The sequence below is a fragment of the Clupea harengus genome, chromosome 18 (genome assembly GCF_900700415.2).
Source record: "Clupea harengus chromosome 18, Ch_v2.0.2, whole genome shotgun sequence".
Taxonomy (NCBI): domain Eukaryota; kingdom Metazoa; phylum Chordata; class Actinopteri; order Clupeiformes; family Clupeidae; genus Clupea; species Clupea harengus.
In genome coordinates this window covers 13747191-13818151 of record NC_045169.1, presented here as the reverse complement: position 1 = coordinate 13818151, position 70961 = coordinate 13747191, and the positions used below count along the sequence as shown (strand labels likewise).

Sequence of the window (70961 nt, the reverse complement as noted above, 5' to 3'; positions counted from 1 at the left end):
GTGTGTCTTCAGATGTTTAATCAAATTGCTTGTGTTAAACAAAGTACTTTCCTTTCCGCCCCTCCACACCGTAGCAGTGCAGATCGTACACTGTGCCTTACTCCTGTCGTCGTCATTTATCTTAAAATGAGCCCAAATCGCCGTTAAGGCAGCTCAACGGAATTGCTAATCGCTAACGAGATGCTAGCAGCTAAATTTAGCGAAACCTGTATACTGAAATACTTTGACACTATGACAAACTTTCCTAACACAGTCAAACATCAAGCAAATGCAACACAAGACGGCAAATAAGCTACTTACTAGTCTGGCAGAGAGTGGTAGGACAGGTAGGACAATAAATCACATTTTGTGTCAGCATAGCCCGGCCAGTTTGATGCAGTGAAATACTGATAAGTGGTATCGGTGCTTGGTATCGGCAATTCAAAACGTGTACGAGTACGAGTATTTTAACGAAGTATCGGCACCGATACCGGTATCGGTATCGGTATCGGTGCATCCCTAGTTTTGATATTGAGATATTTTGATGCTTGTTTTTTTATTTTGCATTTTCTAAATGTTGACAGATTTGAGCCTTGTATATATGTAAATAATTATTTGTCACTAAAATCTGAAAGTTATCAAACCCTGTTTTGTTGTGATGGACTGTGTAATGTTTAGTACTGATAGAATCAGGACTTCTATTATGAAATGATCTGTGAACCGGAAACCAGTGAATGTACCTGACAGTTGATGACGGTTGATTAATAAAGGACTCAAGAACTCGCGGACTTTGTAGATATCGGGTAATACTTTATAGGATAAAGTACAGGTCAATACATGGTGTCAGAATAAGTAGTTAGACTACGAACCCACTTGAAAAAAAAAAAAAGAGAAGATGGAGGCTTTCGGTGTCCCTACCCCGAGGATGGAATGGGATTCGTCCAACCTACCTGATGCGTGGCGGCGATTCAAACAGCATGCAGTGCTAATGTTCACGGGACCGCTACGACAGAAAACGGAGGCGGAGAAATGCAGTTTTCTCCTGCTGTGGATCGGGGACAAAGGAAGGGACATAAGCAACACCTGGGAAATAACGGAGGATGAAGCGATATTGTTAGAAACATACTATGACGGATTTTCAGCATACCTCACACCGAAAGCTAACCCAATATTCGCCCGTTACAAGTTCCACGAAAAGACGCAAGGGAGCGGTGAGTCATTCGAGCACTTTGTCACAGAGCTCAAACTACTCGTTAAAGACTGTGACTATAGAAATAGTGACGAAATGGTTAGGGACCGTATTGTTTTCGCTACCAACTCACCTAGAGTGCGCGAAAAGTTGCTCAGTCAGGGACCAGAGCTAACGCTAGATAAGGCAATTGATATAGCACGCTCTTACGAGCTAGCACAAGTGCAGCTAAAGGCTATGGCTAATGACAGCCATGAAGTGCACACAGTACACCGCAAGGCGGGAAAGTCAGCGACGGTTAGATATCCCAGCAGAGCTAACGTCAGCAGGCCAAGCGAAGGCTCGAAGACGAATTACAAAGCATGTAGCGCGTGTGGAGGGCACCATAACAAACTATCTGAATGCCCAGCAAAAGGAAAGCAGTGTTTAAAGTGCCGAAAACTCAACCACTTCGCAAGAGTTTGTAAATCAAAGAATCATTCTTCAAATAGAACAGGGCACCGAGATGTACATGCTGTTGAGGATGATGAGGATTACGACTCAGAGCTGTTTGTGGACATAGTCTCAACGGAGAGAAAGAATGAGGAAAGCGCGTATGCAGACATAGGACTGGGACCACAGAACCAACAAATGACATTCAAGCTGGACACAGGTGCACAAGCGAATGTGATACCTGCCAAAGACTTTGCCACACTCATGCCCAGCACCCCAATTAGGACTGACAATCGTAAGCTAACTGGCTATGGGGGGCATGCACTGAAAGTGAACGGGTACTGCACTTTGGAAGGCAGGTACAAGAGTAACTCCATAACCAGGAAGTTTTACATTGTGGACTGCAACGGCCCACCCATCCTAGGCTACAGAGCTTGTCAAGACCTGGGGCTCATCAATGTAGTATACGCCATCACCGACGCCAGTGAGGAAGAGCCAGACACACAGTCAGCCAACATACTGAATGAATACTCAGATGTTTTCAAAGGCATCGGTGAGTTCCAGGGTGAGTGCAGTTTTAGGATAGACCCTAGCATAGCACCAGTGGTTTGCCCACCAAGGAGAGTACCCTTTGCCTTAAGAGAACGTTTAAAAGTAGAGTTAGACAACATGGAAAGGGATGGCATAATCTGCAAAGTGACTGAACCTACCCAGTGGGTTAACGCGCTGGTAGTGTGTGAGAAGCCAAAAACTCACAAGCTTAGGGTATGTTTAGATCCACGGCCTTTAAACAAGGCAATACTGAGGCCGCACTACCCTCTACCCACACTGGAAGATGTAACATCTAAACTGACTGGGGCTAAGTTCTTCAGCGTCCTAGACGCAAGGTCGGGTTACTGGGCTATCAAGCTGAGTGAGGAGTCGTCGCTGCTCACTACATTTAACACCACAGTTGGTAGATACCGGTTTCTCAGGCTCCCCTTCGGCATCGTGTCTGCCCAGGATGAATTCCAGAGGCGAGTAGATGAGACATACAAGGGTCTTCAGGGCGTGGCCGGCATCGTGGACGACATTGTTGTGTTCGGGAAGACAAGGAAGGAGCACGACAGCAACCTCAGAGCCATGCTCAGCCGGACCAGAGAAAAAGGGGTAAGACTGAACCCGGACAAATGCCGCATCTGTGTGTCTGAGGTGAGCTATTTCGGACATAGACTCACAGCCAATGGATTGAAACCAGACCCACTTAAGGTGAAAGCCATCAGAGACATGCAACCACCGAAAAACGAGGCAGAGCTGGAGACGATCCTTGGCATGATGAACTACCTCGCAAGATTCGCTCCACATCTGGCTAAGGTGAGTGCACCACTGAGACTACTGTTAAGACGAGACACAGAGTTCAAATGGGACACAGCACACGAGAGAGCATTTCAGCAGATGAAAGACACTCACAGCTGAACCAGGGCCGGTGCTAGCATATTTTGATTCCGAAAAGGAAGTGACGCTACAGGTCGATGCGTCCAAAAATGGCTTAGGCGCAACGATCATGCAAGAAGGCAGACCAGTTGCATATGCATCCAAGCTGCTTAACAGCACGGAGCAGAATTACGCCCAAATAGAGAAGGAGCTTTATGCAGTCCTATACGGGTGTAAGAGATTCCACGAATACCTCTATGGGCGACATGTAACCGTGGAATCAGACCACAAGCCACTGGAGACAATACTCCGCAAGCCACTAGCCCTAGCACCACCGCGCCTACAGCGCATGATACTCGCGCTGCAGAAATACAGCATAACCCTCATCCACAGACCAGGCAAAGAGATCCCTGTAGCTGACACGCTGTCAAGAAAGTCCATGAATGACACAGACAGTTCACTCTCTGAGGCTATGGAGACCGAGGTACACACAGTCATCAGCGCAGCTCCGGTGAGTGCAGACAGGCTAGAGGACATCAAGGCCGCCACAGCTCAGGACATCAAGGCCGCCACAGCTCAGGACGAGCAGCTGTCCACCCTCAAACAGGTCATTCGGTCAGGCTGGCCGGAGACAAGGAAACAGTGTCACCCACAGATCAGTGAATACTGGAACCACCGTGACGAGATCACAGAGGCTGATGGCATCCTCCTAAAGGGTGAGAAAATAATCATTCCACACAGGCTCAGAGCAGACATGCTACAGCGCATACACACAGGACACTTTGGGGTGGAGAAAAGCAAACACAGGGCAAGAGACATAATGTTTTGGCCAGGCATGGGTCAACAGATAGAGGCAACCGTAGGGAGGTGTGAAATATGTCAAACACATCGCAATGCCAACACAAAGGAGCCCATGCTCTCACAGGCAATCCCAGAGAATCCATGGCAGACTGTAGCTACAGATTTATTCTCCTGGAACTCTGAGAACTACCTCGTCATATGTGACTACCTCAGCAGGTACTTTGAAATTGAACGCCTGCACAACATCACCACAGCTGCCGTCATCCACAAGATGAAATCGGTGTTTGCCAGACATGGCATACCAGAACAAGTCATCAGTGACAACGGGCCATGTTACAGCTCACACAAATTCAAACAGTTTGCTGAGTCCTGGGGTTTCAGGCACGTCACATCGAGCCCACATTATCCCCAGAGCAACGGTCTGGCCGAAAAGACCGTCCAGACTGCAAAGCGGATCCTCACAAAGGCCAGAGAAGATAAGAAAGATCCTTACCTCAGCCTGCTGGAGTACAGAAACACACCAGTCGATGGACTCAAGTCTCCAGCCCAACTCCTGATGAGCCGCAGACTGCGCTCCATCCTACCCACAACAGCACTACAGCTACGACCTCAGGTAACCCCCCAGGAGGCAGTGCGAGCAAGGCGAGAGAAATGCCAGCAGCGCCAGCAACAGCACTACAACAGATCTGCTAGGCCCCTGTCAACACTGCACGCTGGAATGCCCATCCGCTTCCAGCAAGGAGATGGTAGGTGGAAACCAGCAACTGTCATCCAACCCGCTGAGACTCCACGAAGCTACCACATCACAACCAGCGATGGACAGAGGTACAGGCGCAACCGACAGCACCTTCACGACACACACACACACAGCACACAGCAGCCTGAGATCAGCAACGATGATCAGGTCACTGGACAGTGGGAACCAGGGGAACAGGAACCCCACCATGGGTCTGTATGCGAACCAAAACACACTGAGCCTTGTATCCGCACGAGGTATGGTCGCATTATTAAGTCAAGGCAAGTCCTCGACTTATAATTGATTGTAAAAGGGTGTAGGCGGATCGCTGCCCTATTGAAAAAAAAAAAAAAAAACATTGTTGTTGTTATTTGAACTGTACAAATTGTATTACCTATATTGCTGTTATGAATTCTATGAATGTGTGAATTATATATTGCTGTTTTGTGAGTTAAGAATTTTATGAATGTGTGAATTATATATTGCTGTTATGTGAGTTATGAATTTTATGAATGTGTGAATTATATATTGCTGCATTGTGAGTTATGAATTTTATGATTGTGTGAATTATATATTGCTGCAATGTGAGTTATGAAAAAAAAAAAAAAACTACTTTGTGTCTCAGGTAATGTCTACTTAAAGTTCACTTTGCAATGTTGAGATGAATCATTTATTTTAATGGATTATTCAAGTAATTTGTTCTAGAAATTTACAATGATATAATAATAATATTTTATAATAGTAAAATGCAAGGGGACATTTTTGTGATCTGCACACATGAATTTAAGAAAAAAAATTGAAGGGAGATGTAATGTTTAGTACTGACAGAATCAGGACTTCTATTATGAAATGATCTGTGAACCGGAAACCAGTGAATGTACCTGACAGTTGATGACGGTTGATTAATAAAGGACTCAAGAACTCGCGGACTTTGTAGATATCGGGTAATACTTTATAGGATAAAGTACAGGTCAATACAGACTGTGCACCTGAAAAGCATCTAGAATCTTCTGATGGCCCAGATCTCAGATTGTATGTAAACAAGTGTTACATAGGCATGCACAGACTTTACCACTTACATATTCTGCACTATCACTTTGCTCTTTGCACTTTCCAAACACACACACAAGCACAAGATCACTTTCCTCCTGAACACCGACAAAATCATTGCACTCTGTACAATAGGGTCAGACCCTTTCCTGTATCTGGAAACACTCTGTGTGAATATGTTCTCCCTATGTGTATGTATATGTGATTTATGTATGTATGTTGGTGAGGTGCATAAGTGTATATGTGTATAAGCTACTGGATGACCTAAATTTCCCTCGGGATTAATAAACTATCTATATATCTATCTAACTTGAAGCAAGCAGTGGGGTCAGGTCAAGTGTCATAACTCTTTACAGCACCGCGTTGCATTACAACCTGTTCTGAGGCAACAGGAACGGTGCTGTGTGCCCGAACTTCAAAAGTGGTGTTGTTAGGAGGATAGCCTATGATCAATTTGCTGAACTTTACATTGGTAGGCACATAACACCAAACCATTGAAGTTGAATGACGTGAGGGCTAGACAACTGATATGACGCTGATTTGACAAATGGCAAAACATAGCATACACGTTTGTTAGGCTACTATGTGGTGTGTACAAAAGAACCGATAGGGTTTTTTTACAATGTGATCTTTGTTCGTGTCCATGTCAATGAAAAAGACAGAACGTAATCTTAAGCATACAGTGGGGAAAATAAGTATTTGAACCCCTGCCGATTTCGCAAGTTTGGCCACTTGCAAATAAATGTGTGATCTATAATTGTAATGGTAGGTGTATTTTAACAGTGCGAAATAGAATATCAACAAAAAAATCCAGAAAACTGCATTTTATAACATTTATGACTTAATTTGCATTTGATGCAGAAAATAAGTATTTGAACCTCTAGCAAAACATGACTTAGTACTTGGTGGAATAACCCTTGTTGGCAAGCACAGACGTCAGACTTTTCTTGTAGTTGGTCACCAGGTTTACACACATCTCAGGAGGGATTTTGGTCCACTCCTCTTTGCAGATCCTCTCCAAATCCTTAAGGTTGCGTTTTCAATATGAGGGAATGAGGTTCAAGCCCAATATTCTACGTTACATGGCCCCATCCATAGTCCCCTCGATGCAGTGGAGTCGTCCTGTACCCTTGGCGGAGAAACAGCCCCAAAGCATAATGTTTCCACCTCCATGCTTGACGGTGGGGATGCTGTTCTTGGGGTCATATTCAGCATTCTTCCCCCTCCAAATGCGGCAAGTCGAGTTGATGCCAAAGAGCTTGATTTTGGTCTCATCTGACCACATCCTGTCTCCCAATCCTCCTTAGAATCATTCAAGTGTTCATTGGCAAACTTCAGACGGCCTCGTACATGTGCTTCCTTGAGCAGGGGGACCTTGCGAGTGCTGCAGTACTTCAAACCATTACGGCGTAGTGCCAATGGTTTTCTTGGTGACTGTGGTCCCAGCTGCCTTGAGATCATTCACAAACTCCCCCTGTGTAGTTCTGGGGTTATTCTGCACCTTTCGGATGATCACCGATACCGCACGAGGGGATATCTTGCATGGAGCCCCAGACCTAGAGCGATTGACAGTTGTTTGGTGTTGCTTCCATTTACGAATAATCGCACCAATAGTTGTCTGCTTCTCACCAAGCTGCTTGCCGATGGTTTTGTAACCCATTCCAGCCTTGTGCAGGTCTACAATCTTATCTCTGACGTCCTCGGTCAACTCTTTGGTCTTGCCCATGGTGGTGAGGTTGAAGGTGTGAAGTATGATTCTTTGGACAGGTTTCTTTTATACACGTCACCAGTTGAGATCAGGTGTACCTTGTTAGTCCTAATGAGGACTAATCTGTGTGCTTCTTGGGCACATAACTGGTCATTGGGAGCCAGAATTCTTGCTGTTTGCTTGGGGGTTCAAATACTTATTTTCTGCATCAAATACAAATAACGTCATAAATGTTATAAAATGCAGTTTTCTGGATTTGTTTGTTGATATTCTATTTCTCACTGTTAAAATACACCTACCATTACAATTATAGATCACACATTTCTTTGCAAGTGGCCAAACTTGCGAAATCGGCAGGGGTTCAAATACTTATTTTCCCCACTGTATGTCTACAAATTGTCTAGGCTTATAAACGACGAAGTTGCCCATGTTAACTTGGCAGAGTGGCATGTTTATCTGTGTAGTTAGCCTACTTGGTGCCATCTCAGCATCATCACATTTCACGATATTACACGACCAGCATCACATGTATGCTATGTAAAAATGTGTAAATAAATAGTCTAAGCAACATGAGAGTGCAAGAAATATGCAAACATTGTAATACTGGAATAAGGTCAAACCACGTAAAACTGCGTTGTTGTGGTCCATCATCCTCACTCATGTCTGTGATGTTCGGGTCTTCAGCTGAGCTAGGTGTCCGACCTCAGAGGATAAACCCCCTGGCCAATGAGTCCTGTCAAGACGGTAACTTTATCGAAACAACTCACTAGCAGATATAGCATCTCTCCTGTGCTTACGCTACCTAACCTGACTCCAGCACTAACTGTAGGCTACTCGTTTCTAACTAGGTCACAGACCATGGATATTTTACCAGTAAAAGAAAACACCGTATCCCACAGAAAAGAGACGCTTTAAAATAAAGTATAGCAAAGTGGTAATTGCTACTGCTGTAGTGTGTACTTTTACGTGTTATTCTGACGTCAAGAGATATTACCTTCCAAAATAGCAGTCCTTATTTGTTTTAATTTAAAGTTAAATGTCTAAGAATGATAAACCGCCTATTTGAACTCATGTCATTTGAACACTTTGTCATAGTTGCAGACTGGGTTCATTGAGGAACATTTGTTTAACCAACCTGAAACACACGCACAGAATGCTAACCATTATTCACTCAAGAGGCAGAACAAATGAAGGACACATAACTTGTACCTTGAAGGTCATTGTATTGGTAATGTTTAGTGTGAAAAAAAATAGCAGCAGTAATTATGAAGTAATAAAGTAATGAAGGATAGTAATGTTCATTTCCGATAGTTCAGATATCCTGTAAGGTAGTTACGACAGGCCCAGGTGTAGGTTTTTATGACGGGCCCTAGTGAACGCTAATTACTATCGTAGCGTTCCCTTCTTCTGCACCCGCGTCTAAAAAAACGTTAAACAAAGATGTTTGTTATCGATATAAATAGTGTTTAATTAATCAACCTTACCTATTTCAGAAGTGACGGGTGTGTACACAATGAACAAAGTCTTGTTTGACTCTCAGCGGGAACATTTTTTACCGTAGAAATTGTTAGAAAAGTGATAATAATAGAATGCTGACATTCAGTGTTAGGGTTAGGATGAGCAGTTTTACCTTAAAATAACAGCTTAAAAAAAATTGGGGCACTACAATGACGTTTAATATGGAGAATCGCCTCCGTGCCATTGCCATATCAGCGTCCCGTAGGCATATTACTGGGTTATGTAGGTTTGCCTGAAGCCGCCCGGTTACTACTGTCTGCCGAACTAGTAAGTAGCTTATTTGCTGTCTTGCTTTGTCTTTGTCACTTGCTTGATGTTTGACTGTGTTAGGAAAGTTGTTGACTCACTAGTTTGTCATAGTGTCAAAGTAAGCAAATTTCAAGAGGTTTTCGCTAGGTGTAGCCGCTAGCATCTCGTTAGCGATTAGCAATTCCTACATAATGCCACTTTAAAAATCCAAAATAATCTAATTTGGGCAGCTTTGCCACCTTCTCCTCCTGTTCTCTCCTCTCTTGCCTTTTCCTACTGCCACTTATATGCTTAAAATGCATTGTTACGCTTGCAGGTGTGCTGTGCTCAATTTGTTTGCTTGTCTTGACCATAGGGTTTTGACCTTCAAATTTCTTTAACTAGCTATCGTATTATATCGTCCATGATCAAATAGAGACTTGACATTGGACAACAACATATATGTTACCTAGCAATCATCATTGCAAATCTGAATACGACAAAAATAGCAAAGAAAATAAGAACTTTTAATAGTTTAGATAGTGAATGTAGAATAAGCATATCATTTTATTATAGATTGCTACTATTTCCCCCCACAAATAATACCAACCATGATAGAGATACATTTGCCTTTTCAAGCGTATATATAGCATTAGACACTCAAAACTGTAGAATACCAGTTCATCTGTGAATACAAGCATATTTGAGCGTCGAAAGTTAGGGTCTGAGACTTCTGTCAGACGCAGTACTGTTGGGGCCGTCAATAGACTGTAGACATAAATATGTCTATGGGCCCGGCCACGGCCCCCCACAACTCACGGGCCCAGGTGCGATCGCACCTGCTGCATCCCCTATAGTTACGCCATTGATCCTGACAGCTTTTGATGATAGTTCCGATATTCCGATAGTTTTTGATGACATTCATGTGAGGCAGCGTAGGCACAAGGAGAACCTGAAAGCAGGAGAAAACAAGACACCATTACCAAAAGAGTAAAGACAGCTTGGTCTGTGTGAAACATTAAATTAATATGATGGATTTGTTTCATATGCAGAATGTTCTGACACCCACCCCCCTGCACACACATACACACACACACTCACATACACACACACACACAAAAACATACACACACAAACACACACACACACTCACACACACAAACACACACTCATACACACACACACACTCATACACACACATATGCACACACACACACACACACACACACACACACACACACACTCATACATACAAACACACACTCATACACACACACACACTCATACACACACATATGCACACACACACACACACACACTCATACACACATATACACACACACACACACACTAACCTTCTCTTCAGGCCCATCTTCTTTGGTTTCTTGCTCTTCAGCATCTCCTCTTTCCTCCTTTTCTCCTCCTTCAGGGCCTCTGCCCCTCCACACTGGAACAAGAGAGACAGGTGTGGTTTAAAGACCAAGAGAGACAGGTGTGGTTTAAAGACCAAGAGAGACAGGTGTGGTTTAAAGACCAAGAGAGACAGATGTGGTTTAGGAGTAGGGCTATATTAGATTCAGTGGCGTCTATGGAATAATTGAAATACACATACCCCTTTTACATCAAGGAAAAGGCAAAAGGTAAACCGGTTCTTAGAAGGCTCACAAGTTGGGCCAACTCTGAACCGGAACTAGGAAAGGAAGGGGGTAACAAAGCCCCCGTCAGCCCTGAGTGTGGTTAGACGTGTGGTAGAGGTGTGTGTGGTTAGGCGTTGTCTGGTAGAGGTGTGTGTGACTAGGCATTTTCTGGTAGAGGTGCATGTGGTTAGGCGTTGTGTGGTAGAGGTGTGTATGGTTAGGCCCTGTCTGGTAGAGGTGTGTATGGTTAGGCCCTGTCTGGTAGAGGTGTGGTTAGGCGTTTTCTGGTAGAGGTGTGTGTGGTTAGGCGTTGTCTGGTAGAGGTGTGTGTGGTTAGGCCCTGTCTGGTAGAGGTGTGGTTAGGCGTTTTCTGGTAGAGGTGTGTGTGGTTAGGCGTTGTCTGGTAGAGGTGTGGTTAGATCTTGTCTGGTAGAGGTGTGTGTGGTTAGGCATTGTGTGGTAGAGGTGTGTGTGGTTAGGCGTTGTGTGGTAGAGGTGTGTGTGGTTAGGCGTTGTCTGGTAGAGGTGCGACATACGGTCTGTTGCCTGTCCAGTGCGCTTTCGGCATTCTGCAGCTGCACTTTCTGCTTCTGGAAGCTTCGCTCCATGTCCTCCAGCGTTTCCTGGAGCAGGTCCATTTGCCGCTGGTGACGTGCGACCGCCCGCCAGTTTCTGACACAGGCATCCGCCTCGTGCATCTTCCGCATAGTGGCCTGCGAGATGCTCACATCCTGTGAGATTGGGCACAGCTCGTCACACCCAGGGACACCCTCTCCCACGTCAAACTCCTCCTTCCTCTTCCTCTTCCCTAGGCCTTTGATGGCGTTGCCGAGACGTCTAAACCACGTTTGCTTCCTCTGCGGCTGGAGGTGATTCTCCACCCGCTGTTTCTCCTCGCGCAGGCTCTCCTGCTGCTGTGGGTCAAAGGTCAGCGTGTGCTCCACCGCATCCAGATCCTGCCGAATCTCCAGATGCATGTCGTGCATGTCACGCATTCTACGCTCCAGCTCACTCCGTGCCCCTGCCCGGCTGCCAGCCTCCAGCAGGGCCTCAGGCGGGCGGACAGAGGAGCCCGCAGCAATCCCCAAGCATGCCTGCTCGCCCAGGGCCACGCTCTCCCCCCAGGAGCTGTCTCCACTGCCAGTCTGCTGGTGGACCAGGACAGGGGTGTTTCTCTCAACACAGGTGCCATGGGCGACACAGTTATGATCCATGTCCAGGCTGGTCAGTATGAGATCACTGTCAGACCTGGAGAAGGCAGATGCCCCCATGTCCACGGAGTCGTCGTCAAAGTCCAGCAGCTGGTCGAACCGGAACACTGGGGTCATTTCCCGCTCATGGCAGCCAGGCTCCTTGCCGAACCGGAACCCTGGGTCCAGCTCGGCGGGGGTGCTGCGGTCACTCTGCAGCGTGTCACCCCAGCACGGAATCACTGGCCGGACAGGCCTGCGTGGGGCATCATAGACCTGCACACACACACACACACAGAGTTGTGGATTATTTCCCCTCAGTGGGTTTTCATGAGAATGAATACATAATAATGCACAAACACAGGGTACATGTGGAAACACATAGACACACATTAAGGCTTCTAGTCTAGTAACCATGACAAAAGAGTTAAGCCAATATCCTACTTGTTCTTCGAGAAAGAAAAAAGATGCATTACCGTGATAGGCCGGAGTACTGGCTCAGGTATTGCAGATCAATAAGCTGATAGTCCTCTCCGTCAGACTGAAAGGTCAAAAGTCCAGAGTTAAAGGTCAAGAGCTCAAATGAGCCACTAACTTTAAACGTTTTTCTGCTGTTTTTAGTTTAAATTGAATTAGCCATAGTTAACCCTCCATCTCTCTCACCTCACAGAGGTCAAACCCCCATCTCTCTCACCTCACAGAGGTCAAACTCCCATCTCTCTCACCTCACAGAGGTCAAACCCTCCATCTCTCTCAGCTAACAGAGGTCAAATCCTCCATCTCTCTCACCTCACAGAGGTCAAACCCTCCATCTCTCTCACCCCACAGAGGTCAAACCCTCCATCTCTCTCACCCCACAGAGGTCAAACCCTCCATCTCTCTAACCTCACAGAGGTCAAACCCTCCATCACTCTCACCCCACAGAGGTCAAACCCTCCATCTCTCTCACCTTACAGAGGTCAAACCCCCCATCTCTTTACCTCACAAAGGTCAGAGGCGGTTCCCAGGCAGCAGTCATCAGCAGGCTCATCCTTCAGAACGCCGATGCTCCTGCGCTCCTCAAGCTAAACAGACACAGAAATTCAACACACTTTCAGCGTAGATTCAAAAAACACACAGCTTGGCCAACCTACGTTGCTGTATTATTTTCATGAGGTAATTTGCATGATAGTGCTGATAGAAGTTTCAGGACTTGTATGTTTAAACGAAACATTGCATGCTTTTTGCCATGCTTCTTTTTTACTCCAGCGCTAAACTAGACCCAACACATCACATCTACATTGAATCTCATTGGCCTTGCTCCTGGAGTCTGCACAGCGACACTAAGGTTGATTCAGATCTGATCTCGCCCCACTCACCTCACTGAGGCTGGAGACATCGCTAAGGTAACAGTATCTGGCATTCTCCATCTTGACGGAGCCGCTGCGGCTGTTGCTCCTGAGGTCGGCCGTGTCATCGTCAAACTAAACACACACATTCACCCCTCTGTCAGATGAGAGTCACACAGACAGCTGACCCTCGCACCATCTAGTCTCATGTTTGAACGTTAACATGCTGGTCCTGATGCAGATTTCTGATGCCTGATTTGTGGACTATTCATCCCAGAGGTCAGAGGTCAGATAGAGCTGCCATGAGCATAAGCCTCTAGCAGACACACACATACATCTCTCACCTCACAGAAACTAGAGGAGTAGGAGGGGTGGCTGTCGGCTGCAGATTTAGCCCTACTGCCACTGCTGCTGGTCTTCTGGTCATCCTCAGACTAAAGGCACACACACACACATCACACTTTCAGCTGTCAGTCACAGAAAGATTGCTGTTCAACACTTTCATTTATATTCATTTTGAAAAAGTTAACATGCTAGATGCTACACTGCTAAAGCTAATAGATGTAAAAAGAACAGAACACTCCTGCCCGTCCCTGACCGAGACGGACGGTTTAATTGGTCCCCGGGCGCTGATAAGCTGCCCACTGCTCCTGGAAGATCCTGGAGGAGGGACGATCCGGGATGGGTTAAAGGCAGAAGTTGAATTCACGGTGACCTCAGGCCTGCGTGTGTGTGTGTGTGTGTGTGTGTCCTGTGTCGCCTCCATATATAACACGTGTGTGTTTCAGTGAGTCGTTTGTGCAATAAAAAAACTGACAGCAGTCAGCCTTGTTTGTAATAGACTTTAGATCCAGGCACTGATTCTGCCCCTGGACTTTTTGGTTCTGGCCCAAATACGGGTCGGATCTGCTGCCATGAGCATAAGCCTCTAGCAGACACACACATACATCTCTCACCTCACAGAAACTAGAGGAGTAGGAGGGGTGGCTGTCGGCTGCAGATTTAGCCCTACTGCCACTGCTGCTGGTCTTCTGGTCATCCTCAGACTAAAGGCACACACACACACATCACACTTTCAGCTGTCAGAGTCACAGAAAGATTGCTGTTCAACACGTTCATTTATATTCATTTTAAAGTTAATATGCTAGATGCTACACTGCTAAAGCTAATAGATGTAATAGACTTTAGATCCAGGCACTGATTCTGCCCCTGGACTTTTTGGTTCTTGCCCTGATGTGGTTTGGTTCTGGCCCTAATGCAGGTCAGATCTGCTCTGTCAGTCAGCTGCAGTGCGGGAGGTGTCAATCCAGCTACAGGTCTTACCAGGCTGGGGGTTCGAGAGGCGGAGGTGGTGGCAGTGTCACTAAATTCCCCGCTCAGGATTCCAGGATTCTCACTGCCCTCACTGATGGGCTGCCAGGTGAAACCCAACACAGAGGCCTTAGTCAGAGAGTCAAGGCAGCTATGGCAATTCAATGTTTTATTTTCTATTAAAGAATAGCTTTTTACAAAGAGGCCTTCAGGATACTCACAGATAGTTGAGTCTTGTTCCACACGGGGCGGACATAGATAACCTAAGCAATGAAGTACATTTTGTGTCACTTTGTCTAGATGAGCTACACTCAAAACCTGTTCTGAATAAATGAAAATTATAATTAATCCATTTCTAATAAATTCTTACCTTTACCGAAGAAAGGCTTTTATCCGTTGTCTCAGTCATATTGACCTGTGGGGTAAGTGGACTTATTTACTAAGAAGAATAAACCAATTATCTTATTTACCAAGAGAATAAACACTTTGATTAATTAAACACTGTTCAGTTTCCCTTAGGTTGTCTAGCAAGGACGTTAGTCTCACGAGTTATTATGACGTCACCTGACCTAGGTGGTGGGTAATTTTTACGTCATATTTGTTACCATGGAAACCCATCATCATTAAGCTAGTCCCATTTCTGCAAGGAAGTTTCTCTGGCTATGAACTGAACTTTTTCTGCAACCCAGTAAAATACCCACTATGAACATAGGGCTTTACGCACCTATGGGCTACTGCCACCCATAACCCATAATAATAATACTCATACGAGTAACTAACTTTTCCTTTCTAGCCGCCCATAGGCTGTAATTAAAGGCAAACGCACGAAGGCTACACACATATAGGACTAAATATTTCCGATTCTTCATAATTACACCTATCATCTATGAGCTTACGATAAAAAAAAAACCATTACGGCTAATTACCTGATATTGGATAACAGGTTGGAGACAGCGGCGTTTAGAAAACGCACGTCTTTAAAACAAATATCAATATACTGGGAAGAAAACGACTTCAAAATATGTCAGATAGGTGAATATGGATCAAATTAATATGAAAACTGATATCTAGGAAACGAAAGTCACGGTAGAAAAATGCACTTAACGGAGTAGTACTATTCTCTGTCGCACTGGACCAAGAATGATTAGACCACTCAAAAATGGAACTTTGTAATATCACCAACATTCTCTGTACCTTTATGACGGTACAATACGAAACAAGTATGAGAAATTATGTTACAAATGTAATAGTGTGACGTCCACAAAAGTTTAATCTTTGTTTTTTTTGTAACTGTTTTATTCTGATATTACTGTTTTCATTGATTTTATGAAGGTATTTTATTTTGAAGGAAAATAAACTTGCTCCATGCCAGCAGGGCGGAGTCTTGGAGTGATCTCCAGAACGTTCGTGGTAACGGTGAACTGAAGAACGCAAAAGTTGAGAAGCTGTTGCCCTGCCTCTTCAATTATTTTGCTGAAATTACAGAATATTATCTGTCAGCTAGGTGTCGTTGCTGCGGTACCTGTTACAATAGTATTACAAGTGGGCTACTTTTATTTAAAGATAATCCACATTTCAACTCACGCCCAACTTTTTATACAGTGACAAGACGTTAAGTTGGATACATTACATTCAGTGGCGGCGCCAGACATTTTTTTCTGCAGGTGCTATGGGGGAGCTCGGCGTTTTAGTGAGGGTGCTATGAAATGAGGATGATAGCCTATGTGTCACATGGTTCTCTACTACAACAACTTTACATGTTTGCTCTCTGAAGCGTCTTTGGGGTCCATGAAAAGCGCTAAACAAACCGATTGTATTATTATTATCATTATCTAGGCTTCTTCCGACAGACGTGCACATCTGCGACGGTCACTGACAAAAGGCATACAGCATGTTATAGAGTCCGCAATCCCAAATACCTAACTTACTTTAAAACACTTGTGGTAGTGAGGATTAAAGTTGGGTGACAGGTGACCACTATGCTACCATGTCAGATAGAGTAAAATGAATCTTGGAATAGCAGATAGAATTAACTAAAACAGTCAAAGAGTCAGAAATGCGTTAAAAAGTATATATTATTTCAGTTCACAATCATCAGTAATTACATAGAACCTTATGTATACCTAGCACATATACAGACTGCTTGTCTTAGGCTAAAGAGTCTCTGATTTTTTTAAGGCGGCTCCAAAAAAATCCAAAAAAGAGGAAAAAGGCAAAAAGTTAAAATCTTCGCCAAAAAAGGGCATATTCGTTGCTAATCAACGGAAACGAGTCTTCAGCAACACAGGGCAATCAATGCATGCAACAAATCAGACAGCTTTCATTAATGTTACACAGCTAACAATACCTTAGTTGCATCGTACTCCAACCACGCAAACTGTCCCAACCAGCTTTTACAAAACTCCTTTGTTGGACTCCAAACATGCAAGGTGGATATTTCTGGAGTTTTGGTCTTCTCGGACCATCCTGAGCGTTCATGCTAATGTCACTGATGCTGCTAGCACTATGGTTAGCACCCTCAGTAGTGGTGGTGGGTTGACCTCCTTGACCACAACGTTCCTCTCCTTAAAAATCCACACCAGATACCCCTGGCATTTCTTCTTCTTCTACGTCAATCTTGTTTCTTAATCGTTCTTCTAAACATGGACATTTAGGTAGCAAGAACCGATGCATTGTTGATATTCACTTGAAACTACCACGCACTAGCTCGCTTTCTCCTTCAACCGTCCGGTAACGTCAACATTCAGGCGTGCGACGTGAAAGTTGGGTCAAAGGTTATGACAGAATGATTGCTCTGTGTCTAAAACAATCTGTTCATTTCAATCTGTTATTATTTTCTTTTGTGAGTTAAATATTATTATTACACAATAAATAACGCAGAATGAAATTAAATAACAATAATAAATAAACCATTATTTTCTTGGGGGTGCTATGGCTAATCCAGGGGGAGCTAGAGCACCCCCTAGCCCCCCCCTGGCGCCGCCCCTGATTACATTTCTTTATTTGTTTAACACTTCAGTAAAGTCGACATTGTATTTTAGATCAATAATCAAGCACATCATTTATAAAGAATGACAAATAAACAGGGACAATGACATTTATTCAAGGTTAAGGTTGAATCGTGAGTCTTGGGCAGCATCAGACAGACTGAGGCTGGTGGACCAATGGGAGGATCCTGTACTTTTCACACTCATGGAACACAGATATGGAATTATGGAAAATAACACATTATAAAGAATTCTATTCTTTCAGCATTACATATCATTATTAAAGATGAAAAAGTAATTCATCACTTATTTAAGTGTGTGTGTGTGTTTGACAGGTGGGCATGTGTGTGTGGGAAGGCTTTACATTGAACAGCACCTTTGCAGACTCCTGTGGAATCGTAACCTAAAGAGAGAGTATTTTTCAACCTCCAGACCTCACAAGGGTCAACTCTTGCCTCGACTTGAGTTTAGCAGAGTGATAAAACCTTTAGCACATGAACAGGTTTCAGACTTGATTCTGGAGAAAAAGGGCCTGATGTTTAGCAAGCCAAGCACACGAGCTATGGATGCACAAGCGCCCCTTAGATGTGCTTGGAACAAGGCCTGAGGTCTTTGTACCTGCTGGATGAGGCCTGAGGTCTGTGGTCTGTGTACCTGCTGGATGAGGCCTGGCGTACCTGCTGGATGAGATCAGATTTGGCTACTCAAATGCCACAAGAACACAGTTTTACTTCATTCCAAGTAGCTGTGACGACTGATTCGCCAAACTGTTTCGAAGAAGACAAAACACAAACTCTGTGGATGTGTGATGTGGATGATTAAATGTATCAATGTATACACTGCAAGCCTACTACTGTGGGTAGGCTGTTAACTTGAAGCAAGAAGTGGGACCAAGTGTTAGAGCACCGCGTTGCTGATTTGACAAATGGGAAAACGTAGCATACAAGTTTGTTAGGCTATGTGGTGTGTACAAAAGAACCAATACAGTTTGTTTGTTTTTTACAATGTGATCTTTGTTCGTGTCGATGTCAATTAAAAAGACAGAACGTACTCTTAAGCATATGTCTACAAATGATCTAGGCTTATACGAGGAAGTTGCCCATGTTAACTTGGCAGAGTGGGATGTTAAATGGTAAAGTTAGCCTACTTGGTGCCATCTCAGCCTCATCACATTTCACGATATTACACGAACCAGCATCTCATGTATGCTATGTAGAATAGAATAGAATAGAATAGACTTTATTTGTCATTGTGCATTAGAAACACAACGAAATTTGTTTGTGCAACCACTAAAAAAAGTGCAGTTGTGCTGGGTGGAGGGTATGAGGGTTGTGTGATTGTTTAGTTCTGAGATGGCCCTGGGGATGAAACTGTTCTGCAGTCTGGAGGTGCGGGCTGTATTGGCCCGGTAGCGCCTGCCAGAGGGTAGCAGGGTGAAGAGATGGTTTGCGGGGTGAGTCTCATCCTTCAAAATGCCACATGCTCGGCGGAGGCAGCGTGTCCTAAAGATGTCGTCCAGGGGAGGCAGTGGAAGTCCAATTATTCTCTCTGCAGACCTTATGACCTGACTGAGGGATTTCCTGTCCTTGTCTGTGCAGTTGACATACCATGCAGTGATACAGTATGTGAGGACACTTTCAATGCAACAGTGGTAAAAAGACTTAAGCAGCTCGGGAGACAGTTTGTTTCTCTTCAGTATTCTCAAGAAGTAGAGCCGCTGCTGTGCTTTCTTGACTGTGGCGGTTGTGTTCATCACCCATTTCAGGTCCTCTGAGAGCATAACCCCCAGGAACTTAAAGCAGGAGGTCCTCTCCACTTCCTCACCATTGATGATGAGGGGTTGAGGGTTTGCCTTTTGCTGTCTGAAGTCAACTATGATTTCTTTTGTCTTTTTGACATTCAGGGTCAGGTTGTTTTGCTTACACCATCCTGTCAGTCTGTCAACTTCGTCTCTGTAGGCACTTTCATTTCCGTTGGTGATTTGTCCTACCACAGTCGTGTCATCTGCACATTTTATTACTGTATTTGATGTATGGGTGTTGGTGCAGTCATATGTGTAGACGGAGTAGAGCAGGGGACTCAATACACAGCCTTGTGGAGCTCCGGTGCTGAGGGACAGGCTCGAGGATTGGTGAGGACCCAGTCTCACTGTCTGGGGGCGATCTGTTAGGAAATCCTTAATCCACATACACAGGCTGTAGCTGAGGCCCAGATCAAGGAGTTTGGTGATCAGCCGGTTGGGGACGATGGTATTAAAAGCCGAGCTGTAGTCTATGAAGAGGAGTCTCACATATGTCTCCTTCTTGTCCAGGTGTGTCAGCGTTGTATGGAGGGCTGTGACGATAGCATCCTCAGTGGACCTGTTTTCCCTGTAAGCATACTGATGCTGGTCCAGGGAGCGAGGGAGGGCAGCCTTAACGCGCTTCGCCACCAGCCTCTCAAAGCACTTGGCGATGATGGGAGTGAGCGCCACAGGTCTATAATCATTTAAAGTGCTGATGTTGCTTTGCTTGGGCACAGGAATAATAGTTGCCGTTTTAAAACAGGTTGGTACGACCGCTTTGGCTAAAGACATATTAAAAATGTCCGTAAAGACATCTGCGAGCTGGTATGCGCATTCTTTGAGCACTCTTCCTGGAATGGCATCTGGTCCCTCTGCCTTCCTTGTGTTCACAGACCTATGTACGTATGTAGGAAGAGGACACTATCTTCTCACTCAGATAAATTCTCGCTGTTCTGATGTCTGTGATGTTCGGCTCTTCAGCTGAGCTAGGTGTCCGACCTTGCCAATGAGTCCTGTCAAGACGGTTACTTTTTCGAAACAAATCACTAGCAGATATGGCTTCTCTCCAGTGCTTACGCTACTTCACCCGACTCCAACACTACCTGTACTCGCTTCTAACTAGGTCACAGACAATGGATATAATATCAGCAAAACCCGACCTGTGTAAAAGAAAACACCGTAGCCCACAGAAAAGAGACGCTTTAAAATAAAGTATAGCAAAGTGGTAATCGTTACTGCTGCAGCATGTACTTTTACGTGTTGTTCTGACGTCAAGCGATATTACCTTCCAAAATAGCAGTCCTTAATTGTTTTAATTTAAAGTTAAATGTCTAAGAATGATAACCCACCTACTTAAACTCATGTAATTTGAACACATTGTCATAGTTGCAAAATGGGTTTATTAAGGAACATTTGTTTAACCAACCTGAAACACACGCACAGAATGCTAACCATTATTCACTCAAGAGGCAGAACAAATGAAGGACACATAACTTGTACCTTGAAGGTAATTTTATTGGTAATTAGTTAGTGTAAAAAATAGTTTAGTGTAAAAAAATAGCAGCAGTAATTATGAAACAGTCAAGTTATGAAGGATAATAGTGTTACATTTCCGATAGTTCCGATATCCCAAAAGTTTTTGATGATATTCCGATAGTTCGGATATTCCGATTCACATTCATGTGAGGCAGCGTAGGCACAAGAAGAACCTGTAAGCAGGAGAAAACAAGACACCATTACCAAAAGAGTAGAGACAGCTTGGTCTGTGTGAAACATTTAATGAATATGATGGATTTGTTTCATATGCAGAATGTTTTGACACCCACCCCCCTGCACACACTCATAACTCTCTCTCTGCCCTGTTCAGGCTGTGTCTAGGCATCACTCCAGGATCAAGCCAAAATCCATCTGCCCCTTACCGCCTCGGCTACTCACCGACTCCACCCCAACACACACACACACACACACACACACACACACACACACACACACACACACACACACACACACACACACACCCCTACACACACACACACACACACACAAACACACACACACAAACACACACACACACTCATACACACACACACACACACTCATACACACACACACACACACTCATACACACACACACACACACACACACACTCATACACACATGCACACATACAAATGTACACACACAGTCACAAACACACACACACATATGCACACACACACACACTCCTACTCATACACACACACACACATACACACTCATACACACACACACACACACACAAACACACTCACCTTCTCTTCAGGCCCATCTTCTTTGGTTTCTTGCTCTTCAGTATCTCCTCTTTCCTCCTTTTCTCCTCCTTCAGGGCCTCTGCCCGTCCACACTGAAACAAGAGAGACAGGTGTGGTTTAAAGACCAAGAGAGACAGGTGTGGTTTAAAGACCAAGAGAGACAAGTGTGGTTTAAAGACCAAGAGAGACAGGTGTGGTTTAAAGACCAAGAGAGAGGTGTGGTTTAAAGACCAGATGAGACAGACATTAAGAACATAGATAAGGAAGGATGCATCTTTTCCAAATACAGTGACCATGACAACACTCACAGCAGTGTCATTGTTGCGGGGGTTGAAGACCCAGTTGGCAGAGGGCAGTAGAGGCCACTGGGGATGGACGGAACGGGGTTTGCGCATTGACCTCAGATTCTTATTGGACTAGAGGGAACAAATATGCAGAGAGAGAGAGGGGGGGGGGGGGGGGGGGGGAGTATGGCTGCATTAGATTCAGTGGTGTCTATGGAATAACTGAAACACACATACCCCTTTTACATCAAGGAAAAGGCAGTTGTTAGAAGGCTCGCAAGTTGGGCCAACTCCGAACCGGAACTAGGAAAGGAAGAGGGTAACAAAGCCCCCGTCAGCCCTGAGTGTGGTTAGACGTGTGGTAGAGGTGTGTGTGGTTAGGCGTTGTGTGGTAGAGGTGTGTGTGGTTAGGCGTTGTGTGGTAGAGGTGTGTGTGGTTAGGCGTTGTTTGGTAGAGGTATGTGTGGTTTGGTGTTGTGTGGTAGAGGTGTGACTTACGGTGGAGGGCAGATTCGCCGCCTCGATCTGGCGCCTCTCCAGTGCGCTTTCGGCATTCTGCAGCTGCACCTTCTGCTTCTGGAATCTTCTCTCCAAGTCCTCCAGCTGCTCCTGGAGCAGGTCCATTCGCTGCTGGTCACGTGAGGCTGCCTGCCGGTTTCTGACACAGGCGTCCGCCTCACACATCTTCCCCATAGTGGCCTGTGAGATGCTCACGTCCTGTGTGATTGGGCACAGCTCGTCACACCCAGGGCCACCCTCTCCCCCTTCACACTCCTCTTTCCTCTTCCTCTTTCCCAGGCGTTTGAGGGCGTTGCCGAGGCGTTTGAACCACGTTTGCTTCCTCTGCGGCTGGAGGTGATTCTCCACCCGCTGTTCCTCCTCGCGCAGTCTCTCCTGCTGCTGTGGGCCAAAGGTCAGCGTGTGCTCCACCGCATCTAGACGCCGCCTCATCTCCAGATGCATGTCAAGCATGTCACTCATGCTACACTCCAACTCGCTCCGTGCCCCTGCCCGGCCGCCTGCCTCCAGCAGGGCCTCAGGCAGGCGGACAGAGGAGCCCGCAGCAATCCCCAAGCATGCCTGCTCACCCAGGGCCACGCTCTCCCCCCAGGAGCTGTCTCCACTGCCAGTCTGCTGGTAGACCAGGACAGGGGTGTTTCTCTCAACACAGGTGCCATGGGCGTCACAGTTATGATCCATGTCCCGGCTGGTCAGTATGACATCACTGTCAGACCTGGAGAAGGCAGGTGCCCCCATGTCCACGCAGTCGTTGTCAAAGTCCAGCAGCGGGTTGAACCGGAACACCGGGGTCATTTCCCGCTCATGGCAGCCAGGCTCCTCGTCAAACCGGAAAACTGGGGTCATTTCCCGCTTATGGCAGCCAGGCTCCTTGTCACAACAGACCCCTGGGTCCAGCTCGGAAGGGGTGCTGCGGTCACTGTCACTCTCCAGCGTGTCACCGAGTGCTGAGGTCACCAGGCCCCCCGCCCAGCACTGCATAACCGGCGGGACAGGCCTGCATGGGACATCATACACCTGCACACACACACACACACACACACACACACACACACACACACACACACACACACACACACACACACACACACGTACAGGATTATTTCCCCTCAGTGGGTTTTCATGAGCCCTTGTTGAGAAACAAACAGAGGGTGCTTATGGAAACACATAGACACACATGAAGGCTTCTAACATAGTTGCCATGACAAAAGGGTTAGGCCAATATCCTACTTGTTTTTCCAGCAACAAGAATGAGACAAATAGATGCATTACCCAGATATCGCGGGGGTACTGGCTCAGGTATTGCAGATCAATAAGCTGATAATCCTCCCTGTCAGACTGCTCATGGCAGCCAGGCTCCTTGTCACAACAGACCCCTGGGTCCAGCTCGGAAGGGGTGCTGCGGTCACTGTCACTCTCCAACGTGTCGCCGAGTGCTGAGGTCACAGGGCCTCCCTCCCGGCACTGCATCACCGGCTGGACAGGCATGCATGGGGCATCATAGAACTGCACACGCACACACACAAACACACACACACACACACACACACACACACACACACACACACACACACACACACACACACACACACACACACACACACAGAGAGAGTAGAGGATTATTTCCTTTGCCATGACAAAAGGGTTAGGCCAATATCCTTCTTGTTTTTCCAGCAACAAGAATGAGACAAATAGATGCATTACCCAGATATCGCGGGGGTACTGGCTCAGGTATTGCAGATCAATAAGCTGATAATCCTCCCTGTCAGACTGCTCATGGCAGCCAGGCTCCTTGTCACAACAGAACCCTGGGTCCAGCTCGGAAGGGGTGCTGCGGTCACTGTCACTCTCCAACGTGTCGCCGAGTGCTGAGGTCACAGGGCCTCCCTCCCGGCACTGCATCACCGGCTGGACAGGCATGCATGGGGCATCATAGAACTGCACACGCACACACACACACACACACACACACACACACACACACACACACACACACACACACACACACAAACACACACACACACACACACACACACAAACACACACACACACAGAGAGTAGAGGATTATTTCCTTTGCCATGACAAAAGGGTTAGGCCAATATCCTACTTGTTTTTCCAGCAACAAGAATGAGACAAATAGATGCATTACCCAGATATCGCGGGGGTACTGGCTCAGGCATTGCAGATCAATGAGCTGATAATCCTCTCTGTCAGACTGAAAGGTCAAAGGTCCAGAGTTAAAGGTCAAGAGCTCAAATGAGCCAATAACTTTAAACTTTTCTCTGCTGTCTTTAGTTTCAATTTTATTAGCCATAGTTATTAATAACATTCATTCATTATGGTATTAATAATGGTATTAATCCTTGGATGGGCCCATCACATCCAAACCTCCCACATTGTTTGTTCTGCAGGTCAAACCCTCCATCTCTCTCACCCCACAGAGGTCAAACCCTCCATCTCTCTCACCCCACAGAGGTCAAACCCTTCATCTCTCTCACCTCACAGAGGTCAAACCCTCCATCTCTCTCACCCCACAGAGGTCAAACCCTCCATCTCTCTCACCCCACAGAGGTCAAACCCTCCATCTCTCTCACCCCACAGAGGTCAAACCCTCCATCTCTCTAACCCCACAGAGGTCAAACCCTTCATCTCTTTACCTCACAAAGGCCGGAGGCGGCTCCCAGGCAGCAGTCATCAGCAGGCTCATCCTTCAGAAGGCCGATGCTCCTGCGTTCCTCAAGCTAAACACACACACACAAACACATTCAACACACTTTCAGCGTATATAAAAAAAAAACACACTGCTTGGCCAACCTACATTGCAGTATCATTTTCATGAGGTAATTTGCATGATAGTGCTGATAGAAGTTTCTGGACTTGTATGTTTAGACAAAACAAGTGGCCCAAGTGCAGGTCGGATCTGGCCCTAATGTGATTCGGTTCTGGCCCTAATGTGATTCGGTTCTGGCCCTGATGTGGTTTGGTTCTGGCCCTGATGTGATTCGGTTCTGGCCCTGATGTGGTTTGGTTCTGGCCCTGATGTGGTTTGGTTCTGGCCCAAATGCATAAATAAATGAAGTAAGTGTGTGTCACTTTATCTAGTTGAGCTACACTCAAAACCTGTTCTGAATAAATTAAATATATAAAAAATCAATTTCTAAAAAAATCTTACCATTATCGAAGAAAGACTTTGATCCATTGTCTCAGTCATATTGACCTGTGGGATAAGTGGACTTATTTACTAAGAACAATAAACCAATTATCTTATTTGCCAAGAGAATAAACACTTTGATTAATTAAACGCTATTCAGTTTCCCTTAGGTTGTCTAGCAAGGAAGTTAGTCTCACACGTTATTATGACGTCACCTGAAAGGTAACTTCAGAACGCCTGACCTAGGTGGTGGGTAATGTTTACGTAATATTTGTTACCATGGAAACCTATCATCATTAAGCTAGTCCCATTTCTGCAAGGCACTTTCTCTGACTAGGAACTGAACTTTTTCTGAAACCCAGGAAAATACCCACTATGAAATAGGGCTTACGCACTAATGAACTACTGCCAATGGTGCCACCGATAACCCATAATAATAATACTCATACGAGTAAATAACTTTTCCTTTCTAGCCGCCCATAGGCTGTAATTAAAGGCAAACGCACGAAGGCTACAGACATATAGGCCTAAATATTTCCCATTCTTCATAATTATACACACTATTTACCATCTATGAGCTTACGATAAAAGCATTAAGGCCAATTACCTGATATTGGATGACAGGAAGGAGACAGCGGCGTTTTAAAAAAGCACCTCTTTAAAAAAAAATGTGTATATAATATACTGGATAAAAAACTAGGCCAAAATCTCTGTCAGACAGTCGAATATGGATCAAATTAATATGTAGGTAACGAAAGTCACGGTAGAAAAATGCACTTAACGGAATAGGACTGTTCTCTATCGCACTGGACCAAGAATGATTAGACGACTCAAAAATGGAACTTTGTAATATCACCAACATTCTCTGTACCTTTATGACTGTATAATACGAAACAAGTATGAGAAATAATGTAATTACGAATTTTATCGTATTACAAGTAGGCTACTTTTACTTAATGTCAAAGGATAATCCACATTTCAACTCACGCACAACTCTTTATACAATGGCAAGACGTTAAGCTGGATTCATTACATTTCTTTATTTGATTAAAACGTCAGTAAAGTCAACAGTGTTTTTTAGATCAATAATCAAGCACATAATGTATAAAGAGTAACAAATAAACAGGGACAATGACATTTATTCAAGGTTAAGGTTGAAGGAATCGTGAGTCTTGGGCAGCATCAAACAGACTGAGGCTGGTGGATCCTTTTCTGGCTGCAGTGATTGGATATGTATAAAACACATGATTCATGATTTAGTTCCACAATTCCAACTTCATCCTGTGTGGAAGCTTATATTGAGAACAGCTAGTGGATGGCCATAATAGAGAAGGAGGCTTATTTGCTTAATGTAAACTTAACGTGAGTGTGTGTGTGTGTATATTTGTGCTGACTTGGGGCCTGACAGTCTTTTTCTGAAGACAGCAGGAACAGCTGGCAAAGTTGAGTACAGATGTGAGCCGGCAGTGTTTGCACCCCACTGGTACTGTGCATTCCCACACTGGCAGAACAACCTTACATGGAAGATACGCTTGGCACAGACAGCTCCTCAATACCTTTAGGTCGGGGTGGTGCTCCTCAATACCTTTACTTTGGGGTGGTGCTCATGAATACCTTTAATTCGGGGTTGTGCGCATGAAGCTTATATTATTATCTTCTTTGGAGCTGTTAAGGTTGCAATCAAGTCTACATGATGACCAGTTCAGATGCTTGGGTTGCATTGATATGATGTGTGTGTGTGTGTGTGTGTGTGTGTGAGAGGGATGGAGACACACATGTCATGCACCCTCTCTGACTGCTCTCAGAGTCTAATGACTAACCAGTAGGCACTTGTAGAAATATTTCGACTTTCGTAAGACATCAGCACATTCTCAATACATAACAGACAACACAGGTATGGAATTATGGAATATAACACATTATAAAGAATTCTATTCTTTCAGCATTACATGTAATTATTAGAAATGAACAAGTAATTAATTACTTTTTTAAGTGTGCGTGTGTGTGTGTGTGTGTGTTTTACATATGGGCATGTGTGTGTATGCAGGCATGTGGGCATGTAGCTTGATTGTTCTCTCCTTTGTACGTCGCTTTGGATAAAAGCGTCTGCTAAATGACTAAACGTGTAAATGTGTGTGTGGGAAGGCTATACATTGAACAGCACCTTTGCAGCCTCCTGTGGAATCGTAACCTAATGAGAGAGTATTTCTCAACCTCCAGACCTCACAAGGGTCAACTCCTGCCTCGACACACCCCTTCAATCTCACCAGGCTGAATGCTGATTGGACACCCTACACTGGTCTGCATTAACCCTGCTGGGAGCGGACTGGTCTGGGACAGACCAGGGTCAGCACTGGGACTGGGACGGGTCAGGGACAGGTCTGGGACGGGTCAGGGACTGGGACGGGTAAGGGACGGGTCTGGTTAGGGTCAGGTCTGGGACGGGTCTGCTCCCATCTGACTGCGGTCAGCTAAAAGCCACAGCGACATGACATGGAGTGCGAAAGCGTTGTCAAGGCAACCTATTTAAGCAAGCCGTAAATGCATAAATAAAAGACAGTCAGATTTGATTTGTGCGGGAGCAAGACATGAGTTTGGCAGAGTGAAGAGGTTTCAGACCTGATCATGGAGGGAAAGGGCCTGATGTTTGGCAAGCTAAGCACACAAGCTATGGATGCACACGAGCTATGAATGCACAAGCGCCCATCAGACGTGTTTGGAACAAGGCCTGAGGTAGGATTAGATTCCAGCCTCTACCTGCTGGGTCTATATAGTAGGTCTTAGCAACTAAGTAGAGCGGCGGCAACACTAAATTAGTTGGACATTAAAACACGTTCAAAGAGTTCCTTACGCTAGTGAACCAGGATCGATGCTGCCTTGACGAGACAGACACATCAAGAAACAAATCAAACAACACAAACACACTGGAACACACAACCTACAAAGTGAGAGGATATTACAGTCCACTCTTAAAACTCCTAAAAAAAGGACAGAAAGAGACAGAAATAAAAGAGAATAAAACAGAAGAACAGATAGATCTCCGGGCTGGAGAATGTGTGCGCTTAGCATGGCTCGCTCTGAGAGACGGGACAGGTCTTCTCTCAGGTCCTCTCTCTGTGGTCCTTTCTAAGGTCCCATCTCTGGGGTCTACTGGTCGGCCATCTTGCGGATCATGTAGTTGAGGATGCCTCCGTGGTGGAAGTAGGTGAGCTCCACGTCCGTGTCGAAGCGCATCAGCACCTGGAACACCTTCCCTGTGTCCAACTGGGGACAGAGAGGGACGGACAAACAGAGAGATACAGACAAACAGAGAGAGAGAGAGAGACAGACAGAGAGAGACAGACAGAGAGAAAGAGAGACAGACAGAGAGAGAGACAGACAGAGAGAGAGAGGGACAGACAGACAGACAGACAGACAGAGCAGGTTTTTACTGGGGTCATTACACGTAGCAGAACAGATGGGTTTCTCCCTAATACAGAAGTGTGTCCGTCACTTTATTAACCTCAGTCACCAGTCAGTGTCAGCTCACTCTGTAGCTTTTGTGGTATAAAAGAGAAATGTTTTTTTTTCTAGAACCAGCTGTGTGTGTGTGTGTGTGTGTGTGTGTGTGTGTGTGTGTGTGTGTGTGTGTGTGTGTGTGTGTGTGTGTGACCTTTGCCCCCTGGCGTGGCGTACCTTGATGTCCACCAGCATGCGTGGGGTGAGCTGGGGCGGGATGACCACAGTGTAGCGCTCTTTCCCCGTGAGCTCCAGCCCCTCGGCCGTGTCGCCAGGGAGATACTCCAGAGGGATGATGCCCATGCCCACCAGGTTGCTACGGTGAATCCGCTCGTAGCTCTCTGCCAACACCGCCTTTATGCCCTGAAGGGGGGGAGGGGGGGAGGGAGAGGTCAGACCTTTTTACCTTTATTCAGTCTCAAACCTATCCACTAGATTACAAAAACACCTGCAGAAATGTACTCCTTTTGGAATGACCTAAAAATAATTCTAATTTGTAATCGGTTCATTATACATTGGATGTACAGGAAAAGAGAGAGAGGGAGAGAGAGGAAGAGAGAGAGAGGGAAAGGGAGAAAGAGGGAAAGGGAGAGAGAATAAGAGAGAGAGAGGGGGAGGGGGCTTAGACTGCATTGGTCATTGTGGCAGACTGAAAAACAGACAGAGAGGCATGGAGCATCAGTCAGAGAATTTGATTCAGGCACGTGAACAGGCAGCCCCAGCCCTTGGTCCTCACCAGCAGGAAGGGCCCTTTGGCGGCCCAGTCTCTGGAGCTGCCAGAGCCGTACTCCTTCCCAGCAAGCACCAGGAGTGGATGGCCCTCCTGCTGGTAGCGCTCGGCTGCGTCATAAATGTCCATCTGTAAACACACACACACACACACAAAACACAGAGTTATTCTATAACACTGACATTAATATTTACAAAAATGAGACACACGCTTCACATATAAATCCAAAGCACCCAAAGCAGCCCTCCCTCCCTCAAACAGCACGGAAGGAATGAAATCAGTAGATCATTAATGTGGAGGAGGCAACCTTATCACACACACACACTATTAATGTGTAGGAGGCAACCTTATCACACACACACGCACACTCACAGACACACACTATTAATGTGTAGGAGGCAACCTTATCACACACACACACACACACTCACAGACACACACACACACTATTAATGTGTAGGAGGCAACCTTATCACACACACACACACACACACACTCACAGACACACACACACACACACACACACACACACACACACACACACACACACACACACACACACACACACACTATTAATGTGAAGGAGGCAACCTTATCCTCAAATAGATATGGAGGAGGCAACCTTATCCTCCAATTGACCTATGGCTAAGCCCCGCCCCCCTTAGTTACTGTTGCTAACTCGGACAAGTTATCAGAGCTGACTAGAGTTTACAATGGCAGCTATCAGTGTTAAAACGATATCCCAAGAGGCTCTACACAACTTTTGGAGACAAAAGAACCTGATTTCGTCTAGAAGCCTTCAAAAGGGACTTCATTATGCAATGGAGGGATATGTATAAAATTTAAAACTAGATATGGTGGATAACAAGCTTAAATTTGAGGCGAAAATGTACAGATCACTATGCAAGAGGGAGAAGCCTCATCTCACGGTCATCACGATTGCAGATAAATACATCCAATACCAGCATTGTTCATGCACCGCATGGAAAGATTAAATTAATTTACCTTCAGTTAATTTAACTAATCTGGAGAGGCACTGAGATGTAGACCAACGTTTATTATAACTAGCATTAACCTGCCCCTGACAGGACAGTGTCCTAACTGTCTAGCTAGCTATCGTAACCGGCATGCGTGTGTTATCGGCAAATGTTCACGTTGTCATGTTAATTCATTATTAAACTTATGTATACTTGACGTGTGCATATCGATTGTTTAATAGAATGGCTGATTTTTGACAAACTGTTCGATAACTGACATAGCTACGCTAGCGCAGCTAGTAAATAGCTAACGTTAGCGTTAGCTAGTTTTAACCGTTTTAGCCAGAGATAACTTGCCTAAGCCTAACATCAGTGGTGAAAGTAAGCCGGTACTGTCAATGACAATAATGTGAATAATGAGTATACCTATGATCATGTAGGCTTAGTTGATTGCTTTAGCAGAGAAAAATTCCAACCTAACAAGAGTATGGCAGATAGCTAATGAACGTAGAGTTGACTGTGGTCTTCTCCACCGGAGACATTTGGCTCTGCCTTGTTTTAGTTTGGGAAAAGGGATAAAATATACCCCATTGCCTATCCTCTCATGATACCTCGTATAAGTGTTGTATCTACCCCATGCACATCGTTTGACCATTTTTGTTCAACTTACATTACAACAAACCCCATAAAACAAGTGAAGAATCACGGTTTCTAATGCTACTCTATGGAGTTTTAAACTCAAGATGTCCGAGTGCAGTTGTTACTAAACTGCCATTGGCTCGTCTGCGTTCGAGGGGCGGGGCTTAGCCATAGGTCAATTCTAAAATTCCCTCCCAAATATGCGTTCACTACTTAACACTGTTGGTAGTTTGTTTCCATAAATTGACAGAATTACTGGATGCTCATATACTATATATGTATATATATATTAACACTCCAACCAACAATAAACACACACACACACACACACACACACACACACACACACACACACACACACACACACACACACACAGACTCTCACCGTCTCTTCTGTGGGCAGGTAGACGGTCTTGGGGGCCTGCTTGCCCAGGAACTTGTTAAGAAGGCGGATGTTGGCAAAGGTTCCACGAGCCATGACCGCGTCATTCCCACGCCGAGAGCCATAGGAGTTAAACTCACGAGGAGTCAGCCTACAGAAACGCAGGGGGAGAGGGAGAGATTAATGTTTGTGTGTGTGTGTGCGTGTGTGTGTGTGCGTGTCGGGTGTGTGAGCGTGTGTGCCATGACTGCATCGTTCCCACACCTGGAGCTGCATGAGTTAAACACACTAGAGCCTGGAGATGAGAGCAAGAGAGGGTTTGTGTGTGTGTGTGTGTTTAAATTTTTTTTCACCCTCTACTGGTCAGGTGGCGAGCTGCAGGACTGTTGTGAGCGATGCTGCCTGGAGGGGATATGTGGTCTGTGTGTGTGTGTGTGTACATGTGTGTGTGTGTGTGTGTGTGTGTGTGTGTGTGTGTGTGTGTGCTCACCCTCTGTCGGTCAGGTGGCGAGCTGCGGGGCTGTTGCGAGCGATGTTGCCCGCGGGCGAGATGTGGTCAGTGGTCACTGAGTCTCCGAAGTTGAGCAGAACGTAGGCGTCTGTGATGGACTGAGGCGTTTTCAACTCCCGCGTCTGTGGAACACAACACAGTACACACCGTCAACACACACACAGCATTGGACAAAACACAAGAAAGACAGACAGACAGACAGACAGACAGACACAGAGAGACAGAGAGAGAGAGAGTCTGACAGAACACTCTCTGTAGGGTTTTCCAATAAAACTCTTCTTATTTTCGTAGTGGAGCCTATGGCTGACGCGTGTTCATTTCCAAAAAGGTGTGTCTTCCAATGTAGATGAATTTTAAATATTTATTTGTAGCAAAGACATTAACAAACATTAAATAATCCACCTAATGTAATGTAAAACTTATAATGTATCCTTGACTAACTATCTTAACAAGTTCACACGACACGACACGACACGACACGGTCAGAAAAACCGTGAGACTCCTTAACTTCTCGTGCCATCCACAGGTCATATACTGCCTAGCTACGGCAGCGCAGTTAAACCAAAACAATGCCCTTAAAGCTACAGGCACCTATTATCAATCAATATATCAATGGAGGTAAATCATGAAATGAATGAATACTAAATAGTACATATACTATACAATAATATAAATAACGATAATCAAATCATGAACTTAATACTAAATACCTTTCATAAACAATTATATAGTGAGGCCTGTATCCCAAAATCATTAGATGTGCATATGGCACCTACATTACCGGCCCCTAATTGTTCTATTAATGCAGTAACTTAGAACAATTACCACTTTTCTGTAAACTTTCAATGAATATCATGAACAGAAATTCACATTACTAAACATTCAATGTTCAAGCACATGAAAAAGAGTGCCTTTAATAGGCATACTAAATGTCCAATATCCTTCAATCAACTTAAAAAAGGGATATAAAGTCCACTGGCAGTCCATCTTCAAACGAAGCCTGGGGAGAGAAAGAGAAAGATAGAAAAAGAGGAAAGAGAGAGAGAGAGAGAGAGAGAGAGAGAGAGAGAGCCAGAGGTTGGCTAGCACATGGCTCATTGTGGGGGCTCAGTCTTTACCACTGGCGTAGTCAGACTCCAAAAGCAGACAAATCTTTGTGATGGGTCTGTCTAAAACATTGGTCTTTGTCTTTATCCGTACTCTGCGAACAAGACCCTTCTTGTCTGGAACTGTCTCAACGATCTTTCCCATAATCCATGAATTCCTTGGAGCACAGTCATCCACAAGAAGAACAACGTCTCCTTCTGCGAAATTTCTGGAAGCTGTGGCCCACCGCTGGCGCTCCTGGAGTTGAGGTAAGTACTCTTTAATCCATCTCTTCCAGAATAGGTTGGACATATATTGCACCTGCCTCCATCTACGCCGCGTGTAGAGGTCATCTTGGTCGAACAATCCTGGAGGTAAGGACGGCTTTGTTTTCAGCAACAGGAGATGATTTGGCGTCAACGCCTCCAAGTCATTCAGATCACTAGACGCCTTTGTGATAGGTCGGCTGTTGATGATCGACTCTGCCTCGCACAAGACTGTGTGAAGGCTTTCTTCATCAAGGACTTGCTCTCTCACAGTGGAATTCAACACCTTCCTTATGGATCTTATCAGCCGTTCCCACGCTCCGCCATGATGTGAAGCGGCAGGAGGTTGAATGACCACTTGATCCCATGTTGGTGGAACAGATGCTGAAACTGTGAGGAGTTCCAGTTGGCAGCGGCCGCCTTCAGCTCACGATTGGCTCCAACAAAATTTGTCCCATTATCCGAACGAATCTCTTTCACTTGTCCTCGTCGTGCTATGAAGCGCCGGAGTGCATTTATGCACGAATCTGTGTCTAATGATGAGGCAAGCTCAATATGCACTGCACGCACGGCTAAACAGGTGAATATGACTCCATATCTCTTTATGAGGCTTCGTCCACGTTTCACCTCAAGTGGTCCAAAGTAATCCACACCGACTCTTGTGAAGGGTGGGTCATCCGGCAGTACACGCTCTTGTGGAAGATCAGCCATTAGTTGTTTTCCAGCTTTTCCATGTAAGCGACGACAGGTCACACACTTTCCAAGGACCTTTCGGATAGCCGTGTTGGCACTCGGGATCCAAAACTTCTGACGCAATTCAGAGAGCATGTGATTGCGCCCTCCATGCCCAGTGTCTTCATGGATCTGTTGGAGAATCAGGTTGGTTATGTGAAAGTCCCTTGACAAGATGACAGGCTGCTTGTTGTTCTCTGGCATAGCTGCCCGACTTAGTCTTCCACCAACGCGCAACAGGCCGTCTTGAAGTATGGGATTCAACTTGTACAAGTGGCTGCTGCGTTTCACATTCTGTCCTTTGAACAGAGCTGACATTTCTTCAGAGAATTTCTCCTTCTGACAGAATTTGACTATGCGAAGCTCTGCCTCATCAAGGTCTTCCACTGAAATGCGTGTGTTCTTGAAGCTTTCCTTGAGACTGTCCATCTGACTTTGGATCAGCTGTTGACCACTGTCAATGCTGGCTTCCTCACAGGCTGCACGCAGCTCTTCACGCTTTTGACAGAGGCTCCAAAGCATGACTTTAATCTTCAAGAACCATGCCACAGTTCGTTTCAGCTTTATCCACGATGAGAAGTAGTTGATCAGTTTCTTGAATGGACTTACGTCTTCTCTCACATTTATGGAATTTACTTTAATTCTTTTGATCTCAGGATCATCTGAAGTGATCTCTGCATTGTTCAATGGAGTCTTTGGCCAGCACTCAACTGGACTGCAGAGGAATTCTGGGCCTGACACCCAACTTGTGTTCTTCAAGAATTCATCCACTCTTTGGCCTCTAGAGGCGTAGTCAGCCGGGTTCTTGTCAGTGCCAACGTGTCTCCATTGTTCCACATCAGAGCCTTTCAGAATATCTGAAACTCTGTTTGCCACGAACGTGCGGTAACGTGTCGTCTCATTTTGAAGATATCTCAGCACCACCGTACTGTCAGTCCAGAACATTGATTGGTCAAGATCTAATTGGAGCTCTCTTCTCAGGACACCATCCATTTTCACGGCTACTGTGGCAGCGGTCAACTCCATACGTGGAATGGTAGGAGGCCTGAGAGGTGCCACTCTGGACTTGCCCATCATGAACGCACAATGCAGTTTGTTACTTGCGCTCCGCATGAGAAGGTAACTGACTGAACCATAAGCATACTCACTCGCATCAGCAAAGTGATGTAGCTGCGCAAATCCATAATCTCCAAATCCTTCAGGCTTCAGACATCTCGGAAATGAGAAGTTCTCCAAAGCAGGAAGACTGGCTAACCAGTCGGACCACCGCTTCTTGATGTGTTCAGGTAAGTCGTCATCCCATCCCAGCTTCAGTCTGCACAGGTCTTGCAGGATGGTCTTTGCTGGCAAAACCACAGGCGACAGGATGCCTAATGGGTCATACACTGAACCCGACAACTGAAAGAAGTCCCCGTCTTGTGAATGGGCGGTCTCTGATGGTGATTTTAAACTTAAATGTGTCAGACTCGACACACCAATTGAGTCCAAGGGCTCTTTCCAGAGGAAGTTCATCATGGTCAAGATCCAAGGTTTTCATCTCTCCAGCCAGTTCAGACTTTGGGATGGAGTCGAGCACTTTCCGACGGTTGCTCACCCATTTTGTGAGACGAAAGCCTCCATAGGCGCAGATTCTCATGAGATCTTGACACATTGATATGGCTGCCTCATCTGTAGCAACGGATTTGAGGCAGTCATCCACGTAAAAATTCTGTAAGACTGTCTGTACAACTTCGGCTTTGAACTGTCCGCTCTGATCTTCGGCACACTTCCTCAACGCAAAACTAGCGCAGCTGGGGGAGGATGTGGCTCCGAACAGATGCACAGTCATCTTGTGTTCAGTCAAAGCTTGATTGTAGTCCCCGCCTGGCCACCAGAGGAACCTCAGTAAGTTGGAGTCGTCGTCAGGCACTTTTACCTGGTGGAACATCGCTTCCACGTCCGCCATGATCGCAACTGGTTCTTGTCTGAATCGAATGACAACGCCAATTAGACTGCTGGTCAGATCTGGACCTTGCAAAAGTTGTTCGTTCAGTGATGTTCCCTGATAGGAGGCGGCACAGTCGAACACGACTCTTAGTTTCTGCTTCACAGGGTGATATACAGCATGGTGCGGTATATACCATACCTTCCCTTCCTTGTGCGTCATCTCTTCATCAGACAGCTGTACTGCATAGCCCTTCTGAAGAATGCCGTCCATGAAGTCTGTGTATTCCTTGTGAAAGCAGTCATTCCTGATGAATTTTCGCCTTAAGCTCTGAGTTCGCTGCTCGGCCATTATCCGATTGTTTGGCATGTTGACCATCTTGTTCTTGAGAGGCAAACATATATTGTAGTGGCCGTCGACCCGTTTTGCTGAATCCATTACAATGTCCATGAACTGATGGTCTTCTCGGGACATCTCCACTTCATCATGTTTCCCTCCCTCTGGGAAATCCATCTGAAACTGTTGAAGCCACAAGTTCTCCAGACTGGCCACTGAGATGCGGTTTGCCATGGTCTTGGTTGGTGTTCTTTTACCTGTGTGACTGCAGCTTTCTCTTAAAGGTCCATTCACGGTCCAGCCGAGTTTGGTTCTTACAGCGTACGGTCCATTACCAACACTGCTCACCACCTCCCATGGTTCCATAGCTTTAGGCACATTTGCTCCAATAAGCAATCCGATGTCAGCTTCAATCTGGGGCAGCTTTATTTCTTTGAGGTGAGGCCACCTTTCAAGATCCTTTTGTTGTGGTATGTTTTCTTTACCTACAGGTATCGTCTTTTGCGTGAAAGCATCTGGAAGATCAATGAACTCGTCACCTGACAGACTGCTGACCTCCAGGCTGGACACCACGTAAGTACTGACAGGTTTCTCTTCGTTCATGGTTCTCAGCAGTATGTCGGTCTTCCGTCCACTGAGCTTCAATTTGTTCATCAGTGTCTCGGTACAAAACGTGGCTGAGCTACCCGGGTCCATGAAGGCATACGTCTGCAGCACCACATTTCCCATCTTGGCCTTGACTTGGACGGGAACTATTGCAAGTATGCAGTCATCTTCCCCGGCCCCAGTCAGCTCACAACCCTCAGACTGAGTGCAGACAAATGCACTCAAGACTGTCTGACCGTCACAATTGTCTGTCTTCTTTTCTGCATAAGTGACCATGTCCTTTTTCTTAATGTGCAGCAGTGTAGGATGAGTCAAGGAACACACCTCACAGCTCACTTTTCCTTTGCAGAATTTACTCATGTGGCCATGCTTAAGGCAGCTAAAACAAAGTCCTTTGCTTCTCAAGAATTCTATTTTTTCTTTGTGTGGCTTGCCTTTAAGCTTACTACATGTCTCTATGGCGTGCTCACCTTTACAGAAGAGACACGGTGGTGTCGTTGGTGAGGCAGGATCTGTGTGCTCAACTGAGCCTGTGTTTTTCTTTGATGTGTCCAGCTGTATGGCACTTGTGGTGAATGACTTCTTGATTATGCCTTTTTTCTGTTCTTTGTAATAATTTGGTTGAATTGGGGGCGTTTTAGCTGGAGTGCTATCTTTTATGTCACCAAATACTGGGTGAAGTGCAATTTTGGCCTGCTTGTTAATGAACTCAACTAAATCTTTAAATTTGACTCTTCTGTCACATCGCTCTTGTATGCCACACACAACACTTCTCCACCTTTCACGTAACTTGAATGGAAGCTTTGCTACGATAGCCTTCAAGTTTGCAACATTATCCAACTCCTCCATGTAACTCACTTCATCCATGGTGTTGCAGCAGGCTGTTAGGAAGAGTGAAAAGGCATTCAAAGACTCAGTATCTTCTGGCCTGATAGGTGTCCAGTTTAACACTTTGTTCATGTAGGCTATGGCGATTTTATAATCATTTCCAAAATGCTCTTTGAGTAGCTGTTTGGCCCTGTGGTATCCTGCATCTGATTTCATGTGAAGGCAACTCTTTATCAGCTCTTTGGGCTGCCCGCTAGTGAACTGCTCTAAAAAGTAGAGACGGTCTTTGAGGCTTTCAGTGCGGGATTCTACGCCGTGTTCAAAGGCTCTTATGAACACTTTGTAGTCTAATGGATTGCCACTGAAAGTAGGGATGTCTAATGGGGGCAGTGTCATCATTCTCTGTTGCTTCACCATTAACTCTGTGATGTTGTTCTGGCGCGTCATTACGCTGCAGAGCGTTTCAACGGTGTAGTCATCTGTTACAAAGTTACCACTACTCTGTTGCACGGCAGTAGACTGGGGTTGAAGTGGCCTGAATTCACCTTGTCCATTTTCCAGGTTGATAACTGGATTTTGACCCACGGGTAGGCCTAATGGTAAATATCCAGACTCAATAGTCATTCCACCTACAGGGCTTACATGTGTGCATGTTACGCGCTCAATTTCATAATTTTCCAAAACTTTGAGTTTAGCATCAGAGGCGGCAATAGCCGTTTGCAGTTCTAAAGCTTCTCTTTTTGCTTTTAATTCAGCCTCCTGACGTTCAAGTTCTTGCTTTTGTTTCAGAGCTGCAGCCTGTGCAAGTAATGTGGCTCTCTCTACTTCAGCTTTGAGGCGCACTGAGGATGTGCTGGACACTTTACTTCCGACAGCTGACCCACGCTTTCTGCTATAACTGCTTTGAGCAGAGGACACCATCGACACACTGTCTGCTGGCTGAATGGCTGCGTCACATTCTTTAGCTTGTTTCGCGCGCTCTTCAGCTGCCTTTATCCACATTTCCACTGGCTGCATAAATCCACGGACGTGTATTAATTTTGGCTCATACCATGAACTCTGATCAGTTTCCAATTCTTCACCATAAAGTACATGTGTTAAAGCATCATTTATCTTGCACAATTCTCCAATTGAATCTTGATAATCCAGACGTAATTTTTGTTTAACTGTGTTAACGTTAGCGTCATCTTCCATTAGCCGTTCGAGGTGGTTAGCTTGGCTAGTTAGATGACCTAGCTTAGCTTTTCTAGATTGAGTCAATCTGTGCACTTTTTCCTCGACAGCCTTCTCAGTCATTTTGGATTCTCTTTTTTTACAAGCTAGCTCTTCATATCCTTCTTGCATAATGGCAACTTTCCAAACTTAGCAAGGCAAATTTTCACTGCTTACCGTGCTTCCTTTAGCTTCCACAATCCGGGGCTAATTTCAACGAGATACCTTGAAAACGTTGTCCGTTGAAGCAGTCCAGTTTCCACGAGCCTTGTCCTTTCCAAAGTCCACTTTCCTCCCGGAGCCAACGGTTTTTCTGACTTGAGTGTAGGGTTTTCCAATAAAACTCTTCTTATTTTCGTAGTGGAGCCTATGGCTGACGCGTGTTCATTTCCAAAAAGGTGTGTCTTCCAATGTAGATGAATTTTAAATATTTATTTGTAGCAAAGACATTAACAAACATTAAATAATCCACCTAATGTAATGTAAAACTTATAATGTATCCTTGACTAACTATCTTAACAAGTTCACACGACACGACACGGTCAGAAAAACCGTGAGACTCCTTAACTTCTCGTGCCATCCACAGGTCATATACTGCCTAGCTACGGCAGCGCAGTTAAACCAAAACAATGCCCTTAAAGCTACAGGCACCTATTATCAATCAATATATCAATGGAGGTAAATCATGAAATGAATGAATACTAAATAGTACATATACTATACAATAATATAAATAACGATAATCAAATCATGAACTTAATACTAAATACCTTTCATAAACAATTATATAGTGAGGCCTGTATCCCAAAATCATTAGATGTGCATATGGCACCTACACTCTCCACACCAGATAACTCTAGAGGACAGAACACTCTCCACACCAGATAACTGCTCCACTACAGGGGACAGTCCCATCTGCTCTGTGGGTAGTGCCACCATCACTAGATCATGATTCAGAGTTAGAGTGGTTCTTTGTGGCAAGAAGCACACACACAGACTAAATGATAAATATGGCTGCCACACACAGACTTATTGATAAACATGGCTGCCACACACAGGCTAAATGGCTGCCACATCAAGAACACAACAACATAAGCTGTTCCCCCAAATAATGGTTTTGAGTAGCACACTGGGTCAGAGTAAAACAGGAAGTTACCTCCTGACCTTTACTCTGAGGTCAGTAAAATGGAAGAGAGGAAGCTTACCAGTCCATCAAAGAAGGGCGGAGACTTAATGTAGGTGGACTTGGGGTCCCAGGTGTAGAGTTTATCAGAGGGGGCAACGAGGTCGTTCCAGCGCTCATTCACATTCTACATGGAGACACACACCACACACACACACACGCACACACGCACACACGCACGCACACACACACACACACACACGCACGCACGCACGCACGCACACACACACACACACACACACACGTGTCAGAAGCAGAGTACATACACAAACTTGTTACCTCACAAAATCCCTTCCTGTATGTCACAACTGAGTGACGTGCACGTGTGTGGGCTCTGCATACCTGTATCTTCTCATAGACCTCTTTGACTGGGATGACAAACAGTCTCTTTGTGAGTGTGTGTACGTGTATGTGTTTGTGTGCAAGTGTATGTGTGTGTGTGTGTGTGTGTGTGTGTGTGTGGGCTCGGCATACCTCGATCTTCTCGTAGACCTCCTTGAACATGGCTGGGATGACAAACTTCCTCTCCACACTCTGGATCTCCTCCCGCGTCGGCCAGATGTCCCTCAGAAACACTTCCTTCCCATCGCGGTTCAGCCCTGGACACACGCACACACACACACACACGCACGCGCGCACACACAGACACACGCACGCGCGCACACACACACACGGATGGGGGAGCACAGGTATTGGCATTAACAATCTCTATTGACCACATCTACACGCTGCCTCAGAAAAGCCCACAGTATCCTCAGAGACTCAACACACCCTGGTTACCACCTATTTGAACTGTTGCCCTCAGGGAGACGCTTTAGGACCATCATAGCAAAAACAGACAGGCTGAGAAACAGCTTCTATCCCAGAGCCATCATAGCACTTAACAATGCACAAAAGTGACCTGTATTTGTCTCTCTGTTGTGTTATATGTCTTGTGTTTTTATAGTGTAAATATGTATGTTCAATCTATATTTTTATTGTTTTTGTGTCTGAGAGCTGCTACCTCAATTTCGTTGTACTTGTGCAATGACAAATAAATATATTCTATTCTATTCTATCTACAGACCACACTTAATGTCATTACCAATCTCTACAGACCCCACTTCATGTCCAATCTCTAGTGGAAGTTTTACTTGATGTTTTTCCTTCTCTGTTACTACGAGTTACAGCGTTCCCACCCATGTTAGAATGCTTCCCCATTGTATCTGAGTTTGAGAGCTCCATGCAGCTCTGCCTCTCTCTCTTCTCACCGACAGGTTCCTTCTCGAAGTCGATCCGGACCGTGCCGGCGATGGCATAGGCGATGACAAGTGGCGGTGATGCCAGGTAGTTGGCACGAGTGTTGGGGTGCACGCGGCCCTCAAAGTTACGGTTGCCTGAGAGGATGCCAGAAGCCACCAGGTCCCCCTGGACAGAAGAGAGGTGTGTGTGTGTGTGTGTGTGAAGGGTACCATTAGATCAAATGCTTAAACTGAGAGTTGAACTAGATAATACACTCCCACTACAGCCCTCTTTAACATCATCATCACTTTAACTGAACTGGATCCGTACAGGACTGATCTACATTAGTAGTGGAGGGCTGAGAGGGTTTGATGGCATATAGTAGCATATAGTAGTCACTGATGTCTGAATGGGTTTGATGACATATAGTAGTCACTGATGTCTGAATGGGTTTGATAGGATAAAGTAGCATAAAGTAGCCTGCCTAGTACTACCAGAGCAGGAGCGTCCCTCTCTACCTTCAAGACCCAACTCTTCAGAGAGAACCTCCCTTCCTAACTGGTACCTTGACTAGTGCTTAACTGGCACTTCAGCAGTTACATTCCTGCACTTCTTTTTCCTTTCTAGGTCGTTTTTTTCTATTTCTTATGTAAAGTAGTATTTATTGTTACACCAGGTTTTTTATTGCTCTTAGCTTGACTGTTCTCTCCCTTGTACGTCGCTTTGGACAAAAGCTTCTGCTAAATGACTAAATGTAAATGTAAAGTAGTCACTGATGTCAGACTGGGTTTGATAGGATAAAGTAGTCACGGTTGTCGGGTTTGATGGCATAAATTAGTCACTGATGTCAGACTGGGTTTGTGTGTGTGTCAGTGTTATGTGTTGAGTAGTTGATGTGAGGTGTGTGTGTGTGTGTGTGTGTGTGTGTGTGTGTGTGTGTGTGTGTGTGTGTGTGTGGCAGTGTTGAGTAGCTGATGTGAGGTGTGTGTGTGTGTGTGTGTGTGTGTGTGTGGCAGTGTTGAGAAGCTGATGTGAGGTGTGTGTGTTGTGTGAGTGTGAGCCGGTACCTTAGTGAGGGCCTCGACTACAGGATCAGGTAAGGGCCCACTGTTGCCAATGCAGGTCATGCAGCCATAGCCTACCACCTCAAACCTGGTGAACACACAGACATACACACACACACACACACACACACACACACACACACACACACACACACACACACACACACACACACACACACGAGTCAACTCAGCAGCCAATATTACTCTATATTTTAATATGCATACAGGACATAGGACTAAAACCAGAGAAGAACAAAATGCTGATTAACTTTATTGTCTATAAACTACTCTCAACTCTCTTTCTGAGACGTGGCTGCGGCCTGTGCTGTTATGTCAATAGAACAGTGGTGAGGTGCGGATCCATGGCGGGACACACACGCGACACTCAAACAGCACGAGGTCTTACCCGAGCTGGAACAGGTAGTCCATGACGCCGCTCTCCTTCAGGTAGTAGGTGACGACCCCGCTGCCTGGCGACAGGCTGGTCTTGATGTAGGGCTTCACACTCAAACCACACTCTATGGCCTTCTTCGCCAGCAGACCTGAGTGGGAGCAGGGTTAAAGGTCAGAGGGCAGAGGTCAGGCTACAGGCTAATGCTAGTAACAGAGGTGATGTCTATGCCACCACTGGCATACGTGTGTGTGTGTGTGTGTGTGTGTGTGTGTGTGTGTGTGTGTGTGTGTGTTCATACCAGCTCCAAGCATGACAGAGGGGTTGCTGGTGTTGGTGCAGCTGGTGATAGCGGCGATGACGACGGATCCGTGAGAGAGCGAGTAGTCAGCTCCGTTATACTGGAACGGCACAGAGTCCAAATGGCGCTCAGGAGCCACCTGGAAGCCCTTAAAGCCTTGCTGAAAATGGGACACACACACACACACACACACACACACACACACACACAGCCGGGTTAGTGAAATAATGTATGTGACAGGTGACTGGTGAAAAGTGATTAGCACTTGCACACACTGGCATACACACACACACACATTTCTTTATTTAGATTTGTTAAATAAGTACATATCATGGCAAAATCCAAATTTGGCTAAGAGGAAGTATTAAATTGCGGTCAAAGTTTCAGTCCATATTGTACATTACGGGTAAAGGTGACACCTGCGCTTCCAGATGAAAAGGCTACCAATTACTGCTGATATAGAGCAGTACTTTGTGAAGTGTTTGGCCCTTTTCTTAGAGAGTCCACAGATTTGCAGGCCTCGCACACACATTCTATGCACATGACCTAAGCTACCAAAGATCAGGGCAATGACTTTACATGAGTAGCCATAGTTGGTTAAAACATTACTTAAGGGTTGGTATTTTAACAGTTTTGACGCATAGCAGGTGTCCATGTAAACGTCATAAGAGCAACCAATTTCAATGATTGTGATCGCTTTGTTCTTTTCATCAATTGACACAAGGTCTGGTGTATTTGGGATGTGCTCAATGGCAGCAAAGTTGTTATTAAGTTTTCGGCGGCAGTTACGATGGGTGAGATGTTATTTTAGTGCTTCCAGCGTGTCAGCGTTAGGCCAGCGTCCGCCATTGCCAACGCATGCGCACAATGCAGTACACACACACACACACACACACACACACACACACACACACACACACACACACACAGACACACACACAAAGACACACACACAAAGACACACACACAAAGACACACACACACACACACACACACACACACAGTATATCATATACCCTACACACAGAATCTAGCAGATGGGGTCATGTGAGAGGGGGGTGGGACAGAGGCGGTACCTTGGCCCCCAGACAGGCCTCAAAGTCAGACTTCATGTCGGAGACGGCCACGCGGTCCTGGGGCCTCTTAGGGCCACTACAGCAGGGCACCACTGAACTCAGATCCATCCCCACCACCTGAGAGAGAGGGGGAGGGGAGAGAGAGAGTGGGGATGAAAGAGAGGGAGAGGGGGAGAGAGAAAGAGAGAGAGAGAGAGAGAGAGAGAGAGAGAGAGAGAGAGAGAGAGAGAGAGAGAGATACAGAGATTTGTTTTGACTGACTGCATGATATTTTTGGTTATTCTTCATAATACTGAATTGCACCAGACATTTGCGTTCTTTATTCTTAAAATATAATCATTTAATAAATTGCCTTTATTATTATCAAATCTGCGTGGCATCCCCTTCATGTTCATGCATTGAGCCGTGCATGTAACACTCTACCGAACACTACTGTAACTCTGCAGTAACTCTAAAGTAACTCCACTGTAACTGAGGTCTAACCAAGCTGTAACTGTGCTGTAACTGAGCTGAGACTGTGCTGTAACTGAGCTGAGACTGTGCTGTGTTTGTGCCGTGACGGAGCTGTGACGTTACCTGGGTAAACTCAGGGTCCTGGGACTCGTTACTGTAGTCTCTGAACATCCCCACTGCCTTCAGATAGTCAGTGATAAAACTCAGCTTCTCAGGGTCTCTCCCTAAACACACATTAAATAAATAAATTAAGTAATGCAGTTAACACATATGTAAAGCATCGAAATACACATGCTACCCATTTTCACATATACACGTGTGTAAGACACAGCAGTACATACACATACACACATACACACACACACACACACACACACACACACACACTATGTATGAACTCCCAGGTCCGTTGCGAGTGTGTGAGCGCCCTCACCTGTCTGCTCGAGGTACTGCATGCTGACGTGGTCAACGGGGAAGAATGCGGCGGTGGCGCCGTACTCTGGGCACATGTTGGCGATGGTGGCACGGTCAGCGATGGACAGCTGGGCAACGCCTGGGCCGAAGAACTCCACAAACTTACCCACGACTCCCACCTGACGCAGGTGCTGACAGGGGGAGAGGGGGGGAGAGGTTAGTGCCACATACACAGACATACACAGACACACACAGACACACACACAGACCTTCCTAACACAAAGAGCTACAGACACTTTGATTGGCCCAGTCCAGTTCTGGGCTTGTTTCAGACACTAGTCTATCTAGTCCTGGAGCAAAACTCTCACAGGAAATGGACTAAACTTGTGGCTGTAATCTTTAGGCTTAAGCCCACACAGAAACACCATCCATTAAGATTAGCAATACAACCAGCTCATAACCAAACAAGCTTGTAACATAAACAGCTTATAACACGACCAGCTTATAACACAACCAGCTCATAACACAACCAGCTCGTAATACAACCAGCTCATAACACAACCAGCTCATAACACAACTAGATCATAACACAACCAGCTCCTAATACAACCAGCTCGTAATACAACTAGATCATAACATAACCAGCTCATAATGCAACCAGCTCATAATACAACTACATTGTAACATAACCAGCTCATTACCATTAACAAGCATCACCATTAACACAACTAACAACCTGTAATGGCCTGTAAGGCACAGTGTCACCTGACAGAGAGCGTTACCTTGGTGATGGTGAGGACGATGTCAGTGGAGGTGATAAAAGTGTTAGGGGTTCCCTCCAGTCTGTAACCTATGACCTCTGGGAGCACCATGCTGATTGGCTGACCCAGCATGACAGCCTCCGCCTCGATCCCGCCCACTCCTGAAGAGGAAGTCATCACACAACAAATTAGATAAGACGTCTACTGAGGACACCACTGAACTGAACTATGAGGTAGACTAGAAGGATAAGCCAGAGAACACACACACACACACACACACACACACAGGTAGATATACACCTAATTCCACCACCCCCTACACACACACACACACGTGTACACACACACACGTGTACACACACACACACACACACACACATATCTAATAGTGCACCACGACGACACTAGAGGAGCGGGTACACACCCCATCCCAGCACGCCCAGCCCGTCGATCATGGTGGTGTGAGAGTCTGTGCCCACCAGGCTGTCGGGGTAGTAGAGGCCGTCCTGCTGGAACACCACCCGCGCCAGGTACTCCAGATTCACCTGGTGCACGATGCCTGAGCCCGGGGGAATGATGCGCATGTTCCGGAATGCCTTAGAACCCCACTGTGGAACCAGACAACATAGAGTTGGGACACACAATCAAGACTCTAGACAGCTCACACACACTCTCTGTAGCTCACACACACTCTCTACAGCTCACACACACTCTCTACAGCTCACACACACCATCTACAGCTCACACAGCTCACACACACTCTATAGCTCACACACACTCTCTACAGCTCACACACACTCTATAGCTCACACACACTCTATAGCTCACACACACTCTCTACAGCTCAAACAGCTCACACACACTCTCTACAGCTCATACACACCATCTACAGCTCACAAACACTCTCTACAGCTCACACACACTCTCTACAGCTCACACACACTCTTAACAGCTCACACACACTCTCTACAGCTCACACACACTCTCTACAGCTCACACACACTCTCATGGTCTCACACTCTTAGGATGATGGGTTGTAAGTGGTTTATATAGTAACACAATGTGCAAACACATAGAAATAATATTCTGATCATAAACACACACACACACACTTTACTACATATAAAACACACACGCACACGCACACACACACACACACACACACACAAGCAGTTTCACCTTCAAAAACTGGAATCTCTCTCGATTTCTATCAAACTCCAGGTCCTGGTTCTTCTGCAGACTATCAGACCTGGGGGTAAAACAGCCACTGCTTAGTAAATGAATGAGCGTGTTAGCAATGCTAGCATGTTATCTCTCTCTCCATATGCACCAGAGAGACTGGAAACAAGTCTATATACTGAGGATGTACAGTGTAGATGCAAACTATTACACTTCACTTATGGTGGGAACTGTGTGCTCCAATGTCAAACCCTGGACAGACTGAACCTGTGAACAGTTCAGCATTAAGGCTGAACACCCCTGTGAACAGCTCAGGATAAAGAGAAACACCCCTGTGAACAGCTCAGTATGAAGGGAAACACCCCTGTGAACAGCTCAGTATAAAGGGAAACACCCCTGTGAACAGCTCAGGATAAAGGCTTAACTTGCACTTCAGCAGTTACATTCCTGCATTTATTTTTCTTTCTATGTCGTTTTTCTATTTTCTTATGTAAAGTAGTATGTATTGTTACACCAGGTTTTTATTGCTCTTAGCTTGACTGTTCTCTCCTTTGTACGTCGCTTTGGACAAAAGCGTCTGCTAAATGACTAAATGTAAATGTAAAGGGAAAACACCCCTGTGAACAGCTCAGGATAAAGGCTGAAGACTGAGAGAAGTGAAGCAGGAGATTCCTAGGGGCCGGTGTTATGCTCTTATTATGCAACAGTACAGTACAGCTCACACACTCTCTACAGCTTACACACACACACTTTCTATAGCTCACACACACAATCTCTATAGCTCACACACACTCTCTCTACAGCTCACACACACACTCCCAATACTGTTACTTTGCAACAGTCCAGTCCAGTGTGTGTAAGTCTCCCACGCATGAGTTGAGCAGAGAGATGGTGCCAACCAGATCATGGCGAGATGAAAGTGGCAATGTGAGTGAGCTGTAGAGAGTGTTTGTGAGCTGTAGAGTGTGCGTGTGTGTGTGTGTATAGAATATCAACAAACAAATCCAGAAAACTGCTTTTTATAACATTTATGACTTTATTTGTATTTGATACAGAAAATAAGTATTTGAACCCCCAAGCAAACAGCAAGAATTCTGGCTCCCAATGACCAGTTATGTGCCCAAGAAGCACACAGATAAGTCCTCATTAGGCCTAACAAGGTACACCTGATCTCAACTGGTGATGTGTATAAAAGAAACCTGTCCAAAGAATCATACTTCACACCTTCAACCTCACCACCATGGGCAAGACCAAAGAGTTGACCAAGGACGTCAGAGATAAGATTGTAGACCTGCACAAGGCTGGAATGGGTTACAAAACCATCGGCAAGCAGCTTGGTGAGAAGCCGACAACTATTGGTGCGATTATTCGTAAATGGAAGCAACACCAAACAACTGTCAACCGCTCTTGGTCTGGGGCTCCATGCAAGATATCCCCTCGTGCGGTATCTGTGATCATCCGAAAGGTGCAGAATAACCCCAGAACTACACAGGGGGAGGTTGTGAATGATCTCAAGGCAGCTGGGACCACAGTCACCAAGAAAACCATTGGCAACACACTACGCCGTAATGGTTTGAAGTACTGCAGCACTCGCAAGGTCCCCCTGCTCAAGGAATCACATGTACAGGGCCGTCTGAAGTTTGCCAATGAACACTTGCATGATTCTAAGGAGGATTGGGAGACAGGATGTGGTCAGATGAGGCCAAAAATCAAGCTCTTTGGCATCAACTCGACTTGCCGCGTTTGGAGGGGGAAGAATGCTGAATATGACACCATCCCCACCGTCAAGCATGGAGGTGGAAACATTATGCTTTGGGGCTGTTTCTCTGCCAAGGGTACAGGACCACTCCACTGCGTCGAGGGGACTATGGATGGGGCCATGTAACGTGGAATATTGGGCTTGAACCTCATTCCCTCATTCCCTCCCATTGAAAACGCAACCTTAAGGATTTGGAGAGGATCTGCAAAGAGGAGTGGACCAAAATCCCTCCTGAGATGTGTGTAAACCTGGTGACCAACTACAAGAAAAGTCTGACGTCTGTGCTTACCAACAAGGGTTATTCCACCAAGTACTAAGTCATGTTTTGCTAGGGGTTCAAATACTTATTTTCTGCATCAAATGCAAATTAAGTCATACATGTTATAAAATGCAGTTTTCTGGATTTTTTTGTTGATATTCTGTTTCTCACTGTTAAAATACACCTACTATTACAATTATAGATCACACATTTCTTTGCAAGTGGCCAAACTTGCGAAATCGGTAGGGGTTCAAATACTTATTTTCCCCACTGTATATACTGGCAACGGGCTGAGACTAGCATGGACCTGGATCAGTCATGAGACCTTTTCGCAACACTGCACACTCTACAGTGTTTATAAGCATAGGGGTGTGTGTGTGTGGGTGTGTGTGAGTGAGAGAGTGAGAAAGAGAGAGAGAGAGAGAGAGGCCACTGCATCTAGGTTTCTGGTGCACTATGACTCGATACAGTGAACCTTCTGATAGTCCACTGCATCTAGGTTTCTGGTGCACTATGACTCGATACAGTGAACCTGATAGGCCACTGCATCTGGGTATTTGGTGCACTGTGACTCAATACAGTGCATATCAGTGAATATCCACACATAGTGCAGCACTCCAGAATAGTGATTTTGCCCTCACGCCTCAATATAATGCAAAAGCTCAATAAAGATCTTGGAGGATGTAGTGTCAAGTGTGTGTGTGTGTGTGTGTGTGTGTGTGTGTGTGGGCGTATGATAATGATCCCTTTTAAAAAGGAAGTGGAGGTGAGAGTAGACTTCTGAGCTGATAAGGGTCCCTCCACAGTATGTGTGTGTACGTGTGCGTGAGAGACAGAAAGAGAGACGTTAATGTTCTAGATTTGAGTGCCGCCAGTTCTCCAGTGTTTGTGAGTCTGAGGGTCAAAAGTTAGCTCCATGCCTCAAACCACATGACATCAGCTGTTGAATGACGCCCCCCCCCCCCCCCCAATGAAGTTGAAAACGGAGTCAAAGGCTAAGAATTAGCTTATATAGGGGCACACACACACACACACACACACACACACACACACACACGGTTTTGCAGATTTGGTGTGGGATTTTGCTGTTTGAGTGTCAGGTTTCAGTAAACCTGAGACATGTAAACATTTTGTGTGTAAGCAGTTAAAAAACCCAAGCCAAACCAAAAGAAACTGTGAAAGAGAGTCTCTGAAGGCCAAGCTGTGTGTGTGTGTGTGTGTGTGTGTGTGTGTGTTTGTGTGGGAGTGTGAGTTTGAGTATGTGTGTGTGTGTGTGTGTGTGAACGCAGCACCCTCGAGTGAGCCAAGCAGAGCTTTAATCCACTAAGTAGAGACTGGAGTCTTTTGAGAAAGCCTCCTCCAAATCCGCTAGGCGTGATGTCTATACAACTGCAGTTTGCACAGGACTCCAGGAAAGCCTGTGTGTGTGTGTGTGTGTGTGTGTGTGTGTGTGTGTGTGTGTGTGTGTGTGTGTGTGTGTGTGTGTGTGTGTGTGTGTGTGTGACCGAGAGAGATAGACAGGAATTGTTTGAGTATTTGTTTGTGTGAGAGCTGGGTTTTGTGAGTGTGAGTGTGAGTGTGAGTGTGTGTGTGTGTGTGTGTGTCTGTGTGTGTGTGTTCACCCATGCCTTTCTCTCTGCTATTGTTCTCTGTGCCAAAACTCTAGCAGCTCAGTTTCACAGCTCTAAGATCACATGAGCAGGCAGCCTGCAGTCTGACCAATCAGCAACCTTAACACTGCTAATGTCATAGTCAGAGTGTCAAAAAATATCCAAGACATCCCATTTGAACATCACAAAGATGATCATGCGTGTCTGTGTGTGTGTATCTGTGCGTCTGTGTGTATGTGTCTCTCTGTGTGTGTGTGTGTGTGTGTGTGTGTGTGTGTGTGTGTGTGTGCTTGGGTGTATGATAATGATCCCTTTTAAAAAGGAAGTGGGGGTGAGAGCAGACTTCGGAGCTGATTAGGGTCTGTCCACAGTGTGTGTGTGTGTGTGTGTGTGTGTGTGTGTGTGTGTGTGTGAGGCACAGGACACAATAGCGAGGTGTGACCAGGTGCACTGCTGACTTTAAACTTTACTCCACTTCCCGCTCAGGCAACACTAACTGGGCTTTCCTGCTGAGCATGTTAGTGTGACAGAGAGCACTTCCTGGTTGTGTGTGCATGCCATGACTCACTTCCTGTTGAAGTCCACCTGGATGGAATGGTCAATGACGAGGTCGGCAGGACAGATGGGGTTAATTTGCTCTGGGTCGCCGCCCAGCTTCTTCACCGCATCACGCATGGCAGCGAAGTCCACCACAGCAGGTACCCCCCTGGGGGGAGAGAGAGAGGGAGAGGGAGAGAGAGAGAGACAAAGAGAGAGAGAGAGAGAGAGAGGGAGAGAGGACGAGACAGAGACAGAGAAAGAGAGAAAGAGAGAGGGAGAGGGAGAGAGGAAGAACGAGACAGAGACAGAGAAAGAGAGACAGTTAATCTACTCTCCCTTCACTGTTGCACTTTCATCCAGATAATTCCTCTAATTCCTGAGCCAGGAATAATTAGAGCTACAGACCTGACAGGCTTAACGCACACATAAGTGGGGGAGGGAGAGAACGCACATGCACGCACACACACGCGCGCACGCACGCACGCACGCACGTGTGTGTGTGTGTGTGTGTGTGTGTGTTGAGACTGGTGAGTGTGTGTGTGTTGAGACTGGTGAGTGTTTGTGTTAAAACCTGTGTATGTTGAGACAGTGTGTTGTGTGTTTGTGTGTGTGTGTGTGTGTGTATGTGTTGAGACTCACGTGAAGTCCTGCAGAATGACCCGAGCGGGCTTGAAGGGAACCTCCACACTCTGGGTCTGTGTGTGATGCCAGTTCAGGATGCTCTCCACATCAGAGCCCTTCACCAGGAACCCATCGCAGTTACGCACCGCGGACTCCAGCAGCACACGGATGGAGAACGGCAGACGTGCTGCAGTGTGTGTGTGTGTGTGTGTGTGTGTGTGCATACATATATGTGATTGAGGGAAAATAAAACACTTAGGTTAGTTGCCAGAATAATACATTGAGGGTAATATCACTGTAATTACCTGTGTGGGTATTATTATGACAGTAGTGTGTAATTACCTGTGTGGGTATTACTATGAGAGCTACGAGTTACTGTACAGGGGCGTAGGTTGAGGGTGAAAAAACACAACTAGAAATCTTAACAATCAACTACAAGAAAATGTCATCATAGCAGCCTATAACTAACTTATCTGGTGATGAGTTTACAGCTTAATACCCCCAGGGCCTCCTGTTTAGCCTGTATATTAGAAGGGACAGTAGCCCAATTATTAATACAACAGACATGCGCCACACATGAACACTGTATGGACTGATCACGTAGTGAGACGCTAAACAGAGGTGCCTAACATGACTTTAAATGTTGAACAGCTGATTAGCTCATGGGTATCTGTTTTTAAAAGTAAAAGTGAAATTTGCAGGTAATACGGGAGTTTCTGAATCTCTGTACAGTGTGTGTGTGTGTGTGTGTGTGTGTGGGGGGGGGGGGGGGGGGGGGGGGGGGGGTCCACTGTTCTGAATGTGTGGCCTACCATATCTGGGGTCTCCGAGCTTGGTGAGGTTGAAGAACTTGTGCTCTGGCTTCTGGGGGTCCAGGGGCTCCACGAGGTGTGCGAAAGGGTTACTCATGGCTGCAGATACTCCCCCTACACACCCATACACATTCACACACACTCACACACACACCTGCACACCATGGGGGAAGTAACACAAAACCTCCATCAGTCTGTGCTGTTCGTGACACTGGATGGTCAGGTCAGTGTGTGTGTGTGTGTGTGTGTGTGTGTGTGTGTGTGTGTGTGTGTGTGTGTGTGTGTGTGTGTGTGTGTGTGTGTGTGTGTTTTGTGTGTGTGTGTGTTTGTGTTTGTGTTTGTGTGTGTGTGTGTGTGTGTGTGTGTGTGTGTGTGAGAGTGAGAGTGTGTGTTTGTGTGTCTCTCTGCTGAACTGAACCCCTACTGGACAGCAGCAGAGCAGTGGGCACATGGCCACCAGGATCACACCAGCAACATCAACATCACATCCTCACAGACACACGCCACCTCCAGAGATGGACGGATGGAGGGAGAGAGGGTGGGGGTGACAGACGGGGAGGGAAGGATAGACCCTCAGCCAATGGCAGCCTCTGGCACAGAGAGGCAGTAGGAGAATGATAGTTACGTGTTACGTGTGAGCCAATGGGTCACTACCGCCAGGTGTGCAGTACTCCACATGTCTCTCTGTTCCAAAGGTGAGCCGACACCGATGCAACACTCAGCACGTGTACAGGACTGTCTCTCGGGAAACACACTCCCACATCATACCACATGACGCCATATCATGTCTCTCCACGTTACACTCAGAGTTCATGACCCCAACAGGAATACTGAGAACCCTAGGTCACCAGGGGTAACAGAAACACACTACGGGATGAATACCAGCATGAAGCATGGCCAAAGTGGGAATCATCTATAATGATTCATAATGAATAATAACGGGATTCATCAATTCGGGATTGAATCTGAACAGGGACAGAAACAACAGTCTGGCCACTGAGTACTGTCAGAGATCTTTCCATTCAAACTCTACCTCTGTTACACACGGATGGCAGTTGGGTCACTGTGGTGGATCTGACAGGTGCTTTACATTATAGCCTACCAGGTACAGACAGGGGCCAGATCACTGCCAAAGTCCGCACACATCTGAGCTAAAGGGTTACTCTGCAGACACTGACATTCCCTCATAAACAGGGTAGAGGTATAGAAGAACTTCTGGAACTAAATTTAGTACAGATGTTTAACGTTAACTAACCTCAATTGAACTCAAAAAGTGCATAGCCAATGCACTCTTGGTTATGTTCCATGTTCTCTACAGACTATGGTAACAATAAACTGTCATGTTGTTACATATCACACGGATTGGACTTGGCTACATGGCTTATCTGTCAAGATACTCGAACACCTTGTAAAAGTCATGTTGCAACAGCAGCCAGTTCCGAGTAGCACGTTCTGTCATAGAACTAGGGCTCTGTGAACGTTAGCTTAGCTGCGGCCGGCCTAGCTGCTACATCTAACATTACTCAAACACATATTACAGGAATCTTTATATTTACTAAGACAAAATGTATGCTGAGTTCAATGTTTGAATCAGAGATACCATGTTCAGCACCCTTAAATCATCACAAAGAAAAGTATATCTAATGTTATGATAGTAGCAGTCAACTCGCAAGATATTTCTAACTCAGATTTGTTCCATGTTGACATGCTACAGACATGTCATTCACCCAGTGGAGGTGAACATATAAGTCCACATTAATACAGACATCCCAGTCCGGCCTGGTATAGTATTCACCAGCTGACCGTCTCTCAAATGCCCGCCTGACTGTTACCAGGAACTACCGATAACGTCAAAATGTAGCATAACTTAGAAGCGTTAGGTTTTGTAGCTATGCCATCGTTACTTGCTCTACTGGAGCGAATATTCCAGAAATACTAGCCAGCAAACATCATGATGGAATACATCATCATCTAATTGCTGAAAAGGTACGAAGACTCGAAATTATGTTTTAATAAGACTTACCGAGCGCAGCTGTTGCCTGGTTAGAATCCGTGACAGTAGCTGAGGAGGTGAAGTACGTTGTCAAGTGCACCTATCCTAGAGAGATTACGGCAGTAACATTTAAAACAGACTGCAAACTGAAGGCGTTTAAGGTGACGTGAAACTAACTTATTTTAGCGCATTCTGAGGACAGCAATTTACAAAACCCAGAATTAATAATGACAGAAACCCCAAGTCAATATAGAAAATCCGAATAGAATGTGTCAACCCCCTTGTAGGTGAGTTTTCCCTATATTTCAGTCATTACGGTAATGATTCAGCTGTTTAACTATTCAGCTGGTCACGATGGAAGTCGTGACAGGTTCATTATTTTAAAGGGTTTTGCGGCATTGAAAGTGGTTACTAACCTTAGCAAATAAGTGGTCGTACACCAGTTTTTAAATTTAGCTACAGTAAAACCCGGACTATCCAATTATGAAAAACTATGTAACTGACCGAAGCCTTATTTCTTTGGTGGTGCAGGGGGTGTTGTGTCTGTCCTCCAATGGAATAAGATATTGCTCAACAGCCATCAAGTGTTGCAATTCGGGAGAGCCTGAAGCACCAGACGTAACTCTTTACACCGGTGGCTCTTAAACCTTTCATAGCAGCATGACTATAAAAAAAAAAATGTGCCCGGCCCCACACTTTGAGAACCACTGCTCTACACACAGACACAGAAACACAGGATAGGCTTTTTAGCTGTTGTTGCCTAATAGGCAGGCAGGTTTTATTTCTGATAAATAGTGACAAAGTTGCACAATCAGATGCTGAAGACATGCTGAGGTTTCCCTCACAGGAGGTGGCAGTGCAGGGTAGTGGTAGGTGGTGGACCTGATGAAGTGACCACAATCTCCACACCCTCATTGAAGACACATTCTGTTAAAGTTTGTGATAAAATCTTTGTTAAAAAGCTATTAATGTCTTACGAAAATAAACAATCACACTGTGCCATACTGTAACCAACCAAACACTCAGTTTTTCAGTAATGCTTTCCACTGAATTGTTTGGATTCTCTTCATGTTCTCAATAGTTAAACATATCTAAGACAAAACTTTCAGATGGAGAAAACAAAGGGAAATTATAAATATCTAATCCTATAACTCGACTCAAAATTTTAACTAATTTTACTAATTTTAACTTTCTTTTATTCTTTTACTTACATCTCACTTTTTACTCTTGTTATTATTATTTTATTTATGTATCACCATTCCTTTATCAATGTTTTATTTTAGTATTATTTATTTATTTTCATTATTCATTTTGCTAGTGTTTTTATTATTATAATTTAGTTCTAATCTTTATTTTTTAACACCTCTGTTTCATGTAGCTAAACTTTTGCCCAACAATGGTGCACCCTTTCCCTGTTGCCTCAGCACAACCCCAAATTAGGGTCCCCCCCACCAATGTGTTTCCCGAGGCTTAAATAAAAAGAGAGGTCCAACATCACAGGTGAACATAAAACACCATGCAAGCTAATAGCGTCACACTATCATCAATGCAAACCTGGACATCAAACCACACAGGGCATAAGGTATGACAATAATATGCATAACTGTCTCAGCGTGCAAACGTACAAACGTTCAAGAAGCTTTTGAAGACCCAACTCTTCAGAGAGCACCTCCCTTCCTAACTGGCACCTTGACTAGCGCTTAACTTGCACTTCAGCAGTTACATTCCTGCACTTCCTTTTCCTTTCTAGGTCGTTTTTCTAATTCTTATGTAAAGTAGTATTTATTGTTACACCATGTTTTTTATTGCTCTTAGCTTGACTGTTCTCTCCCTTGTACGTCGCTTTGGACAAAAGCGTCTGCCAAATGACTAAATGTAAATGTAAATGTTTAATGGTGTTTCTGGTGTTTCAGAGCCTGGGAGCAGTCCAATCAGGCTAAAACAGCTGTGAAGCTTTCATCATCCCCATGAAGCAGTCCAAGTCCACTGTCCTTTCAGCTAGTGCTGTGGGAGAGGGCTGTAGAAGCATATGTGTAGAAGGGCTGAGTGGTTTAACACCATAGGCGGAGATCCCAGGGGGGACGTGGGGGGACGTGTCATTGTCATTGCCAACAGTCATTGTAAATACAATTCTACCCGGACATGTCCTCTTTTCGAGACCTTAAAAAATGCGTCCGGCAGGGATTCCAAAATCGGCCGGGCATTTTGCCTTGCCGGACATTTGTGTTCCTCTGTGTATTTTAAAAACGAGTTATTACGTCCCTGCATGTGAAAAAGATGGCAAAACTTTTTTGCGGGGGGAGGGGGCAGGGGCGGGGTCATCTGCATGTGAAAAAGATGGCAAAACTTGGTAGCGAGGAGGGGGCGTGGTCCTCCGCATGTGAAAAAGATGGCCAAACTCCGTCGCGGGGGGAGGGGGCGGGGTCATCCGCATGTGAAAAAGATGGCCAAACTCCGTCTTGGGGGGAGGAGGCAGGGTCATCTGCAATTTTCCTGTGTCCCCACCCAGGAATTACTCTCTGAAATGTTACCGTGTATTGTCCCCCCCTACAACAAAATGGAATCTCCGCCCCTGAGGGACACACCCATTGGCTGAAGCGCACTGAGGGAGTAAGTATGCTTAGCGCTAACCGGAGGACAGCAGCAGCACATATATCCTGAATGACGGGGAGGCAGTAGGGCAACTTTGTATTACTGTTGTTGCCCTTGTGTGATTAGTGGGGCAGTACTTTCTTCCTCTGATTGCCCTGGTGGGGTCAGTGGGGCAGTTCTTTCTTCCTCTTGTTGCCCTGGTGGGGTCAGTGGAGCAGTTCTTTCTTTCTCTTGTTACCCTCGCGTAGGCGCTGCATGCGGTACGTCTTCCTGGCCAGCGTGCGCTCCTCCTCCTGCACCTCAGTGTCATCAAGCACCTCCAGACTGGACAGCTGGCTGATCACATAGTGCCTGAGGGGGACAAGAAAGACAAGGAATATACATACTCTGATAGCAGCTGACTGCTTGCAGATCTGTCTCTCATCTGTCTCTCATCTGTCCCTCATGTGTCTCTCATCTGTCTCTCATCCGTCCCTCATCTGTCTCTCATCCGTCCCTCATGTGTCCCTTATGCGGCACTGGATGACTCAGTCAGAGATGGTTCAGAAACAGAATTGATTGATTATGTCTTTATTAAGAAGCGTTCTGGGTTTCATGTTTGAGATGGTTCAGAAACAGAATTGATTGATTATGTCTTTATGAAGAAGCTTTCTGTGTTTCATGTTTGAGATGGTTCAGAAACAGCATTGATCGATTATATTTTTAAGAAGAACTCATGTCTGTAAAGACACCTTTGACCTCGCCGTGTAAATTAAATTAAGGAAATTAAGTGGTAGTCATGTGAGATGTGTCTGAGTCCCACAGAAAGCGTCTCTCCTCTAAGAGACGGAGTGTGTGAGTGAGAGGCATAGCGGCTGCTCACAGCGTAAATGATTGTTGCGCATTTCCCCACTTCACAGATCACATGTGGTTCTGCATGACAGTGTGAAAGATGTGAAATAAGATAAGAGATTATTTAAAAGTTATTTAAAGTAACACTATGCAACAATTTTACACTTTTTGAGGTATGTTTTTATAGGCAACTACTTTTGGTACCATCCTCAAATTCATTTTGATAGCATATGGTCATGTGAAGGACAGATAAACACCTGTGTCTTTCCCACTAGCCATCCAGGAAATGCCCTATGTAGTTATGTTTACCGGGCTGGAATACCCTGCAAAAATGGAAGAAAAGCTTTCACAGCATAGTATACTGCCAAAAGACACCCGTTAGTGTGTTGGCAAGCTTCTATCAGTGTCAACTGGGCTGTTGGTGGTGTTTGCAAAGTTTTTGCATAACTTTTTTGTAGTTAGCTTGCTAGTTTTGGAACAAAACTCCTTATTGCTGCTTTAAGTAATTTAAAGTTTCTAACTGTTGGGTTTTGGTTTTCCCAGGGCTAATAATCTGGAAACTATCAGGTATGAAAAGAGGGGTAGATTTTTCTATCAGGCCAATCAGTTATTGATGGAGAGTGTTTCAGGTGATGACTTCATTTCATTTCAAATCCAGATTAGACAATATGTCTGCTGCCAAAAAGGTTAGAAGCTGTCTGGTCTGATCAAAAAGCGCTCTACTATCTAGTCATGCTAGGTGATGATCCAATAGCAGTTTAGAACCAGGCTCATTAGTGATGATCCTAAACCAGCTGAAATATAATGTAATTAATATAATTAATAATATAATAATAATATAACACTATAATAATAAGGTTTTCACACCAGAGTGAGTCCTGTGGAAACATGTGGAGCGGCCGCAGCAGGCTGGTATGACACTGGGGGATGTTTAGTCCTTGTGAGCGAGGCGGCCGGTCTCACCTGTAGTCCAGGTACTGCGGAAGACTCCCCCCGTTGAAGTAGCTGGGGGCCGCCTCATTGTTCATCAGGCTGAGGATCCTGGGGGGGCGGAGGGGCAAACAACATAGTTATAGACAGGTTATCGACAGGTTATAGCTGAAGTCACAACTCTACAGTCACCTTATAGCTGAGGTGTTACTGTTATATAGTCACTTATAGAAGAATAAATGGTGGAAGTAATGCATCACATGAATTATTTCATTCAAAATGGTTAAATGCCTAAATCCTATCACTGTGTTGGGTGCTGTTAAATGTTGAGTGCGGTAGAAGTTAGAATGCCTACGGAAAAGAGAAGGATTCAGGAGAGAGAGAAGCAGCTAAAGTAGGCAGCAAAGGGGAGCACATCTTTGCAGAGTTGGTTACAAAAAAGCAAACCAGCAGGTGAGACAGAGACATCGCATTGTGATAAAGATGACAATGTGTAGGCTAATTAATTAATGTGAAACAGGCTTATATTTTCAGAGTTAAATTATAAGCTTACTAATGGCAATTTATTATAATTACATTACATTTAAGATGAGGAGCAACCACAAGCCTCCAGACAGAAAAAAATGTGGACCAGGAGACACATAGGACAGGTAGACCTAAGTGCTGATCACCAAATATGAGATGAAAGGACAATGCTAGAAAGCACAGGGATAAAGAGCCACGTGCTAAATCTTAAAAAAAAGTATAGGCTATTTTAGAGATCCTTTCAAAGATCTTGCCTGAGCAGAACAGAAATAACATACCACTGCTTCTAGTGGTTTGTATAATAGTAATGATAATAGTAATAACAATAATATAAAATTGGTCAGTTGATGAGCCTAGTACATCAACTGCAGACAAAGACAAAGAGCCAGAGCCAGACCCAGATGAGAACAGAACAGACTTGGAAAACAGGGAAAGGAGATACGACACAGAAAGTCAGGACAGGATGCCAACAAGGCAGGATATTGAGATGGAGATGGAGGCATAATCCATGAATACAGATTTCAATTTTTGTCTGAGATTGAGTAATCCAACAGATCCAGCTTATGTATAGAGCAATAATCTTAAATGCAATCAGGCCTTTATCAAATTTTCACATTCAGTCCTATTGTGAAGTTCCCAAAAAATGCAGAAGGGCGCTCTTTTCAAGCCCACTGGTATGATGATGACCCCTGGCTGGAATGTTCTCCACAGAATGATGCCATGCTCAAATGAATTGCTGTATTTGAGTGTTTTATTTATTACTATTAATGTAGACCCTGTTCTTCTCAGTTCTCCATACAGTCCGTGTGATTTTTGGTTTTGCCGGGGAGGGCTCCCCTTTTTTCAGGTCAGAGCAATGGCCCTTCAAAATTCCTGTGCACGTCCCTGCAGCTTATGACTGAGCCAGTGTCACTGACTCACATAGTTTGAGTCTGTGCCCATGTTAACGAGCATCACACAGTTCAAATCACACAGTAACACAGTTCAGAGTCATTGTCCAGTCACACTGTGTGTTTGGACTGCAGAGGTCAAAGGTGAAGCAGAGGATGGACCCATCACACAGTTTAGGGCTCACAATCAGCGTCTGTGTGTCTAAATCAGATGACCAGAACACTAATTCTCCTGTCAGCCACCAGAGGATATAAAACTGATGAATCAGATATGGAAATCACATTTCAGCCATTACATGTTGTTACGCTGAATGTTTAGTGTACAGCATGTTCTTTTATTGAGGATTATGCCTCCACGGGTTTGAAGATGCGGATTTAGCAGTGTTTAGCATTTAGCATATTCACTGTGCATGTAATGTCTTAGTGCATGTCATTTCTTTGCTGTTAAGCACTTTGAGCTGCATTGTTTTGTATGAAAGGTGCTATACAAATAAAGTTTATTATTATTATTATTATTATTATTATTATTATTATTATTATAAGAAAGCGTCGGATCTGCACCAGATCAGGGCCTCATCAGGGCCAGCGCCAGCTGCTGTGTGTCGCCATGACAATGTGTGCATGTCGAGTGTGTTTCAGTGAGAGTGTGTGCATGTCGAGTGTGTTTCAGTGAGAGTGTGTGCATGTCGAGCGTGTTTCAGTGAGAGTGTGTGCTTGTCGAGTGTGTTTCAGTGAGAGTGTGTGCATGTCGAGGAGTGTGTTTCAGTGAGAGTGTGTGCTTGTCGAGTGTGTTTCAGTGAGAGTGTGTGCATGTCGAGCGTGTTGTCAGTGAGAAGTGTGCCTCTCTCACTTGATGTTGGGGAATTTGCAGCGTATCTCCTCGACGATGATGGGCAGGTTGCTGATCTTGTTCTTGTTGATCCAGAGGGTGGTGAGGTTGGGCATGTAGGGGAACTTGATGTGGGCGCTGTAGTTGTTGCAGTCCAGGATGAGCGTGCTCAGCCTCTCCAGCTGCCCCAGCAGAGCCGGGCTCCGTTTGAAGTAGCGTCAAGGACACATAAGGACACACAATGCATCATCTATCACGTAGCACAACACCTATCGCCTCAGGTAGCACAACACAACACCTATCACCTCAGGTAGCACAACACAACACCTATCACCTCAGGTAACACAGTTTATCATCCATCACAGGTAGCACAACAGAACACAAATCTATCACATCAGGTAACATAACGTAACACCCTTTAGCTCAGGTAGTACAACACCAATTTGTTCAGGTCACACAACGCAACGCCTATCAGCTCAGATAACACAACACAACACTTATCAGCTCAGGTAACACAACACAGCACCTATCAGCTCAGGTAACACAACACAACACCTATCAGCTCAGATAACACAACATCTATCAGCTCAACAGAAGACAACATCTATCAGCTCAGATAACACAAAACAACACCTATCACCTCAGGTAACACAACATCTATCAGTTCAGATAACACAAAGCCACACCTATCAGTTCATATAACACAACATCTATCAGTTCAGGTAACACAACGCAACATCTATCAGTTCAGATAACACAACGCAACAACACAACACCTGTGTGTTCCTGCAGGAAAAAGAGCGAGGAAAGAGACAGAGTAAAGGATACTCCTCCAGGAGGTTGTAGCTGAGGTCCAGCACCTCCAGCGTGTCCCTCTGCTCCAGGATGCCCTCGTAGGGGATCTCCAGGAGGCCCTGGTAGGCGAAGGAGAGCCTCCGCAGGCCGAGGACTGGCGCTGGGCTGCCCGCGGCCGGGGACCCAACCTCCATCTCACGGCTCTGGGTCCTCCTCCACAGACCCTCAGAGAGGGTGGCCACCCAGAGACGGGTCGTCTGGCAACATGCTCCTGCTGTAAGGGTCAAAGGTCGAGGGGGGGAAAGGGGGTCCTGAGGGACAGGGTGCTGTTAAGGCTCTGCATGGTCAAATTAAAGTCAAAATCAAATAAGAACTCCAGGTGTTAAGGAATTCACCAAAAATTGCGTAACGTGGTTAAGGCTGAAATTACATTTGTGGAACATTTGCGCTTTGCAGACCTATGAGTGGCTGCAGAAGGGAAGCAGTGTGATTTCAAACAGAGGAAAGGGAGGGCCGAGCTGAACTGGGGTAGAGAGGCCACCTAACCTAACCCTAACCCTAGGAGCTTGGGGAGAGAGGTCAGTTCTGCATCCAGAGAAGCATCATTACTCATGAAAGGTCTTATCACAGCATCTGAGACATCTGTTTTTACTGTGAATCCCAATAAAGAGACAACACTCTGTTTCACTCTCTCTCACTCTATCGCCTCTCTCTCTCTGTCTCAGAGTACCATATTATATATCTCTCACTCTATCACCTCTCTCTCTCTGTCTCAGAGTACCATAGTATCTATCTCGCACTCTATAACCTCTCTCTCTCTGTCTCAGAGTACCATAGTATCTATCTCTCACTCTATAACCTCTCTCTCTCTGTCTCAGAGTACCATAGTATCTATCTCTCACTCTATGACCCCTCTCGCTCTCTCTCTCTCCCTCTGTCTCAGAGTATCATATTATCTATCTATCACTCTATAACCTCTCTCTCTCTGTCTTAGGGTACCATATTATCTATCTCTCACCTCTCTTTCTCTCTCTCTCTCTCTCTCACTCTCTGTATATGCATATATATTGAATGCCCCATTGCCTCAACACTATCTCACTCTATCTCTCTCTATCTGTCTGAGAGTACGATATTATGTCTCTCTCTCTCTCTCTCCTTAAGACAACATGACCATCAAAAGTTCTGATTGTCACACTGCCCACACATTGAAATCTAGGTCAGTTTACAATTGGCTGCCTATTATATGTTTTTTGTCTTGGAAAAGTATTGGGAATTCTTTAGAAAGAGAAGACATTCTAGATGTAATAGCCCTTTCAGAGGGAGCCTACTCCTTTACACCCAGCCTCACACACAGAGTAGCTATCGACTTAAACATCACTGCTAACCTGTGAATCTATGAATTAGTTGGTTTGACACAGACAAGCAAACCGGTTTAAAGCAGGTCGCTCTAAGGGCACTTCCATTCAAACCACAGTCCCAACACCCCTGCCATCCTCACATACACACACATACATACACACACACTCGCTCACACACACACACACACACACCCCACCACATTAAATGCTAGAATCAACATGGTGAAATAAACACACTCACACACACATCTTCTCATACAAGCTCGAGAAACAGACAATGCAGAACATCTCAAACTCACCGTTCTGGAGCTAGGGTTCCTCGGCAGGGTGTGGAAGAGTGTGTGAGTGTGTGTGTGTGTGTCCTGTAGGGACTGCGGAAGAGAGGGCTGGCCTGCTCTGCTCAGCTCAGCTCACATAAAAGGGCCTCTTTCAAGGCCGTGCTCTTGATCACAAGATTTGGATAATCACATTGGCTGTTAACCCCTTCCGGTCCCGTGTGCATCCACAGGCCTGACCAGCCCCAGCCTAAACACAGGGAAGAGTGTGTGTGTGTGTAGAACTCATGTGTGCAGAACTCGCGTGTGTCTGTGTGTGCGTGTGTGTGTAGAACTTGTGTGTGTAGAACTTGTGTGTGCAGAACTCGCGCGTGTGTGTGTGTGTGTGTGTGTGTGTGTAGAACTTGTGTGTGCAGAACTCGCGTGTGTGTGTGTTTTCCTTTCTATGAGTACATCTATAGTTAGATGTTCATTTGTCATATGCATTCTAATACAGGATGTACAATGAAAGGAAACAAGATGCCAGTACTCTGGCTCTCAGATCAGTTAAGATGCCAGTACCCTTTCATGTTTCTCTGGTTGTGTGTGAGTGTGTGTTTTTATTACTACACAGCCCCGCCCACCTTAGACAGAGCCCCACTCACCCTAGACAGAGCCCCACCCACCCTAGACAGAGCCCCCGTCCACCTTAGACAGAGCCCCCACCCACCTTAAACAGAGCCCCACCCACCTTAGACAGAGCCCCCACCCACCTTATACAGAGCCACACCCACCTTAGACAGAGCCACGCCCAAATTAGACAGAGCCCCACCCTCTTATACAGAGCCACACCCACCTTAGACAGAGCCCGGTGACCTTTTGTTGTTGTCCAAATAAATCCTTATTCCAAACACTTCAAGCCTTCCAGCTTGTTTCTTAACAGGCCGATCCAAACGGCACCCTGTCCCGGTAGGTTCTGGGCCAGCAGCTGGTTTTCTGTGGTGTTCTAGCAGCTGGCGAGGGGCTTACAGTCCAGGTCCGAGGTGACTGGTGTGCCAGAACCATAGAGCTAGCTAACAGTGCCTGTGGCCGACGGCTTATAAACTTTATCTGTGTACAGTTGCCTGCATCAGGCAGAGGGCTTCTCTCCCATGTAGTGCTTTCTGGAAAACTACAATATAATGTAAACTCATTTAACATCACTCTGGCTTCTTTCTTGAAATTACAGTCGTTCGACTGAGTTAAGAAACTCTATGTTGTTGGATGGCACACGTCATCATGACTGCCATGGCGATGGGCCTAGTGCAGACTAATATTAATACTGTAGTTGTACTATTGTGTTGCCTTGGGCCCATAGACATATACACCTTTATATGCACGTGCCTAGGGCCCAGAATGATTTTAACAGCAGCGGGGGCAGATCAATTTCTTCCCAACGGTTGTCTGTTAGGGCTTGCTGCAGTTCCATATCGGACCACAGATTTACATGGGAACCATTTACATGGGGAAATTGTGGGGCGCTGTGGAGTTGGCTGTGGACAAAGACGTCCTCTGACCCTCATTAAAACTATAATACTGTAGTGGAATAGGCGAGCTATGTGCAAGGTGAACCTCATAATATACGGTATTTTAAGTATACACTATTGGAGTGAGATACCAACCCCAAGAAAATCCTTAAACAGATATTATTTTTTATGTTGTTTTTTTCCATACCATACCCCTTGGGCATTAATCATTTACTTTCTCCTTAAACCCCTTATTTCTGCAGCCAATCGTAATTTTCTATTAATCCATGTATGCATCTACTTATTTATTCCATGTGACGACGGATATTACAGATACAAATGTAAGAAATTATGTTTCATAATGATTATTATTTCAAAACAGAAACCCTTAATCACAGATTTAGACTCCTCATTCTTGCCTTTATACGCCAGTCCAGTTGATGGCAGTACACACTGGCTTTCGAGACCCAACGATAAGGAAGCTATGATAGCGCGCCTGCGTGAGATTAAGTGACGCAAAAATATTTGAAAGTGTGGCGGTTGGAGAAAACACATAAGCGAACAAGAAGACTTCGCTAGCTTCAGACAGACAACAAATCAAATATGTCTAGCACATTACAAGGAATCACTTTGAAGGGGAGTGCAGAAGTCGTTGCTGAATTTTTCTGTAAGTTTGTGATAATGTTGCGTACGTCAGCTCTGCACAATTAACACGAAGACAGTCACCTTCAAACTAGCATTGGGATTTGAACTGCTTGCATTACCGGATGGCATGGTGTTGAAGTAACATTAGTAGAACAGTAACGAAAGTATGATTTTCAGATACGATTACAGCTATGACAGATTCTTTCTGCATGTTTATTTACGAGTCTTCTCACTTGCTTAACTTACTTATTCCTGCCACTACAATCCACGTGAATGCACGATCTGAGGGTGAGGACGCAAACTGCTTCCAACAAAGTCATCTAACGTTAGCTAATGTTGCTAGCCACCTCATTGCTAACTAAATAGCCAAGTTATTTCTCTGAAGTCATCCGTGCGTTCATTCAGTCTTCGTTCTTGCCATATGTAAAGTTATGGTTGATCGATATTGCTGTCGTTGGTTTTTACACAGCACTGACACAACTAAATTCGGAAAGTTAGCTGGCGACATTTTAACTTCAGCATCATAGCGCAGGCGCATGAAAATATTATTCAGACATCTGTTGACAATTGAAATATTTGGCATTTGACCCTCCCCAAGTGGTTATCCACCGGATATGTCTGCAAGGCTTTGTCTATTTGTAAAACACATCGGTGGGTTACCATTTATTCCACCACTCCAGACAGGGTGAGGGTTTTTTCTTTCTTTTTTTGGCCACCATACCTGTATTTTTTCGAACTGCCCCAATGTAGGTCAGCAGGCCAGTAGGCGTGTGTTCGTTGATTACACGTAAACCAATGTCTCGCTACAAGGTCGAACACAGTTAATCTGTTGAACCTACCAATCCAACATAATACATTAGATGAAACAGTAAATAAATGTTTCCTATATTCTCTCAGCGTTCGGCATCAACAGCATTCTGTACCAGCGCGGCATCTACCCGCCGGAGACGTTCACCAGGGTCACCCAGTACGACCTCAGCCTGATGATGACCACCGACACAAAGCTGAAGACCTACCTGGCCAACGTGGTGACGCAGCTGAAAGGTGAGCGCTCTGAAGGCAAGATGTCCGTGCTCCTGAGGAGGATCCATGGCGATGTCCAGTGTAACCTTTATTAAGCTGTGCCGAACAATTCTGTCAGATAAAACTCTACTGTTCGGTAGTAAGTGTAAGGTTGAGGTATTTATCCAAAGACTCTTACAAAAACGTAAAGATTTTTTAAGGATGGGGTTCTGCCGAGGGGACATTGGGAGATGGTCTTCATTAGCGAGAGTTGTGTGTTTGTGTTTGTGTGTGTGCGTGTGTACTTTTGTGTGTTCATGTGGTAGGAAATATGTTGTATGTTCTGCAGAGGCTAGTGATGGTCTTCACCTGTGTGTGTGTTCCATGTGTGGTCATCGTGTGTGCATACATTGTGTGTGAGTTACAAAGTGGCCTTTGTAGAATGCTTTGCATAAATGGGTGTTGGTCATCATCTCTGTGTGTGTGTTTCAGAGTGGCTCTTTGAGTGTTCGGTTCAGAAGCTGGTGTTGGTAATCACCTGCTTGGAAACGAATGAGGTTCTGGAACGCTGGCAGTTTGACATCGAGTGTGACAAAACTGCCAAAGAAAGCAGGTACATACACTCACACACACACCACATCTAGACAACACTACCACACATGACCCGACATCTGCCACTCCCACACATTTACAAACAGTGCATGTCACACACACAATATGAGCACTCCTATACTAGACACACACACAATACGAACTCCTATACTAGATACACACACACACACACACAAATATCGGCACTCCTATACTAGATACGCGCACACGCAATATGAACACTCCTATACTAGATATACACAAACAAACACACACAGAGTTCAGTCCCTTTAAACATCACAAAATCCAACACCCATCAGACACCATCACTATGCCTTGTGTTGAGATTTGAATCTCTGCACTGTGAGTTTGTCTAATGCTGTTCTACAATAACGAGTTGTTCCATGTAGGCGCTCTGCTTTCTGCATTTGGGTCAGTTCACAAATCTGTATGTATAAGTGTTCATCATCTAAAGTGTGTGTGTGTGTGTGTGTGTATGTGTGTGTGTCAGTGCTCCTAGGGAGAAGTCCATCAAAGCAATCCAGGTGGAGATCCGCAATGTCATCAGACAGATCACAGCAACAGTCACCTTCCTGCCTCTGCTAGAGACTGCCTGTAAGTACTGTGTGTGTGTGTGTGTGTGTGTGTCTGTGTGTGTGTGTGTGTGTGTGTGTGTGTGTGTGTGTGTGTGTGTGTGTGTGTGTGTGTCTGTGTATGTATGTCTGTGTGTGAGCTGAGAGTTTGTGTAAGAGGACTTAAGGCACAAACACACATAGGAGTAGACAGGTGTGTGAGTCGAAAAGGGCTGGTTGTGTGAAGGTGCTGAAGGTGAAGGTTCTCCCTGAGTGCATTGTCTCGTGTTGACCGGTGTGTTAATAAGGTTTGTGTGTTATGTTCTGGGTGAGTTATGAGACGTCCTGACTGTTGTGTGTGACGTGGACTAGGTGCGTTTGATTTGCTGGTCTACACGGACAAGGACCTTGAGGTACCAGAGAAGTGGGAGGAGTCTGGCCCTCAGACCATCAACCAATCGGAGGAAGTGCGTCTGCGTTCCTTCACAACGTCCATCCACAAAGTCAACAGCACGGTGACCTACAAGAGAACAGACTCCATGTAGATACAGACACACACACACACACACAGTCGGCAGCATGGTGGCCTACAAGAGAACAGACTCCATGTACACACGCACACACACAGACGGACACACATAGTCGGCAGCATGGTGGCCTACAAGAGAACAGACTCCTTTTAGCCCCCCCCCCCCATCCCTCCTATCTTGTGCTTGTGCAGCAACTGTGTTGAGTGAGGGGGAGCTGTTCAAAATGAGTCCTCACTAGAAAGACTTTAGATCGCTCTGAACACGGTATTATCATAATTGTTATTATCATGACTGCTGCACAGGTATGCTTTCAGGAAGCGTTCCCCCAGTTAGCCCCTCCACAAGTGTTCAAGAAAACATCCGTCTTCGTGCAGCCTGACTGTTCAGCTCTCGCTGTCTCTCTTGTTGTCCTGGACTGTCCTCCAGCTCTCTGTTTCTGTTGTTCTGTCCAGAGAGTCTAACCAACTCTCTCGTTTTTTCTATCTCTTTTTCTGTCCTGATGTAAATAGTGTCCGTTGATCTCAGGTCTTCTCTAATGTCTTTTCTGTCAGTCATACTCAAGCGATCAGTTTTAGAGGTCTTTTATGAAAATGTAAAGAAATGTTTCCTGCAATAAATGTTCCTCTGTATCTGGTCTCTGTGGCTGTTATTCCCCTTGTGGCCAGCAGGTGGAGTAAGGTGTCTTCAGTTCCCTGCTCTGCATCTCATTATTAGGCTCCTCAGCAGCACTTTTAATTACACTGATTTCAGTCGTGTGTGTGTGTGTGTGTGTGTGTGTGTGTGTGTGTGTGTGTGTGTGTGTGTGTGTGTGTGTGTGTGTGTGTGTGTGTGTGTGTGTGTGTGTGTGTGTGTGTGTGTGGCAGGATGGAGGGAGAGAGTGTGTGTGGCAGGATGGAGGGAGAGAGTGTGTGTGGCAGGATGGAGGGAGAGTGTGTGTGTGTGGCAGGATGGAGGGAGAGTGTGTGTGTGTGGCAGGATGGAGGGAGAGAGTGTGTGTGTGTGGCAGGATGGAGGGAGAGAGAGTGTGTGTGTGGCAGGATGGGGAGAGAGAGAGAGAGAGAGAGAGAGTGTGTGTGTGTGTGTGTGTGTGTACGTACAGGTGGGGGCCCGGGAGCATGGAGGTGACCACTTGGTGTGAGGTATGAATCCCATTCTGTCTAAACTGCCATACGGTGGTAGAAGAGTGGATGAAACCTATTGATTGACCAGCCAGTCTAGCAGAGAGAGTGTTGGCTTTATATTGTAATGTATACAGTCTGTCTTTGATCCGGGTCACCAGGCTGCCATCCTATTTCTGATTCAGTGGCCCAGGCTGTTTGGCATAGAGTTTGGGGAGACCATCCTTTTAATCCATCTAAAATGTTTGGCATAGAGTTTGGGGAGACCATCCTTTTAATCCATCTAAAATGTTTGGCATAGAGTTTGGGGAGACCATCCTTTTAATCCATCTAAAATGTTTGGCATAGAGTTTGGGGAGACCATCCTTTTAATCCACCTAAAATGTTTGGCATAGAGTTTGGGGAGACCATCCTTTTAATCCATCTAAAATGTTTGGCATAGTGTTTGGGGAGACCACCCCTTTAATCCATCTAAAATGTGGTGTACTCAGGCCACAACACAATGACATCACACTCAATTCGTTTTTTTTTAATTTTTTTTATTTAAAAAGAGAAAAACAAATCTGACATAAATAAAGGTTCTGGAAAAGTTCAATACAAAATGGCGACCCTAGTGACAAACCTGGGCCCTGAGGCCACTTCTCATCTACAAAGTGCTGCAGTTAAAAAAGACTTGGCGCTTCTGGGGAGAACATGTGAAAACCCCAAGTTGCAGGAAAACATGTGAGAACCCCAATGCTTTTAGGAGAACATGTGAACCCCAAGCTGCAGGAGAACCCCAAACGCTTCTAGGAGAACGTGAGAACCCCAAGTTGCAGGACATGTGTGAACCCCAAGCTGCAGGGGTCCTGTGGGGAGACCTCTCTGGGTGCAGCACCGGTCCAGTCTAGAGGTTTCGGCGGTCTGGAACAGCAGAGTTTGTCAGAGAGAGACAGACCTTTGATGAACAAAGGGCGGTGTGTGTGTGTGTACTGTGCATCCGTGTTTCATTTATAATAAAGGCGCATTTCAATAATCCGTTTTTGTCTGTTTCCATTTGCCTAACGGCTGTCATCACTTCAGAGATGGTGTTTCATTCATTCATTCATTTATT

The 70961-nt window shown here is 45.4% G+C and overlaps 5 protein-coding genes and 2 long non-coding RNA genes across 12 annotated transcripts in view; 1 reads left to right on the top strand and 6 right to left on the bottom strand.

The window, feature by feature from the left end:
* Positions 1-9649: 9649 nt before the first annotated feature.
* LOC116224686 lies at positions 9650-12411 on the bottom strand. 2 transcript variants are annotated; one of them, XM_031585249.2, is made up of 4 exons: positions 12358-12411; positions 11228-12157; positions 10410-10501; positions 9650-10006 (listed from the first exon to the last, which is right to left on the bottom strand). In XM_031585249.2, exons 2-4 carry the CDS (start codon positions 12017-12019, stop codon positions 9976-9978), a joined length of 915 nt encoding a protein of 304 aa, XP_031441109.1. In that variant the 5' UTR covers positions 12020-12157; positions 12358-12411; the 3' UTR covers positions 9650-9975. The 2 variants fall into 2 exon arrangements, with proteins under 2 accessions (XP_031441109.1, XP_031441108.1); XM_031585248.1 differs by lacking the exons at positions 9650-10006; positions 10410-10501 and having other exon boundaries at positions 10788-12157.
* A 450-nt stretch (positions 12412-12861) lies between these two features.
* Positions 12862-13654, bottom strand: LOC116224558. The gene is made up of 3 exons (XR_004165634.1): positions 13554-13654; positions 13240-13344; positions 12862-12945 (listed from the first exon to the last, which is right to left on the bottom strand). It is a non-coding gene; the product is annotated as an uncharacterized LOC116224558 (long non-coding RNA).
* Positions 13655-14186: 532 nt separating this feature from the next.
* LOC122133736 lies at positions 14187-14772 on the bottom strand. Its single transcript, XR_006152955.1, has 3 exons — positions 14742-14772; positions 14533-14622; positions 14187-14255 (listed from the first exon to the last, which is right to left on the bottom strand). It is a non-coding gene; the product is annotated as an uncharacterized LOC122133736 (long non-coding RNA).
* Positions 14773-26558: 11786 nt separating this feature from the next.
* aco1 (aconitase 1, soluble) lies at positions 26559-55453 on the bottom strand. Its single transcript, XM_012837398.3, has 22 exons — positions 55318-55453; positions 54932-55006; positions 52909-53062; positions 52115-52283; positions 51504-51641; positions 47308-47377; positions 46553-46736; positions 46150-46289; positions 45387-45558; positions 45077-45177; positions 44501-44617; positions 43425-43584; positions 43139-43274; positions 42736-42820; positions 41698-41854; positions 40922-41046; positions 40470-40574; positions 32254-32396; positions 31767-31914; positions 29772-29894; positions 29213-29398; positions 26559-28801 (listed from the first exon to the last, which is right to left on the bottom strand). The coding sequence occupies exons 3-22, from the start codon at positions 53003-53005 to the stop codon at positions 28685-28687; spliced, it is 2673 nt and encodes an 890-aa protein (XP_012692852.2). The 5' UTR covers positions 53006-53062; positions 54932-55006; positions 55318-55453; the 3' UTR covers positions 26559-28684.
* Positions 55454-56719: 1266 nt separating this feature from the next.
* Positions 56720-64032, bottom strand: LOC105908822 (U2 small nuclear ribonucleoprotein A'). 2 transcript variants are annotated; one of them, XM_012837385.3, is made up of 5 exons: positions 63951-64032; positions 62327-62604; positions 61520-61699; positions 59288-59365; positions 56720-57844 (listed from the first exon to the last, which is right to left on the bottom strand). In XM_012837385.3, exons 2-5 carry the CDS (start codon positions 62485-62487, stop codon positions 57700-57702), a joined length of 564 nt encoding a protein of 187 aa, XP_012692839.1. In that variant the 5' UTR covers positions 62488-62604; positions 63951-64032; the 3' UTR covers positions 56720-57699. The 2 variants fall into 2 exon arrangements, with proteins under 2 accessions (XP_012692839.1, XP_031440815.1); XM_031584955.2 differs by having other exon boundaries at positions 61520-61636.
* A 1881-nt stretch (positions 64033-65913) lies between these two features.
* mad2l1 (MAD2 mitotic arrest deficient-like 1 (yeast)) lies at positions 65914-69379 on the top strand. Its single transcript, XM_012837402.3, has 5 exons — positions 65914-66077; positions 66953-67099; positions 67550-67670; positions 68160-68263; positions 68593-69379. Exons 1-5 carry the CDS (start codon positions 66014-66016, stop codon positions 68763-68765), a joined length of 609 nt encoding a protein of 202 aa, XP_012692856.1. The 5' UTR covers positions 65914-66013; the 3' UTR covers positions 68766-69379.
* Positions 69380-70378: 999 nt separating this feature from the next.
* The window catches only part of pde5ab (phosphodiesterase 5A, cGMP-specific, b), a 44616-nt gene continuing 44033 nt past the window's right edge, over positions 70379-70961 (bottom strand). For 2 of the 4 annotated variants that reach the window (XM_031585144.2, XM_031585145.2), the window contains exon 22: positions 70379-70961. This exon is cut by the window's right edge and continues 1346 nt beyond it. The gene's annotated coding sequence lies outside the window, so the exon portion shown is untranslated. The other 2 variants (XM_031585146.2, XM_031585147.2) reach the window with 1 other exon arrangement.

Excerpts from the sequence above, each read along its gene's own strand:
- LOC116224686 (XM_031585248.1), bottom strand. The coding sequence starts at position 12,019 with ATGACCCCAGTGTTCCGGTTCGACCAGCTGCTGGACTTTGACGACGAC.
- aco1 (XM_012837398.3), bottom strand. The coding sequence starts at position 53,005 with ATGAGTAACCCTTTCGCACACCTCGTGGAGCCCCTGGACCCCCAGAAG. Across the intron at positions 46,737-47,307 it reads AGAGATTCCAGTTTTTGAAG|TGGGGTTCTAAGGCATTCCG; the intron begins GTGAAACTGCTT and ends CTGGTTCCACAG. Across the intron at positions 29,895-31,766 it reads ACCTGCCCACAGAAGAGACG|ATGGACATTTATGACGCAGC; the intron begins GTGAGAGTCTGT and ends GTGTGTTTACAG.
- LOC105908822 (XM_012837385.3), bottom strand. The coding sequence starts at position 62,487 with ATGGAGGTTGGGTCCCCGGCCGCGGGCAGCCCAGCGCCAGTCCTCGGC. Across the intron at positions 61,700-62,326 it reads AGCTACAACCTCCTGGAGGA|CCCGGCTCTGCTGGGGCAGC; the intron begins GTATCCTTTACT and ends CTTCAAACGGAG. Across the intron at positions 57,845-59,287 it reads CCGCAGTACCTGGACTACAG|GCACTATGTGATCAGCCAGC; the intron begins GTGAGACCGGCC and ends TGTCCCCCTCAG.
- mad2l1 (XM_012837402.3), top strand. The coding sequence starts at position 66,014 with ATGTCTAGCACATTACAAGGAATCACTTTGAAGGGGAGTGCAGAAGTC. Across the intron at positions 66,078-66,952 it reads AGTCGTTGCTGAATTTTTCT|CGTTCGGCATCAACAGCATT; the intron begins GTAAGTTTGTGA and ends ATATTCTCTCAG. Across the intron at positions 68,264-68,592 it reads GCCTCTGCTAGAGACTGCCT|GTGCGTTTGATTTGCTGGTC; the intron begins GTAAGTACTGTG and ends GACGTGGACTAG.